At 43.3% G+C, this 69640-nt stretch overlaps 1 protein-coding gene and 1 non-coding gene across 2 annotated transcripts; both read left to right on the top strand.

Annotated features, from left to right (window-relative positions):
• The first annotated feature begins 15236 nt into the window (after nt 1-15236).
• On the top strand, nt 15237-15339 carry LOC147885335 (U6 spliceosomal RNA). The gene has a single exon (XR_015543514.1). It is a non-coding gene; the product is annotated as a U6 spliceosomal RNA (small nuclear RNA).
• Nucleotides 15340-24426: 9087 nt separating this feature from the next.
• CPR5 (protein) lies at nt 24427-59191 on the top strand. Its single transcript, XM_087396400.1, has 6 exons — nt 24427-25175; nt 25328-25625; nt 25717-25776; nt 25868-25903; nt 56152-57777; nt 57901-59191. The coding sequence occupies exons 1-6, from the start codon at nt 24427-24429 to the stop codon at nt 58471-58473; spliced, it is 3342 nt and encodes a 1113-aa protein (XP_087252526.1). The 3' UTR covers nt 58474-59191.
• The last annotated feature ends 10449 nt before the right edge of the window (nt 59192-69640 follow it).

The following is a 69640-nucleotide window of genomic DNA, read 5'->3' as shown; positions in this document are numbered from 1 at the left end:
GAGGACCTCCCAGGAGCTCCGCATCTGCGAATGGAGCCTCTAATCGACTACTCAAACTCTGTGGGACAACCAACGGAACCTGCAACAACCAAACTATCTCTCCGGCTAGCAAAGTCACCAGTGACTCCTCCTCATACCAAAACAACCTTAAAAAAAAGTATGACCTCACCTTAAGAATCTCCTGAGGATTTGTGTGCATGTACACCTACGTGTTTTGTAGCCGTTGAAGCCATGTTCTAACTAATTGTGGCCCTGTGGTTTGGAAGAAATGCATGGTCATTTTATCCCATGCTACATGTACCCCTTTGGACCGGGAGGATGAGTACAAGAATTTGGGCCCAAAGAATCTATGTGGCCTATAGGTCAAGCCACATGCTCAAATGCCTATCTCAGTAAGCTAATAGGAGCTTGGGTTCTTCTCTCAAGTCTCTCAATGGATGCTACGTCACAACAAAGCTCTCTTCCACTACTAAAGTGCATGTCTTCGATGAATAGCTTGGGACATAGCTCTTGACTGCTCCACTAGATGCATCTAAAACCTAAGATGCCAACCCTTGCTGCGCCCCCTCAACTGGCTACCTCCATATCCCATCTATTGCCTGCTGCACCTTTGCCTCCAACATGAAATCATCTGGGATACAAAATCCTTTGTGGGAAAGTTGGATACAGGACTGGTCTAGATGGCATACAATCAAGGAATAATCTAACATTGTCGTACCTCTAAAATTCCCATGGAGCCTCACTTATGCAGGCACCTAGACCCCAATGTAAAATCTATCAAGGTGCTCCAACAAGCCATCATGTCTCCACTGGCCAAAAGAAGAGATGAGTTGGAGTAGTGGCTCCATGCAAGTAGTGCTGGTATCAAAACTAAGGACCAAGGTGAGACACAGTTAGTGAAAAAATGTGCAAGGCTAGCTAAGGGTAGGGAGCTAAGACAAAGGTTAGACAGGCAAGCTTGAAGCACAAGGAGGGGCAACAGGGATGGAGTAGGAAGCTCACACAGGCCCCCTCTGCAACAGAACCTAGAGTCAATGACCTAGCCAAGGCCCTGAATGATCTTCGGCTTGAGATGGTATCTTTGTATATACTTACTGCATCGCTCCCTTTCCCACCTTTTTGAGAAGTTAGAAACCATTTTTTATCATTATCCACTTTTTGTAGTTGGCATCACAAATGTGCCCCTCCAACTTTTAGTTCCTATAGACCTAAGAAATTAGGCCATAAATCTATTGAATTTGTCTACCTTTTTTAATTGTCAATTTTAAAACCTTGTACATTAACATGGATAAAGGAGAAAATTGTCTGGATGTCTACCATGGTTTACTTCTTCTTAAAATGTCTAGGGCCCTACTTTAGGGAGAGATTAAGGCATGAGATAGCTTTCTTCTCTCCCTTTTCTCTTGCCCAAATAACTCCTTTAGATTCATCAAGTCTCCTCAAGGCCTTCCTTTCTTCCCTTTTACTTCAATGAAAGGTGTCTCCTTTTGTGATCCCCCTAGCTCTCTGTATCCTCTAATTGACCTTCAAGAGTCTATGACCTTAGGGTTATCTATGGGTGGTGCTTGGACTACTAGGAATCAACTCCTATCAGTACATATGTAGGATACAAGCTTCAATCTTGATATGCCACCTCACTTGGAAGCCCCTATATGGGTTGGGTTCCCTACCCTTACTCAGATTTTGTTCTCACAGCTTAAAGTATTGTGTGATCCCTTGGGCAATTAGAGCAAGCAAAGTTTTATAATTCCCATAGGTAATCCTCAAGTCTATATCCTCATGGATATGGAAGTGGATCCACCAAATGTACTTGCATTCGAATATGAAAAAGGTGGGAAGATGTTATTGAAAGTGTTTTATAAAAGTGTGCTATGGGTGGTCAATTCATAAGAGATTGCCCACAAAGGACGAGTAAGGAAACATCTGAGTGAGGGGAAGGGGGAGGTCATGAGAGCAAGGAGTCCAAGGCCCAACCAAGGATTCTCAATAAGAAAGAGCATATAAGTCAAGAAAGAAAGAGAGTGTACAAACACAAGTGCCCTCAAGAAGGAAGCCAAGACCCAACCAAGGATTCTCAGTAAGAAAGAGCGTATAAGTCAAGAAAGAAAGAGAGTGTACAAACACAAGTGCCCTCAAGAACAAAGCCAAAACCTAACCAAGGATCTCTAAATGTGCCCTTAGGGCTTAAAAGAATGAATACAAGAGAGGAGATATGAGAAAATGTTGATCAAGGAAAGCAAGTGATGCTAGTGGGAGTAGCCAAAAAAAAATCAACTTCTTAAAGAGCTTTTGAGATGGAGTCCACTCATCCACCGATAACATTGTCTCTTCCCAACATGTTTGGGTGTCCTAGTAGCCCTACAAAACAAGCTAATGCTAGTAGAGAAGTTGCCTATGAGGTGTCTCTTCCATTTGAAAAGCATGCAACTTCGTGCTGGTTAGTTGATGTCTGTGAGATATTTTGCAAGATAGCAGTATCCCTTTGCCTGTCAAGATTTTATTACACAAGAGGTGGATGATGACCAATGTCACTAGCCAATGTATCACCCCCAAAATGGGGTGCAATAGTACCCTCCCTTATGTCTCTCACTTCATACAAGTTTTGAAAGCCAAGGAATTTTAAATATGCTTAAAAGTCTATGATAAAACTTGAGAGAAAGCAACATATTGATAATCTAAAAATTACAATATAAATAACAAATTCAAGCATGAAGAGTAACTTATTTCATTTGCTAAGATCAATATGCATACACAAAAGTTGCATACAAAACAAAAGACAATATTGGAGAGATTAGATCTAAACATGTCTCAAAGTAAAACTTCAATGGAGTTTTGGCATAAAAAAAGCTCAAGGAGCCATATTAGAGTCATATTAAGATAAATAAACTAGAATAGGTTTCCTGGGGCAATTAGTTTTCAAAGATGTTGTGAGGGAGGTGGCATGTTAGAGTCACAATAATCTAATGTGGTAAAGTATTACATGGGGGGACTAATGAACTAAATCACGATGCCCAAGTGACAAGAGAGATGAAACGGGTTGCCCAAGGCAATTACTCCTAAAAAATGTGTGATATCACATGAGTTAATACGAGGGATAAATATTAATACCATAAGTAAATAGAAGGGCATGGTGGGGTATATTTTAATTAACTTAAATTTATCTATTATAGGGTGAAGGGGGGTTCTAATTCCAATATAATATGTACACAAAGGATTTTTTATAGGTAAGGGTAATTATTGTGAATGATTGTGGGATGACCTCTATCTCAATAATGAACATATAGCCATAAGAAATACACAACAGGATAACCCAAAGAAATGCAGGGCTCCCAACTCACAATCCTGACAAGCCCATATTTTGGACATCTTCTTTTAGCATCCTCTTTGTGTCCTATATAACCTTGGTCTTGAAATATACAAGCTATTAGTGCTCTCTATAATGGTCTCTCTCTCTCTCTCTCTCTCTCTCTCTCTCTCTCATGCATGCTATTTGCAACTACTCTCAAAGCATATGGTGAAGTATGTTGCCTTATTTAACACAATTTTCCATCTTGCAAAAAAAATTATACAAAAATTTACAAATTGGATATAATATCTACATGTACAAAGTCTACATGTTAGTGCAACTTGTGGTGTACAACATATAATGCATGACACAAAATGTATGCGCGAAAAATAAAAAACATTGCCACATGCCCCTTTTAGGGGATTTGACCTTAGAGGTAGTCCCATCTAGCCCCATCGCACCATTCCCTCAGCTTGGCCCTGGGTGGGGCTTAGAAAAAGAGAGGAAAACTACCTCTCAAGTCCAAAGCGGTGAGAAATAAATAGGTCATCTCCATTTGTAGACACCAAAAAACAACCATTATGGATGGTAGCAGCTATATTGCCAATGGAGAAGGTACCGTTAGCATTGATAAAGGCGATGATGCTAGTGTTAGAAGCCCTGTACCACCGATAGGCGATACAATTTTCCCACCACTGTTACCATCACTGGCATTGCCTTTACAAGCAGTAATAACTTTGGCAAGGCACTTCATCTATACCTTGATGCTCACTTTGATGCTCTATACTTTGGCAATCATTCAATCAATTTTACACATATGCAAGAATTGATTCATCTAATATGGAATTGCAAAATTTCCAATGAGATGATTATGTAGCTATTGCAAAAATTGACTGCCATCGAGGAGGAAAAATGAGTCTTTGGCAAAGCTTTAATTGTAAAATTATATGTTATTAAACATTTTAATAGACATAATTTTTACATGAAAACTATATTTTATAGGTAAACATACATATGTGCACACACACACACACACGTATGTACATTGTTATGGATAAATTTGACCAAGGTAAAAGGCATAAATATATATGTGGCAATAGTATAATAAAATATGGTGTGCATAGGGCCCAGGGTTGAGGTGGCAGAGCATGACCATGTGCCACCCTTCCACATAAGAGGACCCATAAGGTCTATTGTACATAATCCATGGTAGTTATATTATAAAGTGGTAAGGTGGCATGGTTCCTCCATGTGCCACCCCTCCACCCAGGTGGCCCCATGCCTGCATTTAGTGAGACATGGCCCAAAGACCATGGGAGAAGTAATTTAAAATAGGTGGAGATGGATATTATATTGAATTATATTCTCCATGTAGAATAGGCCCATGTGGGGGGGGTGTAGATAGTCCAAGAGTGCAGGTTAAATAATGGGGAAAGTAGGATGAGGTGGCAAGACTCCTTGTGCCAACCCTCCACTTGTCCTCGTAGATGTTTAAATGTATTATAAAATTGCGAAAAGACCAAGGGAGTATCTTAGACTTGAGATATGGGGTTTGATTTATGTGGAAAAATGAGGCAAAGGGTTGTCGCACACAATTGAGAGTGTGTACCCACCTAGCCCACATGAGAGACTCTTCCACACACACCATGCATGTGGGAGGATGCATTTATTGGGAGAGACCCCCTCTCTTAGCTATAAAAGAAGGGGGACTATTCCTTGATATAACACGCTCATTCTTGTAAAGCCACCTAGCTAGTACTTGATTCCCCCCCCCCAAACTTTCTTTCAAATAAAGCATGACTCTCTTCCCTTGATGTCTCCATCTCTTCATTCCACCTCCCATCATGTACATGCTCCTCTTCCCCCTCTTCCTTCCCCTTGTGCAATAGTCCCCCTCTTCATTCCCACCCCTCTTAATCCCTTCTCCCCACCCATGTTAATGCTTCTCCCCTCACATTCCCTTTTCCTCTTTGGCCCTCGAGCGTTGCCATGCCTAGCATCTAGCCTCATACCTTGATTTCTTTTCTAGTTAATAGAATTGGTGTGGCTATTAGGATCGAAGTCTCCATGGCTAGTGGTGTAAAATTCATCACTCCTACGGCTGGGTGTAGTACTACAGCACCTTCCATGTGTGGTTCTCTACTTCTGCACCTCTAGTTTGCATGCCTTCTACTCGTGGTTCTCCACCTCTATGGCTACAAAACTCACCTGCTTCTACACTTCTAGTCTGCGTGCCTTCTACTCGTGGTTCATGCGCATCTGTGCGTATCTTGGTTGGTGAATCTTTTGGTCATACCAGGTGCATCTACAACACCCGCACACCCCCTGGTTGCGGTTGGTGCATCTGCATGTGCATTTGTGCATCACGGAAAGATCGCGACTGATTCTCTGGGTTCCTACGTGTTTTGGTCGTGATAGATTTTCTAGGCTTTCGCAAAAAACTAGAACACATCTCGCGCCCCTATCCTCTTCTTCTCCTTCTCGCGCCTCTATCCTCTTCTCCGTCTCCTCTCCTCTCTTTTTATTAAAGAGTGGGAATTGAACCCAAGACCTCCCCATTCACAGAAGGAAGACTTACCAATGGGCCAACAAATAGGAAGTGATGAAAATGTAATGATATTGCTTATATGCTGAAATCTCATGAATTGTAACTCTCTAACCGTAGGGAGTTTTGTCTTGCTATAAAAAGCAAAAGTACTTCATTTCATGTGCTCTATTCATATCTCATACTAGATCGCAGATTTTAAACTTTTTCAAGCTCACTCCTTGGACGCACGCCACACGAGGAGGGTGGATATTTATGTCACTTCTCGACGAGTTTAAGGATTTGGTGCTTGGTCCTCCGCTCATTACGGCTACCAATTGGTGAGATCTCTTTCTTGATCTTCATGTCGATCTTCAACAACTGATTGCACAATGCATTGTTCAAGGAGACGATGGGTGGGATGATGCACCGTGGATAATTCAAGGTGAAGAACTAGTGATACACTAGGAGGGCTTTGATTCCAATTCTACTCACTGTGCAGTGATCGAGGTACTTGCTGCATTAGAGGTAATTAAAAGGGTGACATTCTTCCAAGGGTGGGATGATCCAGAAGCTTGGGGGAGATTTGATGCATCTGCTTATTAATTCTTGTGGATAAGCTCATCTTGAATGATTTCTTCTCGACCTCACTACAAAGGTTTCTAGGGCTCGGCTAATGTTTTGACCAAGGAATCTCTTTATACCCAATTAATCCTTTGTGCCACATTTTGAGCTTCAAGTTGTAATTCTTTTTGGTCTAAAGATAAACTATCAACAAAGGATTGCAAGTTTATTTGGTGCTGAATGTCTTGCTCAAGTATTGAATTCTCCCCACCCTCTCCTTCTACCTATCTTGGACTACCGAGAAACTTGGGATGTCCGGATTTTAGTCTTGGTGTAATGACATCTTGGATTCTTTAATTTGATGGAGCATACAAACCTTCGACCAAGGCTGCTAGTATGGGTGTGAAGCTCACTTCACCAGGGGGTGAGGTGTATTGTTATAGCAAGTCTGCACCTACAAGTACTTGCAACCAAGCTGAGTACTTGACACTCATTTTTGGGCTACAAAAGGCGCAAGAATATCGCATCAAGCAACTTGAGGTGCAAGGAGATTCTCAACTCATGTGTGAACAAGTTAGTGGAAGGTGGAAGGTGCAGAGCGAAGGCTTGGTTCCATGACATCAACAAGCATTGGAACTTTGCCAATAATTTGAAGGGATAAAAATTCAGCATATCCCTCATGCTCAAAATGTAGTTGCTGATTTCTTGGCATGAGAAGCTTGTACTTCAATCATGCATGAAGCGAGTGGAAGCACTGCTCCAACAAAGACGTAAGCCATGAATGAGGGTGATCATTTGTAAGGAATGCAAAGGTTGTGGTCATCATGAAACTAAGTGTTGGGCATATTTGATACGAGTTTACTGACTTCAAAAGATCATCAGAAAGGTCCTTAAGGACATTGCTCAAAAGAAGGATGCCAAACCGCACACCCCTTGAAGAAATAGCAAGGCGACTACAAGAATTGGAAGAAGCTGAAGGTGATGTGCATGCTCTCCAACTGTTGACATTTGTCATGGCATTCTTGTTTGCCTTGATGAACAACCTCATGCAACGCCGTGTCTCTAACCCTTGCTTGTAAAGAGGGATGCTATATCATGCCTCGACCAATAAGGGTTGGTCCTTTTAAGATTGTCTATGAGCTATGAGCTATTCTATGCTGAAGATTCTTTCCATTTAGGTTTTCACAATACACTAGTCACACCCTACCCTGCCTATGTGTGCTTTGTGGATGTATCTTCATGTGATTTTCAATTCAAGCTACCTCTTTCCATTGTTTGCCAATAGATAAGCCTCATTTCATCTCTCTCTCTTTTCCATTTTCCAAGCATGGCTGACATTCTTGTGTTCTATGGTCGAGTTGAAGAAAATCCAAATCAGTATCTTGTGGTCTTCAAGCGCCGTTGTGTTTCTCTCAACTTTCTTACTGAAGATAGATGGTTGTTGGTTCTTCCCACATTTCTAGAGGGTTTGGCTCAAGTGTGGTATGAGAAGGCTCGAGGACGTTCGCCAAAGCTGGCCAAGGATGACAACAGCTATGATCGAGTATTTCGGCAAAGAAGAGGAGCCAAAGAATGTGTACCTGTAGGTGGCAAACTTGAAGTAGTCAGAAGGTGAGACGATGTGTCGATATGTAGATCGAGCAATCGTGCTCCTAGACTATTTAATTGCCACACAAGAGGACAACGTTGGATTTCGAGTTGGAATGACTCAGCACATGCTGGGCTACCTAGTAGCAAGAGCAAATGATGAATTCTGCCTCAAGCTTAAATGGGAGAATCCAGAGACCCTGGTGCTAGCACAAGAGATTGCTCAAAAGTTTGATAAAGTTCAGTTTGACCCTGCTTCAAAGAAGATGGTTGTCCTTTTGCAACCCCCTCAATTCTTGCAACAACTTGTGGGGTCCAACTCAGGGGCATACCCCCAACCCCCATCAGGGATGTATCCACTGCCTCCACCTCAAATGTATGGTCCTCCCTTAGATGCTTACCCTCCACAAGGTGTATATCCTCCCCCTCCACCTAGAAGATTTCCCCAGCCTCGCCCACGAGCCCCCCTCCTTCCTACTCCCCCGGCCCCTCCTGCTAAAGAACCTAGAGTCAATGACCTAGCCAAGGCCTTGAATGATCTTCGGCTTGAGATGGTGGGCATTAGAAATCAAGCCAATCGCCCTTCAAGAGAACGTGCCAATGTTGTATGCTACGAATGCCACCAAAAGGGTCATTATCGCACGGAATGTCCCAATATACAAAGGGTGAATCTTCTAAGTGAATCAAGCACTGATCATTCTGACATAGAGGTCCTTGACCTCGGGAAGAGAAGTCATACCACCTCAGACCCCTCTCCAAACCATGGACTGGGCTGCCCCAGGAAGAAGGTGTCCTTCTCAGAGCCCTCAGATGCTGAGATGGCAGACCCACCAATAGAGAAGACTAAAAGATCTCACAGGAGTAAGTATCACCCTTGGATTTTCCCATCGGCTCAGAGCAAGAAGACTTTTCGGTCGTTCAGGACCTTGCTCATCGGTCTTTGAGCATCATGCTTCCTCAACTAATAGCATTAAGCCCTAAGATGAGACATGAGCTGTAGTAAGGGCTCTCAACAAGGAGGAGCAAGAAAAAGGAAAGGTACGAGAGGTTTCTTCTATCTTTGAAGAAATTGATCGACACCCACATACAGTAGATGTCATCATAGATAATTGCCATATCAAAAGTGTGTGTGTTGATGGGGGAGCTGCATGTAATATCATGGTGCCCCGTATCATGAAAAAGTTGAATTTGAAATGCACAAGGCATTCCTCCACTCAAATCAAGGTAGCAGATGGTGGACAACTTGCCACTCTAGGAGTCATCGAGGATTTGCCCATCATTATCAATGGGTTGACCACCACCATCAATTTCTATATAGTGGACATTGAAGATATAGGTAGGAGTTACCCAGCCATACTCGAGAGACCGTGGTTGAGAAAGAGTGATGTAGTTAGCTATTGGAAGATAGGACACATGTCTTTTGGTGCTTCTAAGTTGAAGATCTCGGTGCAGCCAGGTGCCACTGAACTAGAAGAAGAAGAGGAAGACAGTGATACTCTCTCATCCTCGGTGTCTGAATCAATGGAAGAATCAGACGGAGGGGAGGAGTCCTCAGAGGAGGAAGTTTACATGATGGGGGTGTCTCCAACCCTACCACCTGCAGAAAAGGTAACAGCTAGTGCTCAACAGCTTGAATCTATGCTTTCCCTAGACCTCACTCCGAATGAGAAAGACGAGTTCCTAGAAATGTTCAAAGATTTCCTTAACCTCTTCGCAACTAGCTACCACCACCTTCGCCATGTGTCTGCCATAGAACACAAGATAGAGCTGAAACCTAATGCGAAGCCAGTGGCTCTGAAGTATCGAAGATTAGGGCCCCTACAAACCGATGCTTTGCGCTCAGAGTTGCAGAAGGTTGTAGTAGCTGGGTTTATTGTTTAGGTTCACAATACTAAATGGGTTTCACCAGTGGTAGTCACTCCAAAGAAAAACAATAAGTGGCGGGTCTGCATCGATTATAAGAAACTCAATGTGACCAAAGAGGGACCATCATCCTCTGCCCTTTCAAGACCTCATTCTTGTGAAGGTAAGTGGTCATGAGATGTATACTTTTTGTGATGCTTACTCCGGGTTTTATTAAATCAAAATTGCTGAGGAGGATGTGCTTAAAACCACATTTGCCACACCCTGGGGGATGTTTGCATTCAAAGTAATGCCATTTGGCCTCACCAATGCTCCTACTACCTTTCAAAGATTTATGCAGATAGCGTTTGCTCCTTATTTGGGGGTTTCTTGGAGGTGTTTTTAGATGATTTTTGTATATTCTTGACACAGAAGGAGCATGTCATGAAGGTTAGGTTGGCCTTCCAAAGGGTCAATGATGCAAATGGCAGCCTCAATGCTAATAAATGCACCATTAGAGCCACTCAAGGGAGGCTATTGGGATGATCACTATATTGAAATTGAATTCTTGAAGCATGAGGAGCCATCTGGTTACCCCACATTGACTATTACTGCTGTGTCATGATTTTGCATTATCGGTCTATCAGTTCCCCAATCATGGAGGATTGATGCTTCACACAACCAAGGACGCCCAAGCAAGATTTGATAAGATTTCATGAAGAGATCCAAGATTGTGAGTTGAATAGTAAAGTAGACTCCTGCTTGAAGATAGAAGCTATTTCAAGCTTCCCCTGCCAACAATCAAACATTAGGTACACTCATTTGTCAATCTAGTAGGATACTATCGTCACTTCATTGATTAATATGCTGCTTTGACGTGACCCATGACTATGCTATTAAAAGATGGGGTTGATTTCTCTTGGGATGAGGATTGTCATCATGGGTTTGTACAAATCAAGAGTGCTCTGGCTTCAAAACCCATTCTACGCAATCCTAATTGGTCAAAGACTTTCTATATCAATCCTGGGTTTGGTGAGCACACTCTGGCAAGTATTCTTCTCCAGCAAGGGGAGGATCAGTTCATGTATCCTGTCTGATTTGCTTCTTGACAACTGCTCGAAACTGAACGATGCTACTCTGAGGTTAACAAGCATGCCTTGTCTTTGGTGTTCTCCATTGAGAAATTTAAGCATTATGTGGTTGGAAAGTCCTTCATTATAATCTCTAACAATGGTCTTGCAAAACAGGTTCTTCAATCACCAAATCCCATGGGCCAGTTGGCCAAATGGTTGGCAGTTTTATAAGAATATGATTTTTCTTTCAAAATTGTAAAAGGGGGTTGTTCCAACTTGAAGAATGCTTTGATTGATTTAGAGGAAAGCCTCGATGTAACCATTGTAGTGGCCATAGAAGTTGGGGATCCATGATATGGTGGTATCTATAGATTTCTCCTTTCCTCTAGAAAGTACTAGCTATGAGAGAAAGAAGATTCGCAAAGATAGTAGGCGCTACACTCTCTTTGATGGGGTTTGTACCATCAAGGCATGGATGGGATACTAAGACGGGCGATTAATGCAGATGAAGTACCTAAGGTATTGAAGCATTATCATGATGGATTTTGTGGAGGCCACTATGCCGATGACTATACAGCTAATAAGATTTTACATGCTAGGTACTATTGGCCGACCTTGTTCACAAACTTGTAAACCATGCCAATTCTTTGGTAGGAAGGATTTGCGTCCTGGGCAACATCACGTAGTGATTTCCATCCATCCATTTCAGAAGTGGGCAATAGATTTTATTGGGCCCTTGCCCATGACTGCTCGCAGAAGAAGTATCTTCTGGTAGCCACTCAGTATGTCACTAAGTGGGTTGAAGCTATCGCCCTCCCTACTGCAAATGGTGAGGTAGTTTCAAATTTCATATTTGAACGTATCTACATAAGGTTTGGGACACCCATGGAAATAGTATCTGACCATGGGAGTCCGTTCTTAAATGGAGGAGTGGAGTTGCTCATGGATCGCATGGGTATTGATCATCGCACTTCTAGATCTTTTATCCAACATCCATGGGACAAACGGAGTGGACCAACGGCCTCCTTTGTAAATCCATGGGGAAAATGGCCACAAGGAACAAGAGCTACTGGGATCAGAAGCTCACTGAAGCCGTTTGGGCTTACAACATCACCCATAAAATGTCTATAGGTCACACTCCTTTTGAGTTGGTGTATGGTACTAAGGATTTTTTACCACTAGAAATAGAGATTTCGGCCTTGAGATTGGCACAAGAGCAGAGGATGACAGAAGATGAACATGTAGAGGCCAGGTTGGTACAACTTGAGAAGCTAGATGAAACCTGATGCCTTGCACTACATCAAATAGAGATCCAAAAGAATCGACAAAAGGCCCGCTTGGATGCTAAGATTCACAAGGGATGGGAAAGACACTTTGCTGAGAGGGATGTTGTGCTATGCTTTGATAACAGATTGGACCACCAAATGGATAAAAAGTTCCTTCCACTGTGGATTGGTCCATACAAAGTCATTAAGGAACGTAGCAATTGGTATGTACAAGTACAAGAGTTGCATGAGCCATATGGCAAGAAGGTGATCAACAAGCATTATCTCAAGCCTTCTTTGTTTGTGATGGTCCCAGGCATGGAAATGCTGTGCATTCCCTGCCTCGGGGGGGAAACTATTATGGATAAATTTGACAAAGGTAAAAGGCATAAATATATGTGTGTGCTTGTATGTGTGGCAATAGTATAATAAAATATGGTGTGCATAGGGCCTAGGGTTGAGGTGGCAGGGCATGACCATGTGCCACCCTTCCACGTAAGAGGACCCATAAGGTGTGTTATACATAATCCATGGTAGTTATATTATAAAATGGTAAGGTGGCATGGTTCCTCCATGTGCCACCCCTCCACCTAGGTGGCCCCATGCTTGCATTTAGTGAGACATGGCCCAACGACCATGGGAGAAGTAATATAAAATAGGTGGAGATGGATATTATATTGGATTATTCCCTCCATGTAGTATAGGCCCATGTGGGGGGGGGATAGGTAGTCCAAGAGTGCAAGTTAAATAATGGGGAAAGTAGGATGAGGTGGCAAGACTCCTTGTGCCAACCCTCCACTTGTCCTCCTAGATGTTTGAATGTATTATAAAATTGGGGAGAGACCAAGGGAGTATCTTAGACTTGGGATATGGGGTTTGATTTATGTGGAAAAATGAGGCAAAGGGTTGTCGCACACAATTGAGAGTGCGTACCCACCTATCCCACACGAGAGACTCTTCCATACACACCATCCATGTGGGAGGATGCATTTATTGGGAGAGACCCCCTCTCTTGGCTATAAAAGGAGGGGGCTATTCCTTGATATAACACGCTCATTCTTGTAAAGCCACCTAGCTAGTACTTGATTTCCCCCCCATCCTTCCTTTCAAATAAAGCATGACTCTCTTCCCTTGATGTCTCCATCTCTACATTCCACCTCCCATCATGTACATGCTCCTCTTCCCCCTCTCCCTTCCCCCTTGTGCAATAGTCCCCCTCTTCATTCCCACCCCTCTTAATCCCTTTTCCCCACCCATGTTAATGCTTCTCCCCTCACGTTCCCTTTTCCTCTATGGCCCTCGAGCATCACCATGCCAGCATCTAGCCTCATACCTTGATTTCTTTTCTAGTTAATAACATAGATACGTATATATTTATGTATATATGTATATATGAAAAATAAATAAATAAGTATATATATATATATATATATATATATATATATATATAGAGAGAGAGAGAGAGAGAGAGAGAGAGAGAGAGAGAGAGAGAGAAGTGTTGATGTACGTTTATTACTGTTTAGCGTTAACATTAATTTTATTAATTTTGTTAAATGATTTTTTAAATGTTTTTCATGATGGTGGAATATTGCTATAGTTGGTTTGGGCCACAACATAGACTCTGAAAGAGTTATAACACTCTCGTGTACATGTTGAAAAGTTGTCCATCCACTATTTCTTTCATTACTTCCACCTATTTGACAATGACAATTGCATGACACTCCATGAAGGACAAAACGATAAATCCATAGTAGGTTTTCCATCATTATTAAAAAGGCATTAGTTAAGGATGCCATGCTTCCTTACCCAACTATGGATGCTTCATTCTTAGAGTAGGCAATGGCACCTTTTGTCGTGTGGGGCATAGATGGTGTTTGTAGGAATCATATGGGTCAAGGGAAATTTTTCATAAATATAAGCAAAACACATGATCGATGACTGGGTTATGTCCTGGTTACATTTGTATATGACATGCTTCAAACACCAAAAGTGAAGGAAAAGAAAGGGGTATAATTATGCTATTTTGTTGAGAAACTATATGTGGAGAAGCATGGTACTTGATACACGGCAAGCTAATGTCAAAAAACATGCAAGTTGGAAGTACTTCAAGTGTGTAAGAAGATAATTAAATGCAAAAACACAAACTTGTATAAGACCTTCTAGCTCTAAGATTCTATGGATATATTTTAAGTTATGTCTTAAGTGTCCATTTGAAGAGTAATAGGAAGCTTTAAGATTGATTGCACATATGCAAAAAATTGGCTTGCAATACTAAATAATGCAAGGAAAGCAGGAAAATTGCTTTCTAGGTTTGAAAACACAATCTTTGGCTTTTGAGAATATTGTTTGTGTAGAAGAAAGTAAGCTTTTTAATGTAAAGGTAGCACAAGAGTCATCATGTCTTTTTGCTAGCTTTTTCATGTTAAAGAAACACAAGAATCATATATTTTCTCTTGCATTATTTAGTTGGCTTGGCCATACTAAATAATGCAAGAAAAGCATGCAAGGAGCTTTCTAGTCTGAAAAAAGCTTTGGTTTTTCAGAATATTGTTTGTGTATAAGAAAGCTAATTTTTTACTTCTTACATAATGCAAGCTTCACTAGCCATGATTCAAGCCATTATGCTTCCATGCCTTTCCGCTAGCAATATCTCCTTCAATGACTTCAAGGTTTCTCTATTGTTTTGCTACTATGATGTCTTTGTTGAAAAAACTAGCAACGCATGACCAACCCTTCCTATACTATGTTGACATTTTGGTTCAAGTGCATCATTGTTGCTATACTAGTGGTTACGATCAATATGACCAAGTTATAATCCTTGATGGAATTTTTTAAAAATCCTCAAGGAGTCAATCATTGATATCAAACAATGTTGTTCTAAATCCAATCTTTTATGATCAAATTTTAGCATTTTGTTAAAGAAGGTAGAAAAACAAGTTAGAAAATTTTGGAGATGAGACACGACACTAGGTCCATTGGACATGATCCTCCCCAAGTACTTTTATTATTTGTGAGGAACAAATATTAACAATTTTTGAAAAATTATATCCTAACACCAAGTACACAAGTGAGGGACTAGTTGCATGCGCTAAAAAGTCTATTCAGAGGTATCTTATAACATTGGAACCATAAAGAGAAGACCAGCATGGCCCTTGCACAAGGATGATATACACAAATCAAGAAAGCTGTTAAAAAAAAATTCTATACGTGATGTATGGGGAGAGGTGGCACACTTGCTCTTTAGTTATTTGTAATATGAGAGAGCATGCCCCTCTCTCTTCAGCATTTTTTTTCAATTTTGCTTTCAACCTAGTTCTCTGTTCTGGTTTTAGCTCAGCTCTCTATTTTGCTTTATGTAATCGAGATATAAAAGCTTTACCTTTGATGAGTTGCTCATGCCATCCTTTTGTTGCTAATGTTGCTATTTGCATGGCAAGGAAAACATGTCAACTTGATTTAAATCACCGTGATATAACAATCATTAATTAGAATCCTTAATTTATGTCTTTCAAAAGCTTGACCTAGGTGTCAACAAAATCTTCTAGTTTTGAGGCATTGATATTCATGGGTGCAAGCAGGATGTTGCCTTATGATAAATGACAACAATATGATTGCTATGTATAGTTGTAGCTTGCCCAGTTTCATGGTTGTGCATCATTATTAGAGATGCTAAAGCTTGAGAAATTGAACCCACTTTTCCAATTTGAAGACATCCAACTATTGGGGGCCCTCTTTGTATACCCTTTAGCTATAGCTCCTTCTTCCATATGTAGTCTAGAATAAGCCTCTTCTGCCACTGGGTTCACCCATTCCACCACTGCTCCTTCATCTTCACCCTCACAAATTTCTACATAGTCATTAAGTCCCAGATTGCTTTCTACATAGTCATCCAGTCCTAGTTTGCTTTCTACAACAGAGTAGCTATAGTGTTTGTTGTCCGGATCCTAGTGCTTCAACCCACAAAACCTACTAGTGGGATCCCATACATCACTTAGGAAAGTCAAAGGCTGTTATTGAATGGACAAGTGCTATTTTGAGGACTGTCCACCCTATTGACGCATTGTAATACAGCCAAAAATAAGGAAGCATGTACACAATAAGGTAATTCAAACATTATGTGCAAGATTGATATTTTTTTTGGGTAACAACATTTTGTAGCTTTGCTACCTAAGCTCCTTCTATGAGCAATACTAGGTTTTGCACAGAAGTAATCCTTAGTCCTATGCATGTTAGACATTCCGACCTAGTTGATGGAAGACTAACGCATACAAGCAAGACAACAAGAGCCACGATAGCTTTCCAAAGAGTACATTGCACATATGCATGTAAGACATTCGTGTCCATGTGTGTGTTGTAGGAGTGGAGCTCTGTCTGTGCTACATGTTGTAGAAGTGTAGTTCAAGTTGAAGGTTGTGGGCATTGTGAGCAATGAATGGACACTACAATTTATACAAAGCTAGGAGTAGGGGGCACCATGGTTGATTAATAGTTAACATGTTCTAGAAATAGATCAACTACGCACGTACAGTTAACAGGTAAAGTGATGCAAAAGGACACCTGTGTTAGAGTTTTGTAGCCTTAGTGATGATCCAAAGCATAGAGTCAAGATTCTCCTCCTCTTCCTCATCGTTGCTGCTCTGTAATTCAAGGAGAGTCTCCACATTGAGATCCTAGGCCATCACTGTGGCTACAAGCACGACATGCAGATCAACATCAAGCTCCATCAATATATGCTTCTCTTGCCTAGCTTTATTTTTTGTATGCTCTTGGTCCCTCTTTCAGCCACCATTAGAATCATGTCATGTGGTTCACAGGTGGCTCATCCTAGTTTCAGATTTCCTAATCTTCCTCTATGCTAGTCATGTAAAGATACTAAGCTGATCAAGTTTCAGATTTCCTAATCTTCCTCTATGTTAGTCATGTAAAGATACTAATCTTCCTCTATGCTAGTCATGTAAAGATACTAAGCTGATCAAGTTTTGGCGGGCTCCCTAGATTCACCTTGCCAACTTCAACCATGAGTTCCCTAGCTAACTTCAAACATGAGTTTGCTAGTTTTGAGAATAGCAACTAGTTTTCTCTAATTTTTGTCTATGTGTTGTGCATGCTTAGCTTTACATGCAAAAATAATGCCACCAATATCACTTTTGCATGGTGCTATTTAGTACCAACCTCTACCCATTGTCCAAAGAATTACATGCAGATGCATTGACAAGAGAATGAGGGATTAATTTCTACTAATGCCTAGATTGAAATTTTGTAAGCACATATATTTTTTGTGTTGTTTACATATTGAAAGAGGCTCATAACCACATAAACTAATCATGCAAAAGTAGGCCCTCCACATGAGATGTATTGTCACCTCACACAAAGGAGAAATTTAAAACTAGGAAATATACATAAGACGAAAGACCAAAATAAGTGACCAAAATCATAGTCTCATGTAATCAAACAAACAAAAACATGACCAACAAGCTCAAACAATAAGCACAAGCTTGCCAAACCATAACTTTGATACTCCTTAAAAACCACAAAGTAAGCAAGGTAGCATTAACACCAAGAACAAGTACCAAAATGACATGAAATATAGAAAGAAAACATCAAGAGCATGATACAATAGAAAGCTAGCACATCTACCTAGTTTCAATATTAAAGAAAGCCAATGTTTGTTTAGGAGTTAGAAGTTTTATTGAAAGCCATTTAGCTTGGAGTCAACTAGGCCATACAACTAATTTGAAGTCAATTTACATGCAAGATGTTCATGGCTCAATGCATGATGATCACGACTCAATTAACGTGCAAGATGATCATGGCTCAATGCAACCTATATGGAACTCTTTTACCTTTAGGTGATCTTTTAAGCCATGTTTGTAGTGAGTCATTTGCTAAATATATTTTGATGAAATTTATCATCTATATGATGGGATCAAATGATTGTCTCTTGTTGAAGGGTTTTCATTTACAAATTAGTGACACTAGTTTGGTGGCATGTGTGAGAGTTAAGCAATTCTCAAATGTATCAATTTCATTTCAATGGATTTGGATGGGTGATGGTATTGATCTACTAAATCAAAAGACAACATGAATTCCTTTAATAGTATTCCCTTGTGATACTCATCAGGTCAGGTTTTATGTTTCTTATTTTAGATTCAACAAAGTTGGAAACACACAAAAGGATGTCAAAAGACTCCATAGACGTAACAAAGTTATAATTCCCATTTGAAATCAACATGCAAACATTAGTTATTGTCTAGAGCAATCCCTTATTACTTCACAAAAATGAATTAACAAGAGTATATGCAAGTGCAAATGTCTTGGTAAGTGAAATCCCTGTCCTCTGAACAAAGGGAGTGGGCATGAAGTTCGATGGCTTTATTATAGCAAGGATGTGTAGGACTTAACACCTTGCAGCTCAAGATAAATAGTGTGTCACAAAGGAGAAAATGACTTGCATTATGACTAGAGCCTTCTTGTGTAGGACGCTATCCTAGGATTTATGCCCCATGATGGGGCATATGTGATGAGGGTAAAAGATGTATTGATTTTAAATTTTCATAGTCACCTTGCGCACATGATTGGAGGACCTAAACACAATCATTGCACACATGGATGCACTAAGGGTGTAGGATCTAGGAGGCATCTAGGTGCATAACCTCATCCTATTGTAGGGAGATGAGTTTCACAATTGTGGTCAGTATCTCTATCAATATGACATTACAGTGATGATGTGTTAGATCTTACAATCTAGCATTTGACAATAACGACCTCAACATGATCATTGCACATCCTCCATGTGCATGCATAAGACAATACTTTCTTTCTCAATGAAGAACAAAGCCTTAATGGTCTCTCCCATGCATTATTGGAATTGTTCCATGAATCGAGTCACTGTTTGGACTGCATTCATCCATTTTGGGTGACCTTTCACAAAAAGATGCTTTTCACTAAGCATTGCTCTAGCACTGTCTGCTAAAGTCCCATTCTTCCTTTCAGCTCTTGCATTCTGTTGAGGAGCATCTACACAAGTGAATTGTCTTCGAATGCCGTGATTTTTGCAAAAGTTCATGAATGTTGAAGACATGTATTCACCTCCTCTATCTGATCTCATGACTTTGATCTTTCTGCCTGTCTGATTTTCTACCATGGCTTTGAATTCTTGAAATCTAGAAAAGACTTCAGATTTCTCTTTTAGAATGTAGACCCAGCAATATCTGCTATAGTTGTCAATGAAAGTCAAGTAGTAAAGTGAACCATTGATGCTGCGGTCTGGGCATAACCCCATACATCTGTATGTATCAAATCAAGAATATCTCGCGCACGAGAGGTACTTCTGCCAAAGTTGGTTCGCTTTTCTTTGCCGAAGCAACATGCTTCACAAAATTTTCCAAGAAACTGTAGCTTAGGAATCCTAGGGGTCAGTGCTGATTGGACAGCTGAGGTGGCATAGATGATGATGTGGCAATGCTGATGTGGCAACTGAGTTGGCAAGGATGATGTGGTAGCTGAGGTGGCACAAGTGATGAAGCAAGCATTGACTAGTCAACATGCTGACGTGGTAGTTGATTGGTCAATGATGACATGGCAGTCGGTGATGATGTGGCTCTTGCTGGCTGGACTACCGACGTGGTAGTCAGTGGTGACATGGCATGATGAGCTGGCAGGATGATGTGGCCAGATGACATGTTAAGATGGGGTGATGTGGTAATGGAGATAAGATCTGCCACATGGTCAATTTTTGACCAAGCCCAAGGTGAGGTGAACCCTAGGATAGGATAAGATCTGCCACGTGTCGCGTGTTGGTGTGCCAGAATCTTATAGATTCTGACAGAATCTATGGAGATTTTGCCTGTGTAGGTGTCGTATGGAGAGCTACGTGTTGGAGGCATCGTTTTGTCGATGTAGCAGTGGGGCTAGGAGTTGCCCATTTAAGTGATGGCCTTAAAGGCCTTGAAGCTGTTGCCCGTGTGGAGAAGCTCACGTATAGAGCTTGAGCGTTGTGTTGTGGTGGTCGTAGGTAGAGCTTCTAGATAGCTTGGCTTGTAGATAACTTCAGTAGATTTCTTGACTTGGCCGTGGGATTCCGATTGCTATCGATGGAGCCGCTGGTGCAGAAGGTCATCAGTAGTTGTTCATGGAAGGCCTATGAGCCCGCGATGTAGTCTTGAGCCCGTGCATGGAGGTCGTTGAGGAGGCTTTAATGATGTTGGAGAAATGGCATGGCTGAAGCAAGCAGGAGAATCTTGGGTGTTGGGAGTTGCAGAGTCGGCGTTCATGGTTTGTTGATTGGCTCGAGTCGTTTGCAAGTTGGAGCTCGTTGCCCATCTGGTCATTCCATTTAGAGGGAGAAGTTTGCTGCAAGGTCTGTTGAGCCGCAGTTTGGAGCGAGTTGGTTGGGAGTCTGGAGATGTGGCTATTGGGATGGAGTAGTCGGATGCTCATAGGGCGTCGTTGAGTCATGGAGAGCTAGAGGCTTGATCGTAAGCTTGCTATAATCCCGTACGTTAAGGCAGCTCATTGATGCTTTGGGAGACCGCCTTCAACCCACCGCCTTCAACCCAGTCTACTCAGTTGAGGCAAGAGGTCGTAGAGGCTATGAGCCATGGAGGTCGCTGCTCATTGGAGTAGGCAGTGTATAACGTAGTGCAACTTGCAGGTCTTGGCTGGTGCTGTAGTCCGGATGGCGGGAGGCTGAAGCCACCTTGCTTGAGTTGAGGTTTTAAGGAGCATTGGCTAGATATCGATGGAGTACAAGACTCGATGGAGTCAAACTCTTTCACAATAGATCTCGATGGAGAGCTCTTTCACAATAGAACACTCTCAAGAAGAAACTTATCTCTCAAAGAAACCTCTTCTCTCGGAGATCGTTGTAGAGAATAGATCTCTCTATCTCTCTCAATGCTTAGCGTCATTCTCACAATAAGAATGAATGGAATTCTCACACAGAAATGAATGCAAAAGAACTCACAATTCTCTCTCTCAATCAATAAATTTCTCACAAACTCTTGAAAGAGATATACGAAAATCCTATGGACGAAAATTCTTCCAAGTGGACGGAAATTTCTCTCAATAGATGGGAGTCTCTCACCGAAAGTGAATTATCATGGAGAACACTCAAGAGAACTCACAATCACTCAATCTCTCTCGCACTCTCAATAATCGCAATGCCTCAGCGGAAGGCAAGGGAGCTCTGATACAATGACAAAATATAAAGAGGGGAGAGGAGAAAGTGGAGATGAGAAGAGAGGGCACAGCTAGAGAGCACACCACAAATGACTAGCTGTACACCAGATTTAGTTGAAATGTAGAATATATACAAACCCATTTAGGGTTAGGGTTAAGGCATTTAACCCTTTCCTTTATAGCACTCTATTGGGTTAGTGCTATGCACATATGATCACATGATGGTGCTATGCATACGTGATCACATGATGTTGAGCGTGAACTCTCAACACACGTGTTTCTCAAAGGAGTGTCCTCTACCATCTTCAATAATCAAGAACAAGAATAACATGCTCTCAATGGTGAGTTCTCATACTCACTCGACACATTGGTTTGAGTTTCCTTTTTGTAGAAAATAATAAAATTAGGGATTCTTGTCCCTCTTGAATCTTTTGAGAGTGGGTGCAATAGAGGCATTTGTATTTTGCACTTGCACATGAATCACAACCATAGTAGCCCTTGAGTGTCTTCAAGTCATATGCAAGTTGCCATTCAATACAAAATGTTCATGCCCATCCAAGGATAGTGTTTTCCCTTCACATTATGCCCAAACCATTGATGGGTGTGCTTGTTCTTTCTAAAACCCATTTTAATGCCTCATGGTATCTTTTGGAGTCTCATCGCAAAATGTTGCCATATGTTCTTTTTAGATTGGATCGAGAAATCTTTAATAAAATTTTCATTCCCCTAAATAAGTGCAAGGCTTGTTCATAATTCAAATTCTTATGCTCTCTAACTTGTGCCCTTTGCCACCAACTAAGATTCATCCATCTTGAATTTTATGATTGCACTTTGTTGCATAAATGAGGAACTTGTTAGAGTACTATACAAAGAAATAAATTATTAGTAGCATATTCTCTCATTTCATGAAATTTGGGCATGGCACTCTACACCTTTTGAACATATTTGTAAACATTGTTGAAACCATTAATCTCAAATGACTGAATAGTAGGGAGCATTAGCCATAATGCACACAATGATATTCTCCAAGTATTTCTATAGCATGGTGGTTTTGCCTGGAAATCTTCATAGACTAAGGCTTTCATAATGACAATATAGATTTCAGACCCTCGGTTGCAATAATGGATTTGAAAATTTTGAATATAATCGTGTATGTTGTATTCAAAATTTTGATTACATGCATTTAAGCTTTGTAACTTGTGATTACATGCATTTAAGCTTCATAACTTGTACCTATTACATCACAAGAGCATCTCCTTTTCATCCATAAATCCCTTGAAGTCCTTTGTGACCTTTCAAGTAATGTACATAAGTGTGATTTTGTGTCTTGGGTCCTTTAGAATACTTCAATCAACTTTTCATTGTGTATGAAGCATCAATATGATCTATGGCCATTGCCCTCATCACATCTTCCATGGAGTTCCTAAACAAACGTAAAGTAATTCTTAGAAGAAACTAAATGATACCATGGATGTTCTAGAGTAGAACGCTTTATCTAGCCTGGCACCCCATTTTTGTATGTTTCAATTATAACCACTTGTTGTTAGAGTGTCCATGTTTTCTTTAGCTTCTTCACGACTTCTCCCTTTCTTTCTCAAAGGACCCTTGAATTGGAAAGGAATAGATCTTTCCAATTACTTTTTGTTCTCCAAGGACTCTTGATTTTGAAAAAGAATAGATATTTCCAATGACCTTTTGTTCTCTCTATGTTATGAAGTGGGTCTTGTAATCCCTCTTCACCCAAGTCCTTGCTTTGCAGGCATGTCCAATGTGCTCTCACCATGATCTACTCTACCTCCACATTCAGCATGCAACATATGTCAACATCGGATGTCGTTCATGAACTTTTTTCCAAGGAAGAATTGGATTTGTTTCCTATGTGTCATTGTCCACCACCATATGCAAATCCTTGATTTGGACCGATTGTCTCGTTAAGCACAAGGATGTCTAGAGCGTGTATTTCATGGCCGTGAATTGAGAGTTCTTCTTTTGAGCAATCCATCCACTATCTATGAGAAACTATACCATCCAAGGATGTTCGGCATACTTTATCTAGACTTTTCTTTGGTGCCTAATCATAGTTTTGAAGGGCTTGTATAATAGGCAACAACATCAAGAGGATTTGTTTGATGGTAGGGTTTTGGAAGCACCTACAGTAGAGATTTGCAACCATCAAAGATGAATAATTACCTTTCTATGAGGCACTTATTTCTAAAGTGTCTCTACCAAAGATGAAATATCTTGGTTGCTATCCATGCAACTACCTCCCAATCTACTTGTAATTATTTTTTGGTGTTCAAACTTCTAGATTTGGGTTGCAAACCTGGTGCTTTATCCCATCTCACACATGGGTCTTCTACCCCGCTCACAACTTGACTCCAAGTACTTCGTATCTTCCTGCAAAATGACATAGAAACACATTATCAAATCTAAGGATCTGTCCGAGGCAACTAGCAGAGATTAATGCCAACAGGTAGGCACAATCCAGACGACAGAACATAAAGCCATCTAAGGGCAGTGCTCACGAGTACTTGTACTCGCTTGTTATGGTAGGCAGTCTAGAAGGAAGTTTTCTTTTTCCAAGCCCTTATTAAGCCATGTGTCTTGATTATAGGCATTGATCTTTATGAAGATCCAAGGGTTCGAAGTGTGTTTAAAAAAAAAAGCATTTTTAGGCCCTCGATCTAAAGGACTAAAACACTCCTTCCAAAATTGACCCAAAACCATACTTTTTATTCATTCTTCCCGCAAATCTATCATACAAGGAGGGAGATAATTGCATGTGTTGTTTCTTGCCATCGGTTGATTGAGTAATTGTTGGACAAAGCTCACTGAAACTCCAATTGGATAATAGTGAGGATAGTGAGGATTCAGGTTCAATTTGGAGCTGGGGCCATGACGGAAAGGCTGCCTACAAAGCTCACTAAAACTCCAATTGGATAATAGTGAGGATTGAGGTTCAATTTGGAGTTGAGTTATTGGCTTTGGCGTGCAATTGACGAATTCCTAGACTCAATAGGCGTGACTGGAGGTGACGTGTCGTGTGTTATGGTCTCGCTAATAGGAGCAAAGTATGAAGTATGAAGTTGGTGTTCGATGTGGATCATGAGGCCTTTGCTGCTGCTTCTTGTGCAGCTTCTCACCTTCGCCCTCGCTCATCATCTCGATAGAGATGGCATCAGCTGCATTATGGCTAGCAAAGAGCAGAGCGCTTTGGCACGCTGGATCGAGTGCTTGCCCCCCGCCTTCACCGACCCTCTGCCCACCCCCGCAGAAAATCGGATTTTGCACCGCCACCCCTTTGATCCTCGCCTTGATTCGCATTCTTCCCCTTCGAATTCCTGCTGTCGACAGAAGAGCTTACCCAGTGCCATTGGCTTAGACTGGCTGGAGTATGGCGATACTGAATGCATTGGTACAGATGCCCATGATGCTACTGCGGGCTTTGGAGGCGGTGATGAGATTGCCGATTTCAATGGCACAGCCTTACGTGATGTGGCATCTTTGCTGTATACGGAGGATAATGGAACCACAGTGCAGCAGCTGGACTGCGTTATTTCGGATGAAATTGAACTCATCGATGGCGAAGGAGCTGCCCTGGATCGCCCTGAGCTAAGCAACCACTCTGGCAATATGGAGGAGACGAGCACTGCTTGCGATGGACCAGCTCCAAATTTCTCGCAACAGCTGGAGGAAAGCAATGCCTTGGGCTTCTCGATGGGTGCTTCTGCCGACAACAAAATTGTGTCAAAATTCATCAAGGAAAGCAGCGGCTTGCTCATCGGGGAGCCTGACATTGAAGCGACCTACAAGGAGAAGAGGATCGATTTCGATGTTCAAAACGTCGAGAAGAGGTATGTATAAGCAATACGCAATGCTCTTGTAAAATTTCTACAAGTAATTCCTGGGTCACTATGATCTAGAGAAAGGCGGTCCCGGGAGGTGAATAGAATTCTGGGTTTTGTTTGCAATTGTACGCTAGCTGAGCAAGCTGTTGCGCCTGCAGGGACATGTATATGGATCAAAGTGACGCCCTTTCCAATACTGTGAAGTTGAATGCTGGGGTGTTATTACTAGTTCTGATGGCAAAGTGTTGGAGGAAAAGGACTCGCAAGAGGCCTCAGTCGCAGAAGCGTTTCAGCAACCGCTCATGCGGCACTGTGGATGCTGCTCACCATTCTGGGAGAACAATTCTTCAGGATGGAAATGGAAATACAGCCCAGTTGAAAACCCTCGCTGGAGGCCTGCTGCTTGGAAATCTGGGCGCTCCTCTGGGGACTGCCGTAGGGGCTGTGATTGCTGAGGTAAAGTAACAGACCGGTTCTTGGTATGACCGATGTCTTGTTTTCCCCTTCTAAAGCTAGATGCTAACTGACTGTCATTACTATTTGGCAGGTGTTTCTGAATAGAAGCTGCAGTTCTAGGTCCTGTGACTCGGAAGATGAGTTATGCACGGTAATATTGTCATGTGACTCTGGAACTTTTTCGGTTGGGCTTCATTTCTCACATCTCATATAGCTAACCCCCACTTTTTTTGGCTGTACAGCTCTTGGAAACTGCAATGAGGGAATCATTGACACCGGTAAGAAGTGACAGAAGGTGTTGCTGTCCATGCATGTCGTGATTTCCTTTTATTTTCAAAAAATCAGTGTTCTGTTTGGTAGGTGTGGGCAATGCCTCTGAATGTGTCAAATAAAAGTGATGCAATGATTGATTTCGATCACCATTTTTATCGTCTCTTGGCCAAAAAGCAGACTGTAGTGCATGATGGTTGATGTAAGATGATCATCGTCTGTTGTCATGTGAACATCTCATCTATCATTTTCGAAAGAAACAAGTCTAAAACAAATTCTGTATTCTTTCTACCTTGAAATATCATTGGCTCTTGGGGTTTTGCTAAGAAAGGTGCCATGTCATATTTGCTGTGAGATCATCATCGTCCGTTGTCATGTGTACATCTGATGGATCATTTTCAAAAGGAGCAAGTCTAAAATGGAATCTATATTCTTTTTACCTCGAGTTGGCTCTTGGGGTTTAGGGTTTAAGATGAAAGGTGCCGTGTCATAGGATTTAGTTTTCATGCTTCGTTTTAGTATCCTAATCGGAAACTCTGTGAACTTAGTCCTCAAGCAGGATGGTATTAGTGCGAAACATGTTTCAAAAATGTTGAAATTTTCATACGAGTATGATTCAATTTTATTTTCGGTTCCTGGGGTCGAACTTTGTGGCTGTTTTCTGACTTAATACCCTGTTCTGTTTTCGTCTATTCAAGTCTAGTTCTTGATGATGGCAGCACGATTCTGACCCTGTTTTAGCAAATGTTGTTGCACAGCTCTACAGGGTCTGCGTAGCAGGATATGGTCGCTTCTATCAGTGGCCAGCCATAAATACAGAACGTGTGTTTGGTAGCACAGTCACATGATTTATTTAGTGTGCCGAACCTTATTCTGAATTAACACTGTCTATATGGGCCTATGTGTAAACACGGATAGCTCACACACGTTAATACTGTCCTTTCTATCAGTGGGTGGCACAATTACAGGATATATTATTCGTGTCATCTTTACAATTGCATGGTTTTGCCATATGGTATCATGTGCGACTAATGATGCTCTACCCTATTAGTGACCATCAGATGCCCAGGGCCTCGTTCTTTGGCATGAGAGTTTGCACCACAGAAAAGCTTCTTTGTGTGTTATCACAAAGATAGATGTGTGTGCTATTTTCATGTGTATCCCAAGTTGTTCTTTGGCATGAGAGCTTGCACCGAGAGCAGTAAAGCTTCTGTGTGTTGTCACAATAGATAGGGGTGTGGTGCTATTTTCATATTGTGTATCCCAAGTCTTCTGGAGTGGCATGGCAGAAGCACCTCGGATGCTCCATGCAATTGTTTACCATTTCAGACCGGCTCTCTTAGGATGTGTTTGCCATACTTGGAGTGAGTTTGGTGCCCAATGATTAGCTAAAGGTGACCATGAACATTGCAGGTGTCTCACTTAGAATTCCTCGGGGAAGCTCATGGTGCTTAATTGCATTGATGTGAATGAATCGCCTTGAAATGCTGATTATGCTGTTTTGCTATGGAAGAAATGGGCTTGTTTTGTAAGCCTATCCTCCACCACCACATATTCTGGCCCATTCCTTGTTTGTAGAAGGCTGCAACCAGCTAGCTGGAAGCTTGTGACCCTGATATGGTAAGGATTTTGTCTTTTACCACATCTTTCTGAAGTCATTGCCAATAAAAACTATGTTTAGCCCGATCATGTGTCTTTGCGACACCCTCAGGCAAGAATGTATTCCTTTATAAAGTAAAATATAATAGTGTGAGTTTGGAACCAAGTAAATTCTCTCCCAAAACCACATAGATTCAGGATGATTGTGACATAGTGGATTTCGAAAATATGGTTGCTGGCCTCATTCTGCATGTACAGATCTAATGCCATGCACGTCGTCCTCGTCACTAGTGGAGACTTGTCGATGATAAATTTCCCTCCCTCCCTCTGCATACTTGAACTCTGGCATGCGTGATACACTCGCCTTGCGGGAGAAGCATGTGTGCACGTGGAAGAAATCATGTGTCAAGGTATCCTACAGTTTGTGCTACCAGAAGGGAGAGTAAGCTTATGGAGATGCTGTATGTGAGGTTGCCATGCTTGGGTTATTGATGCCTACACACTCAATTGCTCAAGAACTGACAGAGAATTCAGAAACAAGATGCTAGACATTCAATCTATTAAGGGGCAAACAAAGCCCAAGATCAGATTACAAGAAGATCAATGTCTGAATGAGAGCATAGCTTGGTGTGTTTTTTAAAACTGAAAAGCATAGCTTGGTGTGCTAGTGCTAGAGCTTTCTGAACTTGAAGCGCCCGATTGAACTTCTGAACATGATCACCTAAACCTGGATTAACTGAACTCCTGTCTTTTTGTGTGCTCCCATTTATATATTTGGATTCCAAAATTGCCACTTGTGGATTCAAGAAGACTTGTGCAAATGATTCCTGTCACACAGAGGCTTGGAAATAAAGTTGTTAGCCGAGGTGGCCACGTGCACACATTTTATGATTGCTCCTGCATGCGGGTGCTGGGGCTCAATATTTAGCCTGGACTTATCTTGGACTTAGTCCTTGTGGTCCGAAGTCCGAACAGGGTGGTCGTTGCAAGCTAGGGGCGGCACAACTTGGAGGGGTTGGTCTCAGAGAGTGGGGGGTGGTGAAAGGTGGAAGGGGTGTTGAGGTTGAGGCTTGGCCCACAGAGTTTTCATTGACTTTTGGTAATGCTCAGGCTGGGTGTCCAGCAAGGGCTCTTGGGCAACAATCTTGGTATTCTGAGCAGGGGGTTCTGGGGGTCAGCGGTCTGTATCGCTTGTTGGCGGCCTGGTTCAGCGTGTTGCTTGTCCAATTTTTGGGGTATCACTTCTTGCTTGAGGAGTGGCACAGGGCCACTACTTCTGAGGGAAGGGTGTTCTGACCGACTGCATCCTTTCTCCGAATGAAGTGTCACCTGTTGCTGTGCTTGGCCGGGCGCAGACGGTGGGTTCACTCGTGGTGGCTGAGGGGCTCGGAAACAGAGGTTGTGCCAAGAGAGGGAATGGAGGCAAGGGGCCAGCGGACAACTTGGCTGGTTAGCTTCTGCTGCAAGACACACAAATGGGCCCTGAGCTTGTGGTGGCTATGCCCATTTGCCTTTCAAATGTGGCAAAAAGTTAGAGTAGAAGAATGTCGCCCAGCTGACAGACCTTCCTGAGTCACCAATTATACTCTTGGTCACAGAGGAGCTCGAGATGTTGCCAGCGCTTTTCTTCAAGCCAATGTACTCAGAGAAAAATTGGAAATAGGGATGCACTGCCTTGTTAGTCACAGCTAACCCGGTGAAGAGCAATAACTACATGGATGGGATAGCGTGGCACATTGCACTGGTGTAGGAGTGGGATGCTTTTGTGTAGTTGCTAGAAGCCGGGGCATCTCATCAATGAAGTCTTTGGTGAGAGGCACCTTTCTCCCCTGAATTGTAAGACTATCTGTCTTGTCCGCGAAGCTATCGATCAAGGCTTAAGCGTCTTCAGATTTGAAGTGCAACTTCCACTGATGTGGCATAAAGGATTCCAGACAAGCCTTGCACAAGAAGGATTCACTTTCCGGCGTTCAGTCAAAAGCTTGTCATGATCTCTTCTCCTACTACGGAGAGGAGAGTGGAAGGCTTTCTAAGGAAGCCGTATCTGCATGTGTCATGGATTTCTCTGCAGTGTGTTTTTGGTTTTCTTTGTTGTGATCTAAGCAGGCTAGTGATCTGTGTGCGACTTGCGGCATGATGATCCTGAATGGCTGGTTGCAACTCGAGTTTTGACACAATTGGACACCCATAAGTGGGCAACATGGTAATTGGAGGCATGATAGGGCTTCGCTTTGTTGCCATTGATTAGCTCGGGAGTCATTGCCTTGTAGAGCGGTCAGCTGGATTGAGCCATTGGTGATGAAGATTTCTACTACTTTGAAGGGCCATTCCATTTGAGCTTAAGGTTGGGTTTCTTGAGACTAGGAGCTGGGCATCATGGAGAAGTCTTCGTTCAGTAGCTTGAGGTTATGCCATTCACATGCTCTGTCTTCCAAGAAGTGTACTGAGTGGAGGTTCTTTGGGTTGGCCATCTGCTTGGCTACTCGAGCTTGCTGTGACTTGGAACAAATCAATCTCTATTGGGAAGTTTTGAGTTCCGTAAACATGTCTTGGGTCATCGACTTCAATTCTTGGGGTCTATAATCTTTCGGAACTTAGCTCGAACTCATCTTGGATTGGTGGGGATTCTCACCTCGGTATCTTACAGCACTTTGGCACTTTGAGCCATGGGTATCTGAGCAACAAGGGGTAATCGTTCTTCTCCAAGGTAATAGCAACTAAGCTGAACTGTAATGCAGTCCTCTGATGTGATCACTACATCCGAAAGCATGCCTTGCGGGACTATTAGTCGCTGGTCTACCATTCGAGATCAGACGGGAGTGGCTTCAGATTCTCGACCTTAAGTGTTTTCATGAGGTTCGTAGAGATGATGTTCACGCGAGATCCACTATCCATGATGACTCCTTATATGTTGTGCTTTTTGATTTTGACTATGATGATGGGCCCTGGCTTGTCAACACATGGAATATATATTACTAGAATGGTGGGCAAAGTGTCCATCATGCTTGTGGCGAGTGTGGCCAGTTTTTAAATCTCTGAAAATTTCCCATGTGTTGGAAGGCATCATCTTGGTCGGCTCCTTTGGTAGCTCTTGCATGTTGGGTGTTAGACACTACTTCTAATCTCCTACTGTAGATCACGGGAGAAGCACCGAGTTATTCCACCCAGCCAAATCTTGCTGAAGCATGAGAGCTCACAGAGAATTCGAATCATAAACATACGTGAACAGTTCCTTCTCATCTCTCACTAGCTTCAACAAGTCCCATCTCCCTAGATAGATCCAGATGCCACATGTCATCATCACAGGGCCTTCCTAATGCAACATTTCACCCCTCTTGGGATGCATTAAAATCCTTTGCCCCTAGGCACATTCCTTGCATTAGGCCCTTAGCCTTAGATCCACCTAGTCTGGTGCTATCAACCCTCACCTAGGACCTTGACATTAATTCCCTCCCGATCATTTACATGAAGCGCAAACAAATAATTAGAAACATAGATCCTTTAAGGGCTTCCGAGGTCATGCTACCTCGGCTAGAGCGTAACATTCCTTCCCTCTTCAGACATCAGCGTCCTCGATGATAAAGTCTGGGAACACTCTCCGTAACTGGTATACGGATTCCCAGGTAGCTTTGGATAGAGGCTGACCATGCCATGCAACCAACACCATGGGTATCTTCCGATTTCGTATTTGCATTGTTCCTCGGTCCAGGATTCTTGTTGGTTTGCGCCTCGCATTATCCTCTATCTCCTGAAACAAAACCACATCTTCGATTAGTGAGTCACCTGTATGTAAAAATTTCTTTAAGCGTGAAACATGAAAAACCGGGTGCACCTTACACCCTTGTAGCAATTCTAACTTATAGGCTACCTTGCCTATTCTCTTTAGAATTAACCACGGCCCATAGTATCGAGGTGGTAACTTAGCACACTCTCCTGAAGTCAACGAGTTCGAGTGCGAAGGAACTCTGAGAAAAACTTTTTCTCCTTTCTTAAATACTCTTATAGACCGGTTTTCATCCGCATATACCTTGGCTCTATCCATAGTCTGGCGGATATTAGCTCTCGCAAGTGCTAGCATCTCCCGCATCTGAACCACAAAGTTCGCGGCACTAGGCACTTTCTAAGGTACTCCAACTATAGTTGGATTGGCTGGTCTATAACCAAAGTTCAGCTCAAACGGACTAAACCCGGTAGAGGAATGTTTTCTATCATTGTAGGCAAACTCCAACAATGGCAACCACTTGTCCCACGTATGTTGCCTCAGTGACACATATGCTCTCAGCATATCCTCTAAAGTTTGGTTGACTCTCTCCGTCTGACCATCCGTCTCAGGATGATCCCCACTACTCATTCCCAACTTAGTCCTTAGTGTCTCAAATACCGTTGTCCAAAAATGACCGGTAACTCTGACATCTTTGTTTGACACTATGGATCTAGGCAATCCATGCAGACGAAATATATGTCTAATAAACAAATCCGCCACTTGCGGGGCACTAACAGACTCCGTAGTCGGAATGAAGTGAGCCATTTTGGTTAGACGATCAACCACCACCAGGATAGAATCATACCCTCCTTGTGTTATAGGGAGTCCTACAATAAAAACCATGGAAATGCTCTCCCACTTATGAAGAGCCCTAAAGGGGGAATGAGAGCAAGAGGGAGAGAGTGAGAGAGAGAGAACTCCAAGATGTGCGGGTGTGAAGTGATGAGCCACACCACAAAGAGCCCTAAAGGGGGAATGAGAGCAAGAGGGAGAGAGTGAGAGAGAGAGAACTCCAAGATGTGCGGGTGTGAAGTGATGAGCCACACCACAAACTCAGTTGTGTTTTATTAGGATTAGGTTTACCCTATGACTGTCTTAAGACAGTCATAGGTGTCCTATCTTTTAATGAAGGGTTGGCAATGTGCCTTTACCCCAACAACCTCCCACCTAAAGGCCAATGTGCCTAAAGGGGAGAAAAGAATAAAAAATTACAGCAATATACAGTTACTGTATACAAGACCATAAAATAAGAATGGTCTCATCCTAATCCCATGATGTGGCGGCAATGTGCAAACCGCTCTGTAGGCAAGCTCTTAGTGAGCAAATCTGCAGGATTATCATCAGTATGCACTTTCACAAGCTCAAGTCGCTTGTCTTCCAGTACCTCCCTGATGAAATGATATTTCACTTCTATGTGCTTGGTCTTTTGATGAAAGACCGGATTCTTTGCCAACATGATAGCACTCTGACTATCACAATGCAAAACTGGCATATCTCCCGTAATGCCCAAATCTCCCACCAGCCGAGTAAGCCATATTGCTTCCTTGCAGGCCTCAGTGGCTGCAACATATTCAGCTTCTGTGGTTGACAGTGCAACGCATTTCTGCAACCGAGACACCCATGATATAGCACCTCCTGCAAATGTGAAAATATAACCGGTAGTAGACTTCCGATTATCTGCATTGCCTGCATAGTCTGAATCTGTAAAACCATGCACCAATGCATCTTGCCTACCATAGCATATGCACAAGTCTTTGGTACCCTTGAGATATCTCAAGACATTTTTCACTGCTTCCCAGTGCCGCTTGCCTAGATTTGCCATATACCTACTGATGACTCCCACCGCAAAAGCAATATCCGGACGAGTGGCAACCATGGCATACATCAAAGAACCAACTGCAGATGCATACGGAACCTTGGCCATTTCAGCCTTATCATAATCTGATTTGGGGCTGTCCTTACTGCTGAGTTTTAAATGTGGAGGCAACGGGGTACTAATAGACTTCCCCCCCTCCATTTTAAACCTCTGCAGTACTTTGTCAATGTACTCTTTCTGTGACAGAAACAAAAGTCCCTTGGACCTGTCACGAGTAATCCGCATGCCAAGAATATGATTTGCATCACCCAAGTCTTTCATGTCAAAAGACTTATGCAGTTGTTTCTTCAAAGCACTAATCTCATGCTGAGATTTACTGGCAATAAGCATGTCATCCACATATAGAATGAGTAGCATCAGACTGCCATCCTTTGTTCGTTTGGTGTACAAGCAATGATCGGTCTCACACCTATGATACCCTTGGGACTGCATGAAGGCATCAAACTTCTTGTACCATTCCCTTGGCGCCTGCTTGAGTCCATTCAAGCTCCTCTTGAGCTTACACACAAGCTGCTCTTTCCCTTTAACAGCATATCCCTCTGGCTGACTCATATAGATCTCATCATGGAGATCTCCGTGAAGAAAGGCTGTCTTCACATCCATCTGACATAAATCCATGTCGTCATGAGCAACAAGAGCTAACACTGCTCTCAAAGTAGTCATCTTGACTACAGGGGAAAAGATCTCATCAAAGTCAATGCCCTTCTCCTGCTTAAATCCCTTGGCAACCAATCTGGCCTTATACCTCGGTAAAGCATTTGAATCCACTTTGACTTTGTAAACCCACTTGCATGGCAAAACTTTTCTGCCTGCAGGTAACTGCACCAAGTCCCATGTATCATTCTGAAGTAGGGAGTCCATTTCTGACTGCATGGCTTTCTCCCACTTCTTTTTCTCCGTTCTTCCCATAGCTTCCTTGAAGCTGGAAGGCTCACCACAATCTGTCAGCATGATAAAATCAGCCACATTATTGGCTCCTGGAACAAACCTGGCAGGAGGCCGTTGTACACGGGAGCTCCTCCTAACAAAATGTTCCGGATTAGGCTGCTGTCCAGCCTGTTCTTCATGCATGACAGGTGGCTGTACCACCATATCTGGCTGTTCTACAGCCCCATCTGCTGGCATATCCAGTGGTGCATCATTGGCAAAATTATCTGGCTGATTTTCAGCCTGTATACCCTCTTGAATGTTGGGGTAAAGGCACTGGCCACCCTATGTAAATAGTACTTTATGTTGTACTTTAATGTAGGACACTTAAGTACACTAAGTACACATTTGTACTTAGATGTACTTAAGGGTTACTACCTTATCCATAATATATATATGTGTGTACTTGGGGAGGTACCACTCACTCATTGTGATTATCCCCACTATTGTGTGTGTGCAGTGAGTCTCTCTACTCCCTACTCTATCTCCCTCACACTCTATCAACTGGTATCAGAGCCAACGGGCTCTCTCCCTCCGCTTCCACTCCCATCTCTCCCTAGCCTACCCCTACCGTACGGACAAGTCCGTACGGCCGTACATCGTCCGTACAGCCGTACGGACGGATCGCGATAGCCAGGCCAAGGGCGAGGGCGCGGGCGTGGTAGCTGCGGCGCGGCTGCAGGGCGAGGGCGCGGGCGTCGTAGCTGCGGCGCGGCTGCAAGGCGATGGCGCGGGCGGCGTAGCTGCGGCGCGGCTGCAAGGCAAGCGCACAGGGCGCTGCTGCAAGCGCGCAGGGCGCGGCTGCGAGGCAAAGGCTGCAGGGCGCAGGGCGCGGCTGCACGTCGCAGCCAAGGGCTGCAAGGCGCAGGCCACTGCTGCTGACGCGGCTGCATCTGCGCAGGCCACGGCTGCTGACGCGGCTGCATCTGCGTGGCCAGGGCTGCAAGGTGCTACTGCATCGGCGTGGCCAGGACTTCAAGGCGTGGCTGCATCGGCGTGGCCAAGGCTGTAGGGCTCCTCCTCTACGTGGAATCCAGCATCGAAATCGAATGTGCTGAAGATATCTTGCAACAGCTGCGTGCACTCCAATCAAAGCATTTCGAAGGTACTGTTTTGCACTAAAATCGAGTGCATAGTACAGCAGCAAGTACACCTTACAAATACAGCCAGCAGGCAGGGTACCGTGCAAAGGTACGCATTGTGTCCTATTTGGGGCAGGGCTTTCACTCGCACTGAGGCTTAGCTTATGCCGCAAACAGTGTCGAGACAGGTCTATCACTTAGCCAGTGATTGTATGTCAGTGGTGGCACTGATTGTATGCATTGGACAGATCTGTACTTGATACTTGCAGTGTATGCCTTGTTGGATGCACCTCAATGGATTTGCAGTCAGATGCCTTGTGAGCAGTAGCAGTTGATGCCATTTACTGTGTTAATGCACGGAATGTGCTGTCAATTCAAGGGGCTTTTGATGCTATTATGCTTGGGACAAATGCTTTAGCTTGTTGCTAAAAGTACAATCACTTTTGGTACAGATTTGGTCGATTTTGACCAAGTTTGACTTTAGTCAAATTTGGGGCTTTTGTAGCCTGACAGGCAATCTGTCAAGTGGAAGCACTCTACATGCATCAAACTATCTCGTAAAGCACTACTATGCTTTGAAAGTGCAAATTTGACTTACAGTTTTTTTTTGGTCAAAGGTCAATCTTTTTAATTGGAGGTCAAATCTCTGATTTTCTTCATGCATTCAAAGGGCTTTTGAGCAATCTCACTTCCAAACTGTGAATTCAGTTGGGGGGGAAGTTTCTGGAGCATATGGAGGTCTAAAATCAGAGATCTTCATCCACAATCAGAGATTCACTGTTTTTTGACAGTCCTGGACTGTCAACCAGCAAGTTTGACCAGATTTCACTGTCAAAAAGGTCAAAAAGTACTGCTACTTTTTCAGAAAACAGTTCTGGGATTTTTTCTGGAGCACTTTGAAGGAGCTGTACCGCACTTTCGCCAGCAGACCAGACAACAACAACTTGCTGTACTGTTTCTGCAGCAAGTGGGAGAAAGACTTTCAGTTGGTTTTATGCCACTGAAACAGTACCAAGTTCATTTTCTGATCGTACTTCCGCTGCGGGGGAATTTTCTTGGAGTAACTAGTGCTTAATTGCACGACTACAGGGAGTCAAACTCTATTTTCATTACCATGAGTTCCGGCAGCGATGTGTCGTCCTTGTTTCAGATAAAGAAGCTCGAAGGAGCTAAAAATTACGACATATGGAGGACACAATGCTACAATGTGCTGATGCAGAAGGACCAGTACAAGCCTATAAAGGAGAAGGGTGTTAAGCCCTCCAACGTTACTGATGAGCAGTGGGAGAAGATGGACGGCTTGGCTTGGTCGACCATTATGCTTACAGTTGTTGATTCACTGGTTGTAGGCATCAGGGATGAACCTACTGCGTGGGAGATGTGGCAACGTCTTGAGGATACTTATGCCAAGAAAAGTGCCACGGGAAAAGCTTACTGGCTAAAAAAGCTTGTTGGTCTTCAAATGAAGGAGGGGACAGCTATGTTCACTCATATTATTGAGTTTAACAGCATATTCAGCCAGGTGATCAACCAGGGGTTGAAGCTCGATGATGAGCTGAAAGCTACACTCATCCTATGTTCTCTACCTGAGTCATGGGACACATTCAGGACTTCTACCAGCAACTCAAAAGCCATTTTGTTATTTGCAGATGTGGAGAGTGCTCTTCTACAGGAAGAGATGAACAGAAAGAACAATGCTATTGGGAAGTCAAATGCTTTGAATGCACGCAGCAGGTCCAAAACACGTGGAAAAGACAAAGAAAGAGAGAGGAGCAAGTCCCGCTCTAAGAGTGATCTTGTATGCAACTATTGTGGCAAGAAGGGACATATTGAGAAAAAGTGTTTTCAAAAGAAGAATGACCAGAGAGCCAAAGAAGGCAAGGCTCAAGGCAAGTCTAAGGGCAAAGAAAAAGAGGAGCTGAATGTTACTTATGTTAGTGACAGTGACAGTGGACATGAGATATGTTTCACCTCTTCACTGGAGGCTCATACACTTCATGCTGGTGATGGATCAGATATGTTTTCTTGGATTATAGATTCAGGTGCTTCCTTTCATGTGACATCCTACAGAAATCTGTTTGTCAGATATGCAGGAGGGCAAAAGGGAGTGGTCTTTCTTGGTGATAACCATGCATGTTCTATCATTGGCATAGGTGATGTCAGGCTTGTGCTTGAAAATGGCCAGCAGTTAATGCTTAAAGGGGTCAGGCATGTTCCTGAGGTGAAGAAGAACTTGATTTCCACAGGGTTGTTGGATGATGATGGTTATCATACCACCTTTGGTAATCAGAAATGGAAAATCAGCAAAGGGGCAATGGCTATTGCCAGGGGTCCTAAGGTTGATACTTTGTATTCACTTCATGGTGGACATTGTCCACATTCTGATGTAAATGCCACCGAGCTGCCAAAGATTTCATTGTGGCATAGCCGGCTTGGCCATATGAGTATTAAGGGAATGGAGCAACTGGCTCATTTTGGTTACTTGCCGAGTCTAAAATTTTCAGATTTAAAGAAATGTGAATTTTGTCTCTACGGTCGTCAAGTACAAATACCTCATAAGAGAAGGTCAGATCAGAAATTACAGCTCTTGGAGCTCGTACATACAGATGTGTGTGAGATGCCTACACTCTCTTTAGGAGGCTCAAAGTACATACTGTCATTCATAGATGACGCCACCCGCAAAGTGTGGGTTTACACTCTCAGGAAGAAGAGTGATACGTTCAAGGCTTTCACTAAGTTTGTTGCACTGGTCGAAAATGAGACAGGCAAAAAACTGAAAGCCTTACGATCTGACAATGGTGGAGAGTATTTGTCCAAAGAGTTTCAAGAATTCTGTGAGGCAAAGGGTATTCAAAGGGTGTTGTCTGCACCATATGATCCTCCACAAAATGGTACAGCTGAAAAAATGTTCAGGACCATTCAAGAGAAAGTCAGATCTATGTTGTCACATGCTGCACTGCCCCACACATTTTGGGCTGAAGCTGTAAAGACAGCTGTGCACCTTATTAACAGGTCACCAAACAAGAGACTATGTGGTGGTGTGCCTGAACAGGCATGGACGGGCAAGCCTCCGTCTTACAAACACCTACGGGTCTTTGGTTGTGTCGCGTATGTGCATGTACGCAGGGAGGACAGAACTAAATTGGATCCAAAGTCTCTTAAATGCATATTCCTAGGTTACGGTGACAAAGGTGAGATGGGCTACAGGTATTGGGATCCCAAGAACAGAAAACTTATACGCAGCAATGATGTCGTGTTTGATGAAACCATCATGTTCAAGGAACCTGTTGTACAGCAGGAACCTTTAAAAGTAACTATTGATGATGACAGGCATCATGGACAACACAGACAGGCTGTAAATCAGCCACAACAGCAGCATAATCAGCCATTAAATGATGCTGCAGCAGATCCTAATGGACAGCCAGTTATGGCAGAAAACATCCCAATGGATGAGGCACAGTTAGGTGATCTTCCTGACATGCAAATGCAGCCAGGAATCATGGAACAGCCACCTTATCTGGGTGATGAACAGGCTGGACAGCCAGCTCAAGATGATGGTCTTTGGGTTAGAAGGTCAACCAGACAGACGCGGCAGCCAGAAAGATTTGTTCCAGGCATTGATTATTTGATGCTCACTGATTGTGGAGAGCCTTCATGCTACAGAGAGGCTAGGCAGAGGGCAGACAAGGTTCAATGGGATCTTGCTATGAAGTCTGAAATGGACAGTCTTCACAAGAATGGCACTTGGGAATTGGTACCCTTGCCTACTGGTAAGAAGGTACTGCCATGCAAATGGGTTTATAGACTTAAAGTCACACTTGGTGAAAAGCCAAGGCATAAAGCCAGACTGGTTGCCAAAGGGTTCAAGCAGGAATATGGTGTTGACTTTGAGGAGATATTCTCTCCCGTTGTCAAGATGACAACACTCAGAACTGTATTAGCATTGGTTGCACATGCAGATATGGATTTGGTCCAAATGGATGTCAAAACAGCATTTCTTCATGGTGATTTACATGAAGAAATTTTTATGCAGCAGCCAGAGGGTTTTACAGTGAAGGGCAAAGAGAAGCTTGTATGCAGACTGAAGAAAAGTCTTTATGGTCTAAAACAGGCACCCAGGGAATGGTATCATAAGTTTGATACATTCATGCGAACCCAGGGTTACAGGAGAAATGACATTGATCACTGCTTATATACCAAGAAAGCTTCAGATGGCAGTTTACTTATCCTCATTTTGTATGTGGATGACATGTTAATTGCTGGAAAATCTCATAAGGAGATGAATGCCTTGAAAAAGAGATTGCACCAGACCTTTGATATGAAGGATCTTGGTGATGCCAACCATATATTGGGTATGCGCATACTTCGGGATAGGGAAAAGCAGTTGTTATACTTGTCTCAGAAGGAATACATTGGCAAGGTCTTGCAGAGATTTCACATGGAGGGGGGGAAGAGTATTGGTACTCCATTACCTCCTTATGTGAAAATCAGTGCTTTGGACAGCCCTCAGACAGATGCTGAGAGAGCTGAGATGTCAAAGATTCCGTATGCATCAGCGTGTGGCAGTCTCATGTATGCTATGGTTGCAACGAGGCCCGATATTGCGTTTGCAGTGGGAGTGGTTAGCAGATACATGGCTAAACCTGGCAAGAAGCATTGGAATGCAGTGAAAGGTGTCATGAGATACCTAAAGGGTACACAGGACTTGTGTATATGTTTCGGCAGTCAAGATGCCAAAGTGTAGGGTTATACAGACTCTGATTATGCCGGTCACCCTGATACCCGGAAGTCTACTACCGGCTATGTTTTCACTTTCACTGGAGGTGCAGTGTCGTGGGTATCTAGAATGCAGCAATGCGTTGCATTGTCTACCACAGAAGCAGAATACATTGCAGCCACTGAGGCATGCAAGGAGGCTATATGGCTATCTCGGTTAGTGGCAGATTTGGGTTATCCATTGGAGATTCCATTGTTGCATTGTGACAGTCAGAGTGCCATACAGTTGGCACGTAATCCTGTCTTTCATGCAAAGACGAAGCACATAGATGTGAAATATCACTTTATCAGGGAGGTGCTTGAAAACAAGCAAATTAAGCTTGTTAAGGTGCATACAGATGACAATCCGGCAGATCTGTTAACCAAAGGGTTAGCTGCAGAGAGGTTTGCACACTGCAGATCTCTTATGGGTATTGGTTGAGGCCAATATTCTTTCTCTCCTTGAGGGCACACTGCCTTTAAGTGGGAGGTTGTTGGGGTAAAGGCACTGGCCACCCTATGTAAATAGTACTTTATGTTGTACTTTAATGTAGGACACTTAAGTACACTAAGTACACATTTGTACTTAGATGTACTTAAGGGTTACTACCTTATCCATAATATATATATGTGTGTACTTGGGGAGGTACCACTCACTCATTGTGATTATCCCCACTATTGTGTGTGTGCAGTGAGTCTCTCTACTCCCTACTCTATCTCCCTCACACTCTATCATTGAACAGGGTGATCTGCAGCAGCCTACTGCTGCATATAAATGGGCATTCTTTGCTGTCCAACATCATCATAAATAACCCTCCTGTATTCCACAGGTTGCACGGGTTCCTTGTGTACACTATCCTCCTTAAAGATGACATCATTGCTGCGTATAATCTTCCGTTTAACGGGATCCCATAACCTGTACCCCATTTCACCTTCGTCACCATAACCCATAAAGATGCATCTGATAGACTTTGGATCCAGTTTGGTGCGTAGTTCTTTGCGTACATGAGCAAAGCACTCGCAGCCAAATACACGTAAGTGCTTATATGAAGGTGGCTTGCCAGACCACACCTCTTCTGGCACTTTCAACTCCAAAGCCTTGTTTGGCGACCTGTTAATAATGTGAACTGCTGTTTGCACGGCTTCTGCCCAAAAGCCATGGGGTAATGCAGCATAAGACAACATACATCGAACCTTCTCCTGAATAGTTCGATTCATACGCTCACTTGCACCATTTTGAGACGCATTATGAGGGGCTGTGAGTTCCTGTTTGATGCCCTTAGCTTGGCAAAACTGCACAAAAGCATGTGACAAATACTCACCCCCATTATCGGACCTGAGGCATTTCAGCCTGCGTCCTGTCTGATTCTCAACCTGAGCAACAAACTTCTTGAAAGCATCTAAGGCATCTCCCTTATGCTTCAAGAAATAGACCCACACCTTACGTGTGGCATCATCAATGAAAGTAATAAAATATTTTGCACCCCCTAGTGATAACTGTGGCATCTCACACAAATCAGTGTGCACTAGATCAAGTGGTGCTCTATTCTGGGGAGTTCTCCTCTTATGAGGAGTCACAGAATGCTTGCCAAATATACAATGATCACAAGTAGGCAAATCTGAAAAAGAAAGAGGCGGCAGATAACCCAAACGTGACAGTTCTTGCATTCCTTTAACAGACATGTGTCCCAACCGGCTATGCCACAATGAAACCTTTGGCAGCTCGGTTATGGCAACAACATGATTACCCACACTGGAAACATAAAGAGGGTACAAGGTATCACTCTTAAAACCCTCAGCCACTACAGCCTGGCCATCAGTAATCACCCATTTGGAATCCCCAAATGTGGTGTGGTAACCACTGTCATCCAATAAGCCAGTGCTAATCAGATTTTTCTTGATTTGCGGCACATGGCGGACACCATCAAGCATAAATATGCGTCCATCAGGAAATACTATCTGTATACTGCCAATCCCTGCAATCTGACATGCATAGTTGTTTCCAAGATGAACAACTCCATGAGTACCTGTGTAGGAAGTAAACCACTCCCTATGAGGAGTAACATGAAAAGAGGCACCTGAATCCAAGAGCCAGGTGTGCATGTCATGGCCATCAATAACCAAAGCATGTGCTATTACAGCAGAAGAGCATAAAACATCATGTATGTCACTGTCACTATCCTCTGCTGCAACATTCACTGCATCCAAGTCATCTGCCTTGGCCTTGCCTTTGCCTTTGCTTGCATTTCCTGCATCCTTTGATTCAGCCTTCTTGGCTTTTTGATCCCGTATGAACTTGAAGCACTTAGACTTCACATGTCCCTTCTTGCCACAATAAAAGCATTCAATGTCCTTTTTGCCACGGGACTGATTGCGGGATTTGGACTTACTAGCAGATCTCCCCTTCTGCTGAGTCCTGCCTCTATCCTGTACCTGCAAAGCATTTGAAGACTTGCTGCCCGCATTATTCTTCCTGCTCATCTCCTCCATAAGGAGAGAGCTCTCTACATCAGCATAAATAAGAGTGACATTCGAGTTTGACAGGGTGGTCTTGAAAGTGTCCCAACTCTCGGGAAGGGTACACAGCAAGAAAGTAGCCTTGAACTCCTCATCAAGGTTCAACCCCTGTGCAATCAGCTGTGTAAAGATGGCATTGAACTCACTCAAGTGTGAGGTCATAGCTGTACCTTCCTTCATGCGAAGATCGACCAGCTTCTTCAGCCAATAAACCTTACTGGCTGAGCTCTTTTGGGCATACAATTCTTCTGGTCTTTGCCATAGACCATAAGAGGTCTTTTCAGCCTGTACATTGAACACAAGAGTGTCTGAAATAGTGAGCATGATAGCTGCCCTCGCAGACAAATCAAGCTCTTCCCAGTCATCAGCTGCCATGTCAGATGGCTTGACACCCTTCACCCTTATGGGCTTAGCAATCTTCTTTAACAGAAGTACATTCAAGCACTGTTCTGTCCATAATGCATAGTTGTGTGCTCCTTCCAGTTTCTTTATGTTCAGAATCGAAGAATCACTTCCCCCTGATGCCATATCAGATAAGGAAAGTACCTGACTCCCTGGAAGTAAAAAAAAAGCTGAATAAAAATTCTGATTTCTCAGAAAAAACCTGCTTTATTCAAGAGCCATAAGCACTCTCAATGGTGCTGTTTTTACTGTCAGGAAAATCTGCAGCAAAACAGTAAATGACCCTGCAAATACTGTACCTTCTGACACACTGTACCGTGCTCAAAGAGGCATAAAAAACAGTAATTTCAGACTGCTGCAGCTGCTCAACAAGTGCTTAACAGTGCATAATCATCTGACAAAGCACAAACACTGCTGTACTGACTGTACTGATCACTTCTCCCACCTCAGATGAGGTATTGCACTGAGTTAAATTGCAGAAACCACTTGGCAAACACCCAAAAAAAAAATGACACTTCAGCCTGTCACAAAACCTGCAACAGAAAATGGGATAAATCCCAAGCAATCACCCTTATACCAAGGGGAGAAAATGCATTTGAAGATCTCTGTCGGTAACCCAAGTGCTATCAAACAAAGTCTGGGCAAAAGCCCCTTGATCTGACACCTGAATCAAGTAGAGAACACCTCAACACTGAGGTAGCATGCAATATGAAAATCTCTCTGACAAAATCATCCACCAATGTAATGCATATACTGCCCTGTGTAGAAATGACATACACAGATCCCAACATACAAATACTCAATGAGGAACCTTTTGAGCACTGTCAACGATGGACAGTTAGGGACCGAGTAAACTCGATGCGCCCTGGCCAAGCGTGGCTCAACTGAAGTTCTCTGAGTGTTGCACAAGAAATGTGACCTGCAAGAAAATGTCACCTCAACACTGCAGAAATCAAGACAAATGTGTGCACTCTGGCACCACACTGCCTCAAGGCATACAATGCATCACCTTCCGGGTAAAAGCCCTATGATCTGCTCACTTGTGAACTGAGATTCAAACCCAGTAAAAGCATATGTCCTCTTGTAAAATCAAGGCATTACATTCCCAGAACAGAATAACTGTGCAATCAACCACACACTGTGGTTCTCTTCACCTCAAGCACGAGATGAATGAAAGTACTTGCTGTACTTTCAAGATAAGACAGTTTTGTGAACTGAAAAATGACCCTGAATCAAGAGGAATGAAGAGCAGAATGCTATTCCACCTCTCTTTCTTCCCCAAACAAAAAATGCCTTTTGTACTTTCGTACTTGCTGTACTTGTACAACAGCCAGATCCAAGGAGAACAAAAAATTTCTTCTGACACAGATCCAAAAAAAAACCGAAAAAATGTATCTCCCTGCTGCACAAAATCAGAAACAGCTCCCTGCTGTAGGACCTGTCAACGTACAGTACAGTAATCTGTACCAGTTGAAGAGGGCCGTCCGTACGGACGTACGGCCGTACAGATGTACGGCGCACGAAGGAGGCCTGCGGCAGCTCCTGCGCGCTGCACCGATGTGCTGCTCCCTGCTAGGTGGCGCGATGCTGCGCCGCCCTGACCTGCGCAATGCAAAGAAAAACCGCCGCCTTTGCTGCTCGACGCGCTGCTGCCCTGCGCCCTGAACTGCTGCGCCGCCTGCGCCCTGATCGACGAAGCTCGTCCGTACAGATGTACGGACGACGTACGGCGCTGTACACCTGCGCTAGGTAGGGGTCGAGGATGGTAAGGGCTAGGCTAGGGAGTGGAGGGGAATGGCTCTGATACCAGTTGAAGAGCCCTAAAGGGGGAATGAGAGCAAGAGGGAGAGAGTGAGAGAGAGAGAACTCCAAGATGTGCGGGTGTGAAGTGATGAGCCACACCACAAACTCAGTTGTGTTTTATTAGGATTAGGTTTACCCTATGACTGTCTTAAGACAGTCATAGGTGTCCTATCTTTTAATGAAGGGTTGGCAATGTGCCTTTACCCCAACAACTTACTTAGTGGTACTTCCAAGGGCTGTAAAAGTCCGGGTGGCTTCACCCTACCTGACACGAGAAACACCGTGTCACATATTCATGAATATGCTTTTTCATCTTTGGCCAAAAGAAATCTCGCTTCACGAGATCATATATCTTCTCGATCCTTGGATGTTCCGCACACGGGCTATCATGGCACTGTCGAATGACTCTCTGCTTGAGATCATTCTGACTAGGTACTACAACCTTGCCATTTCTTTTCAGCATACCATCCCTTATGATATATCTTGCATGTGTTTGGCCTTTTCTGGATGCCAGGTCATCCTTTTCATTTTCCCCGGGTTTAAACACATGAGCCTTAGGCCATAAGCTCTAGACAAACTTGTCCACCTTTTGAGTTTCTCTAATTTCGGCCATCAGAGCACTCTCTAATACCGTGAAACTCAGGTTGTGCATAATGCGAGACAATGCATCAGCAACCTTATTATCTTTTCCTCTTCGGTACCGAATCGTTAGATTAAACTCCTGCATGAGCTCTGCCCACCTAGCTTGGCGGTCCCTCAAGTCAGGCTGTTTAGAAAAATGTTTCAGAGTATCATGATCCACATCCACATAAAACTTTGAACCATACAAATAATGCCTCCATGTTTTCAAAGTATGGATAATAGCATACAACTCCAATTCATGAGTTGGCCAATTCCTTTGAGAGGGAGAAAGCTTCTTGCTTTCAAAGGCTACTGGCCTTCCCTCTTGAAGGAGGACTGCTCCTACCGCAATGCCACTTGCATCGGTTTCCAGGAACAACGGTTTGTGGGGATCAACTATTTTTAACACCGGTCTTGAGACCACAGCTTGTTCTATGGTGTTAAAACTTTCTTGTTGATTCTGTCCCCATCATGGTTGTTAAGACACTCGTGTCTTATGATAAGACACTTAACACACTTAAGACACGTGTCTTATCTTAAGACACCTTTAGACACTCTAGTGTTTTTTTTTTTTTCTTGGTGGGTGAGGAGTAACAACACACATTGAGTTTGACTTAGCCATGCTATCACTGATGGTGACTTTGGATCTAGCAGTGGCAGTGACCTCATAGATTCAGATTAGGATGAATCTTTAGAGATTTGAGTCTTGAGAGTCGAAAGCTTTCTTTCAATTATATGTATCGAGATGCAGTTTTCATTCATGTCACATGTGACAAGATTCAATTGTCAGTTTAAACCTTTTAGTACTCAAAACTTGCGAGCTCTTCAGTCGTGAGTCTTAACTTTAACTTTTAAGTCTTGAGTGACGAGTCTTGACTCTTAACTACATTGTACAAGTGCATTGTTTCTTCTTGCATTATTTAAGTGTAGCTTATTGTACTTCTAGAATCTAGCAGCTAGCTATGCTAGCAAGTTGTACATTTGTATACTTATACATATATTAATTAAGTATTTATTATTATAACCACAATGGCGTGTCTTACGTGTCTTATCTTTAAGACACTTTAGACACTCGTGTCTGAAGCGTGTCTAACGTGTCGTGTCTTAACGTGTCTTACAACCATGGTCCCCATATAAAAGGTACTTTATCTGAGGTCAGATCAGTCAATGGCGATACTATCTCGGAATATCCTTTGATATGCCTTCTATAAAACTGGACAAACCCCAAGAATGATCGCAGCGCGGTCAGACTCTGAGGGATTGGCTAAGTTAGTATCGCAGCCACTTGCTTTGGATCCAGTAATTATGAATCCTAAATATTCAAGCCTAACCATACACAGTATAGTTTTCTTTTTATTTACATAAAGATTGGCTTTCCTCAAAGTACTATTCTTAAGTGTTCACGATGCTCAGTAACACTTTTACTGAATATCAGGATATCGTCAATAAAATGTACTACAAACTTTTCGATATACGGACGTAGTAAATCGTTCATAATCATGACGAATGTCGCTGGAGCATCGGTAAGTCCGAAGGGCATTACCAAAAACTCATAATGACCAAAAGTGTGTTTGAAAGCGGTTTTATGTACATCCTCGGCTCTAATCCGGATCTAATGGTAGCCACACTTAAGATCTATCTTGCTGAAAATCACGGCTCCATGTAATGCACCTAGCAAATTATCAATCCGAGCCATCGGATACCTGTGCTTAACAGTGATATTATTCAATGCTCTGTAATCTATACAGAGGCGAAACGTATCATCTTTTTTCTTCTTTAATATCACTGGCGAAGCAAAAGGTGAGAAACTTGGTTCAGTAAAACTCATTCTATAGGGAGGTCTATTTACAGGTTCTGCCCCTGAAATCTGTTCAATCTTATGCTGAACATTCCGCACGGGAGGTAACCCACAAGGTAGTTCATCCCTAAAACATTCAGAGAACTCCTCTGTTATAAGATTAGCCAGCTTGGCCATCTCACCACTTTGCGTAACATCAGTGCTAGCCGAAGAATCATCAACCGGCTCTACCGATGCTGTGCAAAGGAATAAAAACTCTTCTTGAGCTTTTTGGATTTCCGTCACGGAAACCAACGGTCCCTGAGGTATATCTTTTTCACCTCGCAAGACATAAAGCACATCATTTATCTTGAATTGCTATACGTGCTTTTTTCAATCAATGGCTGGATTCTTCCTAGAATGCCATGCCATACCCAGGGCTATATCTGCATGAGCAAGCTTGGTCATTTCAAAATCAAGCTTCTCAGCATAGTCCTGAATACGAAGCTTCAACTGGGTAACCCTTTGGTTCCATACTTCAGTTGAACTTCCATCTGCCATCCTGACTGTATACGCATAGTCAGATGGACTTGTTTTTAACTTCAGCCTCTTCACGAGCTTGGAGTTAATCACATTGTGCGTCGACGCCGAGTCAAACAACACAATGACATCATGATTGGCCACTTGTCCTTTCATTTTAATTAACTCCGTATCATTAAAGGCTGTATACCCCGTTGGTGCGGGCTTAGATAGGATGTTATCAGGTGCACTCGTTAACTAGCTTAGCAACAGACACACATAACAAATAAGGTACTAACCTCTGAGAAGATCCCGCTAGCCGTATCATTAAAGGTTGTATACCCCGTTGCTGCGGGCTTAGATAAGATGTTATCAGGTGCACTCGTCACTAGCTTAGCAATAGACACACATAACAAACAAGGTACTAACCTCTGAGAAGATCCCGCTAGCTGAATCTGCATCTCTTTCGCTCTGGGACTTCCCTCCATCTCCACGTTGCATTCCGAGACCACCATCTCAGCCATCCGATGATCTTTGTTACGTGGACAATCCTTCCACTGATGAGGCTGAAGGCAACCAAAACATAAGCCTTCTCTCCTCGCTTTTCCCCTTTGTTCTGGGTTTAAGGGAGATTTAGACCAAGCCCGGGCTGCCATTGGGGTTACTTTCCTTTTCACTCCAATGGTGGTACTTGGTTTAGGAGTTTCAGCTGGTTTCGCCTGCTTGGCTTGACCACTCAGTTGAGAACGACTCCCTTTACTAATCCATTTCTTCTTAAACCTAGATTTCTTTTGGTACCCATACTGGGTTCCATCTGTGCAAACCCACTTGGTCTGTTGCCCTTGGCATCTTCATAGTTCAGGGCTATGGCTACAGCGTGTTCGCATACTTAGCCCGAACTTCCATTTTTATTCGATCATTCAATCCAAATATGAAATCCTTCACTTGGATTGATTGAGGTAGGGGTTCATCAACCTTCATTACACTCTCTTGAAACTTATCAGTGTATTCTGCCACTGACAAATTTCTTTGACGAAGGTTTCTATACTGATCCCAAGCTCGGGATGCTTCGTCAGGAGGTAAGAAGTGTTTCCTGAATTCTCTTTTAAACCCCTCCCAGGTAGTGGATGCTATACCATCTTTTTGTTGTTTAATCCACCACCGATCTGCTGCCTCACTAAACATGTGGGTGGCCTCACGGATCCTTTTGATGTCATTTCTGATTTCATAAATGGCGAACGCCTCGTCCCATTTGTGTAACCAGGTCTCAATGACATCGGAGCTACGGTCGTTCATCCGACCAGAATACTTTTCCGGTCTGTAATTGGCAATATTTGGCACTTTAGCCTTCCTAGGCTCGACCGTATGGACACTAGACTCCGGTTCCATTGGAGCCTTTCCCTTCTTCTCTCGAGAAGGTCTGGCAGACATACTATGTATCGCTCTCCTAAGTTCAGACTGCCCTGCATTGGCCTGCAACTGCTGTGCTAATAACTGTTGCAAGGCATCCTCAAGCAATGCAATCCGGCCAGATAAAGTATGAGCTACTGGGCGCGACACCTACTGGGTCGGCCGGACTCCTGACTCACCAGGGTCCCTCTTGGAAGCTCCCTCTTCTGCTTCCATTCAGTTCAATGGGTGTTTTGTTCTGGTTTGTTTTGTTTTGTTTTTTTTTAAAACACCGCTAGAACACTGTATTTATAAGCTGACACAATTCAGTGTACTGACACTCTGACACAATTCCCTATACTAGGAAATACCTGCAATCCCACATGTACCCTGACTAGGCATTTGACACATGCATAACCCAAATAGCGCTTTTCCCTATACTAGGGAAATTCTTGCAAACTGACTCTGACTGAAGCACACAGGCATAATCTGTCCTTGCTATAGCATCGCAAACTGCATACACTGCTACAATCACAAGAGCCTAATCTGTTTCTGACAAAACAGGAATGACAGAACAAAAGGGAAAATGAGTAAAGTGCTCCCTGGTCTAAATCTGTCTGAGGGAATCTGTCTCAGGTCGATTTGCGGGGTAGCAGAACTTGCAAAAGGGTTGGCACTTGATGCTTCAATTTTGCAGCTTGCACTTTTGGGAATTGAGCGAGTTGGAGCCAATTATATCACAATTACTCTGATTGCAACTACAGTCGGTAATTGAAATTGGTGGCCAACGAAGTCCCATCATACGAGCTGTTTACGTGCCCTTGAAGGGCTGCGACTGTGGGCCCGATGTATTGGAACCTTGCTCTCCGTTCCTCGTCACAATTCACGAACCACAAGCGATGACTTTGCAAATAAGACGTACAGCCACCACGCTGTTCGTCGTCAAACCATCAGCCTAACACCGTCTGTCAAGGTCGATGAGCGCAGAACCTGCCCGTCAACCCACGAACCTTTATGCACAACACACCGCAATTCCTGCTCGCCAGTGCCAGAGGACCACCGCACTGTTCTGCTTGGAATCAGTCTCCTCGTTGTCACATATTGCTTCGAAAGCCTCACCGTTCACGAACCATCGCCTGTGCGTCAATCCCTTCGCTAGTCTGTCAACCTGCCTTTCCTGCGCTCTGCGACAAGCTTGCGTAGGCCAGTTCGTAGGCCAGCGCCGATCGAACCCACAAACAGTCCCGCACTCCTTGTACCTGACCGCTTCAGATCGCGCTGCAAGAGATCGCTCAAAATTTTTTTTTCGTCAATCTTACAGCTCTGGTCTTTCATCACCCAGATCGTCTCTCTCACCTAGCGACCTTAAGCTCTGATACCAATTGTTAGACACTACTTCTAAACTCCTACTGCAGATCACAGGAGAAGCACGGAGTTATTCCACCCAGCCAAATCCTGTTGAAGCATGAGAGCTCACAGAGAATTCGAATCATAAACATACGTGAACAGTTCCTTCTCATCTCTCTCTTGCTTCAACAAGCCCCATCTCCCTAGATAGATCTAGATGCCACATGTCATCATCACAGGGCCTTCCTAATGCAACATTTCACCCCTCTCTTGGGATGCATTAAAATCCTTTGCCCCTAGGTACATTCCTTGCATTAGGCTCTTAGCCTTATATCCACCTAGTCTGGTGCTATCAACCCTCACCTAGGATCTTGACATTTATTCCCTCCCGATCATTTACATGAAGCACAAACAAATAATTACAAACATAGATCCTTTAAGGGAAATGTCGACTGATTCTTCCGAGGTCATGCTACCTTGGCTAGAGCGTAACATTGGGTGGTGAAGCCGAGTTGGGGATTTTCGGCTCGGTGGCTTGCTTAGGTCTAGAATTATTTACAGCATGTTTTGCTTAGGCAATGGCTTGTGGTGGATTGTTCCTTGGGTGTTCCCTGCACCTCTTGGAGCTGCACTACGGACCTCGTGGGTATTTCACTGCAGGAGCTTTTCCCTTAAATCTAGGCTATTGCTTTGATTTGCTCCTTCAGAGCTATTTCATTCCTTGTGAGCCTCACGAGTCACTTCATGAACTTGTGCTGGGAATGCCTCAGTCAACACGGCACGACATTCAACGTTCGGGTGTGTGCCTTTCTCAATTGTTGCGGAGGAGTTTTACGTGTTTTTGCCTCAAGTTACTTGCACTTTTTACTTGCCCTCCTTCCTCGCATGAAGGAATACTTACCTTACCTTACCTCGGTCTTGGAAATTTTAACGGGGTGGTCAGTTAGCTTGGTCTCTTGGTTGGTAGCTGGCTTGACCTCGTTCGTGGTGTTCAAAGCGCTCCTTAGCCCTTGCTCTTCATGAGATACTTGATTGGTGTTGACAGTTTGCTTGTTTCTTATACCAGTGTTGTGTTCATGCTTGACATAGATCTTGCAAATTTTTGTGAGGCACTCACACTCCGTGTGGTCGCCTCATCGGCATTTGCTGCACCATTTCTCCATTGCCCCGGGTCTAAGTCGGATCCCTAGCTTTTTGCAAAGCTTTCTTCAATTGCTTGTTCTCAAGGGACGACTTGCTTCCGTCTCCTCGTCGCCTTTGGTTTGGCCACGTTGCTCTTCTTTAGGGCCATTGCTCATTCTTGTACCCCTCAATAGGAAAGTTCTCATTTTCATTAGGGAGGCTACCGAGTTGATTCACTAGAGCACGCATCCGTAACACAGTTTTGGATGGACTCGTTTTTTTATCTTTTTCCTTCAAGTTACTAAGCTTGGTGCAAATGAAACCGGCCTGAAGGCCAACAAGAGGGCGGTAATAGACAACTAACCAGCCAATGCTTTCACAGCTAAATACTCAGCAAACATTTCAAATACAAATTGGAAGCTAGAGTGCTCCTGCTCAAGAACAAGGACACAGATTGGCCCCAAACGCTTGGTGCCCCTTTCGGTATTTCTTTATTAACTGAAGAAGCCAGCAGATGCTTCACATGCACATGCTCTTCAGGATGATTGGGCATGGGCTGTCCATTGCTCATTTGATCCCTCCAAAGCTGATGCACTCTTTACTGCTAATGATGCTCAGTCCTGGTACTTTGATAGTGGTGCTTCCAAGCATGTCACATCTTGCAGACAGTTGTTTCATTCTCTAACTGATGCACCTCGAGGGGGGACTGTTACATGTGCCAATAATGCTTCATATGCTGTAAAAGGAGTTGGAGATGTGCAGCTCACATCCATTTCCAGCCATCCTGTCACTTTGACAAATGTTCTTTTTGTGCCTGGCATTGAAGTCAACTTGATTTCAATTTCAGCAATTGCTACTTCTGGTTTCAGAGTAATTTTTGATGGCTACAGATGCCTAGTATATGATTTTCGTGATGACAATGCCATAGTTCTCACTGGCACTTTGCAAAAAGGGCTTTATCACCTTGATCATCATTCAGCTGCACTTTCTATTGAAGCATTGGCCATTTCAGATTCACAGCTTGCTGAAACTCATCTTTGGCATGAGAGAATGGGCCATCTCAATTATAGAGCTCTTGCAAAGCTACATTCACAGCAGATGGCAAATGATGTACCTCAGACTCACACAGTTACTAAACATGTGTGTGAAGGTTGTCTTTTGGGTAAGATGCATCGATTTCCTTTTCAAAAGAATTGTCTAAAACTCTCACAAAGGAAATTGCAGCTAGTACACAGTGATGTCTGTGGCCCAATGAGGACAAATACCATTGGAGGATACAAGTATTTCATGACTCTCATTGATGATTTCACAAGGTATTGCTGGGTATATCCTTTAAAGGCCAAATCTGAAGTTTTCTTATGCTTTTAGAGATGGCTGAATATGGTTGAGAATGAATTAGGATGCAAGCTTGTCACCCTCAACACAGATAGGGGGGGTGAGTATATGTCAAAGGAGTTTGATGCATTTCTATCCTCGCGGGGCATTATTCACCAGAAACTCTACCTCTAATCTTCCTTTGCGTATGTGCCAAAATTTGCTTTGGAACTAGGATCTCATCCAGCTGCTCAATCTCTGGTTGCATCTTCAAAGGCATATGCTTTAGCACATCGCCCTTGAAAGGCTTAAAGAGACTCATCATGCTGAGCTTGGAGAACAACCGGTCTTTGCCCCTCTTCTTTTTCAGCCTTGCCTTTGAACCCAATCACCTTCTTTAAATACAAGCTCACGGCGGTAACAATCAGCTGCCTTCTTTTGCTGTGCTTGAGTCTTCTGGAGAGCTTGCTTCACCTTCTTGTAAGCCACATCTATGGTCTCAACATACTTATCAGCCTCAAAAATCTTATCCTTAGTATGCAAGATAAGATAGGTGGGACTTTCCTACCTCCTACTACTATTTCAAAAGGAGCTTTCCCAGTGGAAGTATGCACAGTATTGTTGTAAGCAAATTCTAGTAAGGGCAAATACTGCTCCCATTGTGTCTTATGCTATTTCAGCAGGTTGAGAACAGTGGAATTAGCCTGTTCGGCGGACCGCCCATCTGATTGAGGATGAAAAGAAGATGAAAATCTAGATGTAGCGCCCATATTCTCAAAGAGCCCTCTCCAAAAGAGACTCGTCATACACGGATCTCTATCACTCACGATAGATTGAGGCATCCCATAATATTTGAAAATGTTCTACATGAACAACCTTGCCATTTGATCCGCTGTAATAATTTTCTTCCTCACCGGAATGAAATGTGCCTGCTTGTTAAATCGGCATATAATAGTCCAAAGGCCATCATTCCCTGTAGGTGTCCTAGGAGATCAAATATGAAATCCATGGCAACGCTTTCCCACGGTCTAACTGGGAATGGCAATGGCTGCAACAATCCAGGTGTCTTTTGCCGGTCAGAGTTGACCTTCTAGCAGATGATGCATGTTCTGACAAAGGCATCCACATCCCGTCTCAAAGCTGGCCAATAGAAAAAGTGCTCCACTGCTTTCTCCGTGGCATCAATGCATGCTCTTCATACAGTGGAGCATGACTTTCTATCATAACCTTTGACCTTAATTGCTTTGTGACACGAAGGCGTCCATGCATCATAATAAAGCCATCTTTGAGAGTATAATGGTCATGCCACTGATTATTAGATAGTGGTCATAAATTCTAGAGAAATCCTCATCTTGAGCATACTGGTCCTTTATTGCGTCCAACTCACTATGGTAAGCAATGGTTATCACGAAAACCTAAGGCTTGCTTGACAATGCATCGGCCACTACGTTCTTTTTACCTTCCACTTGTACTATCTTGAACTGAAATATGGATAAGAAATTGGCCCAATGCATATGCTTCTCAGATATTTTCGTCTGAGTTAGGAAATATCTCAAAGACTGATGATCTGTCTGCATTATGAAATCAGCCCCAAGAAGACAGTGCTTCCATGTAGCAAGGGCATGGATTACAGCCAGCAATTCCTTCTCATAAATGCCCAGATGTCTCTCATCATCCTGCAAAATCCTACTCTCATAGGCCCTACCTGTCCTTCCTGCATAAGGGCCGCTCCAAGGCCATTCTTTCCACATGCATCAGCCGGGACATGAAAAGCTTTTCGAAGATCTGGCAAAATCAACACTGGATCTGTGGTAAGCTTTTCTTTTAGCAACTCAAATGCTGCAATTTGATTTTCAGCCCATATGAAGGATGCTCCCTTCTTTTGCATGGCATAGAGAGGTGAAGCAATTTCAGGAAAATGGCGTATGAACTGCCTGTAGTACGAGCATAAACCCAAAAAGCTTCGTACTTCATGCAAAAATTTTCAGCTGTGGCCAATTGCGAATTGTTTCAATTGTAGAGGGATCCATGCGCACTCCATCCTTAGAGACAATGTGTCCCAGAAAGTGAATCTCAGCCATAAAGAATTCACTCTTCTTTGCATTTACAATCAGCCTGTGCTTGCTGAGTTCCATAAATACTATTCATCTTTTGAATACACTATCATGTAACCGGACTTCAGAAATCTAAAGGGCAGTAAAGCTTAACTGATGTAGCATATACTTCATTCACAGCCACATTGCAACATTTCCAGCTACTTCCATTAGTTAGATTCCACTGACAGACAACCTTTAAACACTCTTTTGGTGAGGCTTGAGTGCCCTTGCTCAGCTAGGAGCTGAATCTGTTAGATCTATCGACTGTTTTTCCGGTTCCTATCATTGAAGTCTATCTCAACCAAGGCCGAAAGGCCTATGGTGATGGTCAAGTATTAACTTTGTTCTTGAAGGTTGCTTCACGCAGTGAGTGCAAAGCAAGATCGAACTGTATGCTTGCTCTTGGAGCAGTTTATGAGCTCCTGCCAATGGCGCTTGCAGGTCAGTGTCAATGGATTTCTGAAATTTGTGACTGCCAAGGGTTCTTTCGTTGGCAGATTAAAGGTCTTTTAAATATTGAAATGTCTTCCCCAAGATATTTCTGCATTGCATTGCATAGCTGTCCATCGGGTGGATTTCCTGCTTGTAAAACTGCATTTCTGTTCTGGGTTGTGCCATACCTTCTGTAGCATTTTCTGCGTTACTAAGTCTCTGATTTCATCTGATTTCATCTGAATTTTCTGGTGTTTCAGCAGCTTTAAATCCCCGTAGCTCCATCCATTCCTCCCCATCTCTGTACCAGCCCATGGTCTTAGTAGCCTTGATTACATTGTGTGGTATTCGGTGTGCATCCATCTTGTTGAGGTATCCCAGATATTGGCATAGTGCTTTTCCCTCCAGTGGGATCATACCTGTTTCAGCTATGGTGTTTGTGCCTTTACCCCCAGCTGTACTATAATAAAGCATTTGTGGACTGTTTATATTCTTTTCCAATATGCTCTGGACAGCCCGCGTGCCCAGGCTGGGCATCCATAAAGAACCACTTTTTGCACAAGCATAGTATATAAGAATCCCAATTCCAGAAGTGTGCCTTTCTGCATTTATTTTGGAAGCTGTTCAATGCTTTAAATCTCTTAAAATTCTCCATTCCACACATTCATTCCATTTGTAATTGTCTGTAAAATCCAGTCCTAGATATGTATGAAGTGACTGTTTCCACTTGGAGTGTGAAATTTCTGTTTGCTTCGTGACTTAATTGCCATGACTTTGGTTTTTGATATGTTCCAGAGAGAGAGAGAGAGAGAGAGAGAGAGAGAGAGAGAGAGAGAAGCGGGGGGGGTGGAGGAGAGGGAGGAAGGGTTTTCAAATTAGGTAATGATTGTACATATTCATAATTTGATATTGCAGGTTGGAGCTTTGGGACTCTTGGAGGATTTCATGGCTTCGTTTCGTAGTACTTACAATACTATTTGCAAGGTTCGTCAAGCATGTTCGAAAATTTCAGGACTACCTCACCAAGGTTCTAGGGAGACACCTTGTGAGTACCCCAGAAGTGAGTATGAGGGAGCAATCAATCGGATAGAATTATGCAATATCACTGATACAGAATCTGATGTTATGAGTGCCAAATGCTCGCAGCTGGTGAATCATGCTGGTGATTCAGATGCTTTATTTGATAACATAAAAAAAAGCAAGAATGGTACCCAAGGTTCAAGACAGCATTGCTCCAGATGTGGAACTTGGAACTCTAATGCAGATGATGAGAAAGAGGATTGTCTTTACTTTTCGAAACATAAAGGGGAATTCCAGCCTAGGTTCAGTGCCACGAGGGATGTCTTGGAGAAGACAGATGTATCTATTCCGGATCAAGCATGTTCACAAAATATGGGAGTCCCTGGTCAAGATCTGGGGAAGATGGCTTGTATACACCCCACAAATGAGCCTGGGAGGCCTGGCACTGATGCTAATAACGGTCCCGTGAGTGCCAAATTGTCACAGCTAGTCAATCAGGCTGGGGGTACAGATGCTTCAAGTTATAATTGGGAGCGATCCAAGCAAGTTATTTGCAGCTCGAAACAGAAATGCTTTCAGTGTGGAACCTGTGATTCTGATGAGGATGTTGGAAGTGAGAACTCTCTTTTATTTTTGAAACACAGAAAGGAATTGAAATCTAGGTTTCGTAGTGTTCCAGACACCTTGGAAAAGGTAGATAACATGGATGCTGCAGCGACATGTGCCCAGCCTGGGAAAAAAAATAACTTAAGGAGAAAAGGTAAGGCCATTCATGTAGAAGAGTCTGCAATGCAGCATGCATCCCCTGCCTCTTTAAGGAATGGTTTGACGAGTGAACCCATGATGCAGAGGGTTCAAGGTATCCAACAAATGCACAGGCCTCAGGAATTTCCATTTGAACATGGGAACTTGGAACAGGAGGAAAAGATGGAGGCATCTCTTTGCTTGCATGACAAAGAGATTGACCTTGAACATTACAACCAAAACTCCGCATGTGCTAGTCCAGTGGATTGTTCACAGGAAGACAATTTTCAGGCTGATGATGATAGCAGTGCCACTCAAGAGCACTCAGATACCCTCCTCTCGACTGATGGGATGCTGGATGCTATAGTTCTGGCTGGCCCAACCCATGAACCGGCCCAGGGAGCATGGCAGAAGGCATTTCTTCATGTTTTTGAGAACTCAGTTCGAGCACAAGAGCAGCACAATTACATCAAGTCTGTCGAACTTTCTCACTTATTCAGGCAACTTACATTAGAGGAGGAGCGGTTGCAGCTTGCATCTGCATCAAATGAACTTATGAAAGAAAATATAGAAATGAGTCGATCTAAAGCAATCTTTAAAGAGAGTACAGTTCTGGAACGGAGGGTGAATGCGGCCCATGTTGACTTCAGCAGGACTTGTGCAGATGAATTGGTAGCAGGGTTGTTTGTCATGCTCTTGTCTATGGCATATGGTGTTCGGAAATATTCTTTTGTATTGCTGTCCGATCTAATTTCAACATGCCAACCTTCCATTAAGGTACATAGGTTTGTAATAGATTCCCTTTCAGAAAGCGATTAATTTTGCATGTTTGTATCTGTTTTTGTTTTACCTTACATTAAAAAATAGCCATGTAATGTGTCTTGTGGTATTGTATTCCAGGAGCCACGTCAATCATTGTGGTTTCATATTGATTGGTTCTACAACTCTCTAGACGCACTGGCAGGGCAACTTCAAGCTTTCACATGTCAAGTTACAGTAGCTGGGCGCATCCTCATTGGATTAGCCATCGTTACAGTGGTGGCTTCATCACTTCTGCGGCAGAGTGTGACAAGCTCCAGCCAGGCAATGCCCGCAACAATAATTATCATTGTGCTTGGTGGAGTTTGTGGATTTGCAGGAAAGTTATCCGTTGAGAGTTTAGGAGGCAATGGGCTCCGTTGGTTGATTGTGTGGGAAATATTTTGCATACTGCATGCATTTGCGATCTGTTTCACCCCTTTTGTCTATAGATTGGTCAATGGATCGCCTGTGACCAAAGTCAAGTTTCAAATTCCTATATGGCTTCGGAGGCTTGCCTTCCATTTGAGCATTGTTCTCATACTTCCTGTACTTGCTGGTCAGCTACCATTTGGTTCATTGAGTACTGTAACAAGGAACCTATATTTGGTGCTTGCTGACATTGTATCCCCAACAATTACTTGTTTTTGGGAGTACACGACACAGCTATTCTAACAAGGTATACAGAGTGCTTGCAATTGAAGCATTTTAATGAGGGAAGGAAGTCAGAATCTCTCCTTGTGAACCCCCATACGGAGCAGGGGTCCAAGGGCCTCCTTGGACCCCTCACTCTTTTTGGTGCAAAGTTCTGTACCTAGATTGATTAACTATAGGCCTGCCTCTTTACCTTGCTTCCAGTCTTTCTGTGTTGAGGCAACGTTCTGATGGTGGCAGCAGTTGATTCGCCCTTTGAGGAGTTGGAAGGGAGGGGAGACTTGAGAGCAAACACAGGCATGGTATTCCGATGAGAGAGTAGGAGTCTGCGGATGACCTATATGCAGTCTTGATCGTTGATCTGTAAGGACAGTCTCATGATGAAATAAATTATGTCAGTAAAGAAAATTTATGCAGAGCACTTGGCATGTTTGTGAACTCTGCTGCAAGTTTGTGAGTTTTTTCCCCATACAAAAATGGATGGAAGAAATCAATACTATGCCAACCTTGTGCTTGCAATGGAACTGGAGCTTGTCCCGAGATAGGTGCTGCTAAATGCCAAGGGGAAAACCAATGTAATGACAACCTTATGCTTGCATTGGGAAGCAGCGAGCCTTGTATAATGAAAGACTAGCATTGGTGTATTGTACCTCAATCAAAGCAATCATGTCAAAATTGGAAGCCTCCTTTATTTGATCTATCCTTTTTTGACTAGGTTAAAAAGGTCAACATACATTTATGTGCGGGTAATATCATCATTTATACAGACAACCCCACGACATTTTCAAAGAATTAGATGTCCCTATTTCACTTTAAATCTTGAAGAGTCTTGAATGCCTTCTCGTCAACGTTTCATGTACTGTATCTATATGTTGTCTCACATTAGTTCTATACTGTATCTATATTGTATCTATATGTTGCCTCACATTAGTCCTACAACTATATAAAATAAGGGGTTTTGTTGTTCCACACCCATTGAGTGTGGGATATGTATGGACGATCTTTCCCTCTATATTGGGGGCAACTAATTATTATGCTATTGCACATGTTTGCCATCTGAACTCTTGTTCTTGTAGATGCAAATTATGGTTAGTTCAGGAAAGATTTTGGGTCTTATTATTTTCAAGAAAAGTTTATCTATTGATCATTGATTGTTGATAAATTGACTCCATTTATCCATGTCCAAATGATTGTATTCTCCACATAGGTACATATGGATTGTATTTACTTGCATCACAAATACTCACGGAGCCAATAGTTCCCATTTCAAAAATTTTGGTCTAAGTATTTTCACCATTGGGCTTATATCCCATTAAAGTCTCATTTTTGGCTCTCTACATTGAAATTTGTGCTTATGCTTTCTTTTAGAGCTATGCCAAATTGTAATTCACTAGAAAAATATTTGGGGCTTTGACGTGTGTTTGTTTTAAAGTATGAAAATGCACTTATTCTTCAATAGATGACTGGCATGGATATAATAGATTATGTTTGCTCATAGCACCTAGTGACAATAACACCATTTTTATAGTATCTCTTTTACTTTTTTCTTATATTTTAACATGGATTCATTTGCGTTCAAATTTATGCTAGACTTGACCACATTTAGCTTGTGATACATTTGTGTAGTGCTACCAATAATGATACATGTCCGTAAGGGTGGATGAACTAACATTTAGGGATGATAAGTATTTCATTGACTACCACCTAGCTTGATTGGAGGGTTTTTCATCGTTTACAAGTGCCAACTATGTAGTTTTTTTGTGCTTTGTTGAAGGCTTGATTTATGTTATCACCAATGCTCATGATAAGTATTAAGCCATCTTGCATCTTTCCTTTCGTTTGAAGATTCTATTGCCTTACGCTTGCTTGATAAGATTACCTTGGATGATCTAATTTGCATACGGTTACCTTTTCTCAACTATTGATTAAGATTGTTGACCTTTTTAAACACAATCCAAGTTGCCCTTTTAGAACCTTTACAAGTTATTGCAATGTCTAAGTTGCAAAGTGTGCCTTTCTCTCGAGCTATACCTCGAGATCTGCCATAAATTTGGCACATTTTTAACTCTATGAGTCCAACTTAACATTCCATACTTCAGTTACAATATACCTAGGGATGTCACTCTAAATTGGCCATTTGGCTCATTTCTCTTCTTTTATGATAAGGGATCTCTCTCTATAAAGCATTTGGCCTTGAGTGTACCTTGTTAAAGAGATTTAATTTCAGTACACTGTGTGCGCGCGCGTGTGTTTTCACAAAAATTTATGTGAAAACACAGTTTTTTGGGGGGTGAAAATGGACTTTGTGAAAAAATTAGACACAAAAAAAAAGTGTGTTTTCATAAAAATGTGTGTGTGTGTGTGTGTGTGTGTGTGTGTGTGCACGTGTGTGGAATGCAGGCATGCACACGTGCACACATGAGACACACACGTATGCATGTGCACACAAACACATGCACACACAGGAGGTATGACCATGTGCATGCATGTGTGCACAAACACATGCACACACAAACACATGTACACACACATACATACATATGTGTGTGTGTGTGAGAGAGAGAGAGAGAGAGAGAGAGAGAGAGAGAGAGAGAGAGAGAGAGAGGTGTACAAACACATGCTCACACATGAGGCATGAACACGTGCATGCATGTGTGTACAAACACATGTGCTTACACTAGGTACAAATGCACGCACAAACACATGTATACACATACATGCGCGCGCGTGCGTGTGCGTGTGTGAGAGAGAGAGAGAGAGAGAGAGAGAGAGAGAGAGAGAGAGAGAGAGAGAGAGAGAGATGTCCTCAAAAGACCTCACAGGCCTATGGGATGAAGTACAACAAAAGAAGAACCCATCCAAGCCTCTGGTGGTTAAAGCAAAGGGCGCACTAGGGTAAGATAACTAAAAAATCCAAACATAAAAATTGAGAGTGAAAAAATTGAAGGTCAAAATCTAAAATCTAGTGCCTTGGTGGCTCTCCGGTGGGCCACAAAGATATCTCTGATTCGTGTTTGTCTGGCCTCTGGGCTATGTCAAGGTTGATGCCTCGTCTTTAGCGTCTCCTCTCCGTGTTGTGTGTGGTGGTCTCTGCATCCCTCATTCAATAGCGTCGCATAGTCTCTCCTTATTGATCCGCACTTCCCTCATGTTAGCTTGCTCTTCCTCGTCCACCTGCTATGTCTTGGAGCTGACTCAAATGCATAGAAGTCTGTGACATGTCGCTGTGCTTGGTCTATCATAGCGGCTTGCGGTGTGGTCCCCTCCTGTTGCTCTCTGATCTATCATAATCTCTCTTTGCCATCCTATCTCAATCCAATATAGCCCAATGTAGACCTGGTCTTGAAAGTGGATCAATTGTGAGAGTGGACCAAATCCGTGCCCCTCTTGAAAAGGTAGTGATATCATCACAGTGTGGGTAGACACATATGAAATGCTCCTCTGTCTCGACCTCCCCCAGCGTGCATAATCTGTAGATCTACGGCTCTTTGGGTATGCCTATAGCTATCCTTATCTCGATGCTTAGCTGATGAAATGAGAACCGCATCTATCCAATGGCAATCCTTAGTGTATGTGAGACTCCTCTGTCCTCGAGGCTGGGGTCTAATGATGAGTCCATGCTCCGATTCTGTCAAGAAGTGGTCGTGATAGAATTTGATCTTGGTGGGGAACTCTTGGCTCCCTCCCAAGTTTGAGACGTATAGTGTTGGAGGAGATATAACATATGATACAGTTAATCTCGTCCCATGCAATCTACTCAGGGCGGTGCATCCATGCTATTTTGAAAGGGGGGTAGCTGGTCCATCTGAACACCATCGAGATACCATGACTGGCAAACCTTGTGGATACACGTGCATACCATACTATATTGATCCCATTCTCTGCTAGCCATCTAGATGACCCTATTGCCAATTGAGTGCCAACCTCGGCAATCTCCAATAGGATAAAGCGCAAACTTTGTGGAGGAAAGTCACTATCTAAAAAACGGCATCAACTTGGAGAGGTGTCATGGCAAACTGTGGCTGTGCTATCTGATGAAGGATTGAGGGCTTCGTCCAAATCATCCTAGTCCCCATACTCACCTTATAGTTTCTCAAATATCCTCCACTATGTCGCTAAGAGATCCCTCCCCCAAAAAGGTGTTGCATACATGGCGGTCTACATCAGTAGGGTGTTGAAAAGTTAGTCCATTGATGTAAAGCCCAAAGGGAGTCGGTGAGAGGGGGCATCCCTGTTTCACTTAGATCATGCTTTCAACCCAATCTAATAGGCACACATAGAGAGAGAGAGAGAGAGAGAGAGAGAGAGAGAGAGAGAGAGAGAGAGAGAGAGGGGGGGGGGGGGAGAGAGAGGTGTGCCAAAAAAAAAGTTCAAATTTTAAAAATTTTCTGAACTTATTATGTTTCTCCATTATTGCATTGCTCCTAGCATCTGGTATCAGAGCATTTGTTTGAGCAACATCCATTGACTTGTTAGGAAAGAGGTTCCTAGTTCGAGTGGGAGCAATGACAAAGAAGGCAAGTAAAAAATCAAGACGTTCAATGGCAAGAACTCCCAGCATTGTTGGAAGATGTAGATTGAGGATTATCTGTACCAGAAGGATCGTTTCTTGCCATTAGGTGGGATCGCAAAGAAGCTTGCGAGTATGTCAGCTAAAGATTGGGAGGTTCTTGACAGAAAGATGCTAGGAATGATACGATTGTGTTTGGGAGTATCAGTGGCTTTCAACGTTCTTAAATAGAAGACAACAAAGGAATTGATGAGCACACTCGATACATTGTATGAAAAACCATAAGCCTCTAACAAGGTATTTCTTATAAAGCATCTATTCAATATAAAGATGTTAGAAGTTGGGTCTATAGCTGATCATTTGAATCAGTTCAATACAAATACAAACCAACTAAGTTCTTTAGGAGTAAACTTTGATGATGAGGTTCAAGCTCTCTTGATTTTGTATTTATTGCTAGAAAGTTGGGATAGCTTGGTCATGGCTGTGAGTAACTCTGTTTTTGGATCAAACACTTATAAAGTTTGATGATGTTGTTGGTGCTCAACTTAGTGAGGAAATGCAATGGAAAAGCACAAGTGAAACATCAAGTAATTCTTTGACTCTTGAGAATAGGAAAAGAAAAAGGCAGAGAGGAAGCGAGCCCAAGTGTTAACCTCCATAGAGTACAGTCGCTGAATGCAGGGTAATTAGTGATTAGAGGTGATTAGGCTTCATGATCTACTTCAACAGACAAGCTCAGGGAGTTTGATCCCCAAATACCCCAAGGCCAATGATTGCAAGCAATGTGCACATTTCAGGTCTACGTCAACGGATTGCAAGCAATGTGCACATTTCAGACCTATGTCAATGGAAATAGCCGTGGAAGGAATACAGATCAAATTAGGGAGTTTGATCCCCAAATATCCCGAGGCCAAACAAAGCATCCAGACAATGTGCACAGGTTGTATGTTCCAGCTGTAAGTTGCTGTTAAGTGTCTTGCAAGCCTCACCACTCTAGGTTTTGAGCCTCGTACACGGGCTTCGAATCCCAAATGACTTAAAGTGTGAGGGCACTCAGGGAGTTTGAGCCCCAAATCGCCTAAGCTATGGAGGCTCGAGGCTCACACAAGCGCTATTTGAAAACCCATTAGGACCACTTCGTAATGTCAGGTCTGTCCCAAGCGTTCTAATATGGTTAAGACAAGTGCTATTTCAGCTAGTAGGGAGAGATGGAAAGAATAGCAATATGCCTTGGCACCCTATGGGCCCAAGAGCCTTTGTTCTAAAAGAGAAGGAGAGTGCTAAAAGGAAAAGGGTTGGCCCTCCCTTCAAAAGGTGACAAGTATAAAAGGCCAAAGTGTTGACTTTGGTCTTCATTGTTGTTTGCACAAGTTTGAATACAAGCTCCCGCTTCTCTTCTAAGAGAGTGTTTTGAGTGTTCTCTTGTTTCCATTGTAGTGCCCTTGTGTTTGCCACTCCATCCCCCTTCACTCTCCTCTTCCCTTCTCCTTCTCCCTCCCTTCTCCCCTCTCTTCTCCCCTCTCTTTTGCGCTCTCCCCCTTCCCTCTTTCTTGCATGGAAACACATTGCAACAATCCGGAGGCTGCTTGAGTGACACTTGCAGACGGCTCATGCATTGCATTGCTCTCACAAGGAGTAGCTTGGAGTGGAGGCTCCATCGGCATCTCTTCAACATCCCCACGACATGTGAGTCACCGCTGAGACCCACACATTTTTGGTGCCACTGTGCCGAGGAGAAAAGGTATGCTTTTGTATTTGCACTTGTCTTCCTTTGTTATCTACTCATTGCATAAGGCTTCAAGCTTAACTTGGAGCTTTGTTAGTGGAGTTGTAGGAGAAGAAAGAGTGGAGAAGTGAGAGTTGTGGACGGAAGAGTAGGAAAGCTGTCATTTTTTGTTGGAAAGTCATTTTGGAGCATTTGAAGCTTGTTTTTGATGCTTTTTAGTGTTCTGAGTTGATAGGAACTTAGCTTGTGAGATTGCTAAGGAGTGTTTGAGGTCCAAATACAACAAAAATGATGATTCTTGTTGAATTTTGAAGTTGTTTTGTGTTCTAGAACTCACCCTTCAAGAAATTTTGCATTTTGGTTTGCAAAAAGTGTTTTTCATTGTGTAGGTAGACTAGGTAGTGTAGTACCCCCCTAGCATAACAAAACCAGAAAAGAAACTCAAAATCCCCCAAAAACCCCAAAAAACAAGTTGGCGACATAGTGTTCCGAGTTGGCGCCATAGAGCTATCCTGCCGATCGGTGCGTTAGCCGTATCCCGTCAGTCAAACCACGTTGACTTGATGCGATAACCGTATCACGTTGACCTAACCTCTAACCATGGCCTAAATCATCACCTTGATTAACTGCATGCCAGAGTTAGCTATCTCGCCGACCTGATAGCCATTGACTCATGGCCTTAGAGTGATCTCGCCGACCGTTGCTATCTCGTTATTCCGTCGATCGTTACTCTACTAGTATCTCGTCGATCGATGCGTTAGCTATATCCCATCAGTCAAACAACATTGACCCGATGCGATAACTATATCCTGCCAACCTAACCTTTGTCTAACCCGCCACCTTGATTAAATACGTATCAGAGTTAGCTATCCCGACGACCTGGCAATCATTGACCCATGGACTTAGAGCGATCCCACCGACCGTTGCTATCTCGTTATTCCACCGAACGCATCTCTACCAGTATCTCGCCGTTCGATGTGATACCTTTATCCCCACGCCCATGGTCATATCCATATTCCATTGACCATTGCGTTACGCCTATCACGCCACCCGGTTCTATTTTTATTCTACTAATCGGCATGATACACCTACTCTGTCGTTCGTCGCTATTTTTATCATGCCATCCATTGCTATTTTTACTTTGTTGATCGTCATGATAAATCTACTCCGTTGCTTGATGCTATTTTTGATCCCCACGCCCGTCGGCATAACTATACCATCGATTGGCGCATTGATCATTATCCCACTGATCTCCTTATCCTGCCGCCCGTTGTCTTAACCTATCCCTATGCCCATAGGGATACCACTTGCATCTTATCCCGCCAAGCATGTTGCAAGACTTATTCTGTCGATCAGTGCGATACATCTACTCCGTCGCCCGTCACATTTTGCTCACTCTGCCGTCTGTCGTTATAATTATCCCATCGCCCATCACTATACGAGTATCCCGCGGTTTGGTGCAATACCCTATCCCTACGATCGTTGCCATAGAGCTATCCCCACGATTGTTGGGATACTTCTGGGATAGCCGAGGAGTTTAAAATTTTTAGAACCTCAATTCATCTTGAGTGTGCCTAGTTAGAGGCCTCCTACATGCACTTGAGTTCTAGTAGAATTTTGTCCAAGGATCCTACGCAAGAAGATAGTGCTTCGACCTATGCTTAGCCCACCCTTTGCCCTAGCTGGGGTTCTGAAAGCTTGATTCCTAGCCTCCACTTGCTAGTAGGCCCCCAACAAGAAGACCTATCTAGCTCTGACGAGACAGAGAGCTTATACAAAGTAATGCATGACCCCTCGGGCCCACGGGCTTCTGAAGACCCATTCACTAGTGTGGCCTCTCCCAACTCTCCTGCACCTTCGATTGCATCCAGGCTGCATCCAGGCTGAAAGGCACATTCTCCAACATATTCGGACGTTTAGGCCAAACAGAGTCGGTCGACATGGAGAACCTCTTTGCCGGCATGTCGACAGGGAGGGAAGGTCCACGACATCAAGCTCCCGAACCACAGATCGAGACAGAATCCACCTTTGCAGACCCAGGACCCTCCACCTATGCAAGACCTCCCCAATGAGAACACATGGACGATGAAGATCCATGGATGAGGGAATTCCGGAGGCAAGACTCCAACAGAGGGGATGCTAGGAACTTCTAAGAAGGGACGCCTTATTAAGCCCCAATAGTCCAGGTGCCACCAACCTTTGTCAACTATGGGGCACCTCAGTTTCCATCTTATCACCCATTGCATGGAACTAACGTTCCCATGCCCAGGGACCCACCTCCTCCGGGAGTACATCCCTTCCCATCCATACCCGTTGCATCGATGAATGCATGCCTTGGCACATCCGTTCCAATGCCGGTACCGACAACTATGTGGATACCACCACCAGGGCTAGGCTTAAGGCCAGCCTTGTATCCCGTCAGGCCCACAGCAACACCACCCCTGCCAGTCACTCAAACAGTGTTAACTGATGAGGCAATGTGCATCTTGGTGAATGCCCTAGGAAGGGGGGCCACACCACCTCCACCCGCCCCAGTGTTTCCCGTAGGGATTGCGAATCCCTTGAGGAGCCGACCCATAGCAATCTCCAAGTTAATGACCAAGTTCCTTGGAGAAGGAGACACGGTCTCCCATGTGGAGCGATTTGAGCAAATTTGCAAAGCTTTTGGTGGTGTCAGAGACCTAGAAATGGCCAATGCATTTGGTCTCAGCTTGGATGGCAAAGCAGGCCAATGGTATAGGGCTGTCACCCCCAAAGACAAAATCAATTGGGAGACATTGAGAAAGGCCTTCATTGTGCGGTTCGCCCCTAGCAGCCATAAATGGAGCCCGATTAATCAATTATATGGGGTAAAGCAAAACGATAAGGAATCCCTAGGGGATTACATTGCCAGGATCAAGCATCTCAATGGCTGCTGTGAACCGTATGAGCAAATGAGGGACGAATGACTGTTGCCCCACTTCCTTATTGGATTGGTAGACTCGAAGCTGCATGACCACCTCATGGTGGTGATGAATCCTACCTCCTTTGATCTATGTAGCAAGGTGGCCATCCGCATATGTGACAACATGATGGACAAGGTAAATTTGGATAAAACCCTGGATCCCTCAGAAATAGCTTCATCAGTTAGGTCTTCGAGTGTAGAAACGATTAAGAAGGAGACCAACAAGCCCAAGGGCTTGGATATGAGTGAGCTGGCCTCCAATCTGCTAGATCAACTAGGGTAGCAGTGCAGGATAGGAACCTCCAAGGAGGCGTCGAGCAACCCCCACTTGTTTTCATGGAGAGACAATGTCTGGTGTGGGGTATGCAATGGCAACCACCCCTCCAATGAGTGCCCCCACCTAAGGGCAAGGCTGACACTCTAGTGCACACGCTGCCATAGGTGGGGAAACCATGATACCTCCCAATGTCAACTTCCGAGGTCCCTTTTCCAACCCATGTATCAAATGAGGCCCCCATTAGCCCTAACAGCTCAGCCTAATCCCTTGAACACACAGGGTGGTCCTATGGCTAGTTCAAGCCAGTAGAGCGCTCATCCAGCTCCGTTACCACCACCCATATTGGGCCCACAACCACCACTGCCTCGTATAACCCCAGTCAATCAAGTGTTGGTAGAGGAAGTGCCCAATGACTGGGAGGAGACGGATCTAGATCACGGACCTCACGATTACTACCCCTATGAGGAGGGAAGTGGTACCCTGATCCACTATCTCCTATAAGAGGATTAGTAGGTCCCAGTGTTCCAAACCGCTCTCGTGAATGCAAGGGTAAGAGACCTAAACTCAATCGCTCGGAGACCCCTGCTCCAATCTTATGCTTAAGCATAAGCATAAGCATAAGCTCATGCTTATGCTTATGCATGAGCTTATGCGGAAATAGAGAATGAGAGAAGCATAAGCATAAGCATAAGCTCATGCTTATGCTCTTGCATGAGCATGAGCTTATGCTCATGCTTATGCTTCTCTCTTTCCCCCTTCTCTCATTCTCTATTTCCGCATAAGTTCATGCTTATGCTTCTCTCTTTCCCTCTTCTCTATTTCCCCCTTCTCATGCTTATGCTTCTCTCTTTTCCCCTTCTCATTCTCTATTTCCGCATAAGCTCTCATAAGCATAAGCATGAGCTTATGCTTATGCTCATGCTTATGCTTCTCTCTTTCCCCCTTCTCTATTTCCCCCTTCTCTCATTCTCTATTTCCGCATAAGCTCATTCTCTATTATAAGCTCATGCTTATGCTTCTCTATTTCCCCCTTCTCTCATTCTCTATTTCCACATAAGCTTATGCTTATGCATGAGCTTATGCGGAAATAGAGAATGAGAGAAGCATAAGCTCATTCTCATGCTTATGCTTCTCTCATTCTCTATTTCCGCATAAGGTCATTCTCTATTTCTGCATAAGCTCATGCTTATGCTTCTCTCATTCTCTATTTCCGCATAAGCTCATTCTCTATTTCTGCATAAGCTCATGCTTATGCTTCTCTTTTTCCCCCCTCTCTATTTCCCCCTTCTCTCATTCTCTATTTCCGCATAAGCTTATGCTTATGCATGAGCTTATGCGGAAATAGAGAATGAGAGAAGCATAAGCTCATGCTTATGCTTCTCTCTTTCCCTCTTCTCTATTTCCCCCTTCTCATGCTTATGCTTCTCTCTTTCCCCCTTCTCATTCTCTATTTCCGCATAAACTCATGCATAAGCATAAGCATGAGCTTATGCTTATGCTTATGCTTAAGCATAAGCATAAGCATAACCGGAAATAGAGAATGAGAGAAGCATAAGCATAAGCATAAGCTCATGCTTATGCTCATGCACGAGCATGAGCTTATGCTCATGCTTATGCTTCTCTCTTTCCCCCTTCTCTCATTCTCTATTTCTGCATAAGCTCATGCTTATGCTTCTCTCTTTCCCTTTTCTCTATTTCCCCCTTCTCATGCTTATGCTTCTCTCTTTCCCC

Source organism: Dipteris shenzhenensis, chromosome 25 (assembly GCF_047967505.1).
Source record: "Dipteris shenzhenensis isolate YYH24624 ecotype China chromosome 25, Dip_SZ_1.0, whole genome shotgun sequence".
NCBI classification, from domain to species: Eukaryota; Viridiplantae; Streptophyta; class Polypodiopsida; order Gleicheniales; family Dipteridaceae; genus Dipteris; species Dipteris shenzhenensis.
The sequence above is the reverse complement of the archived record's forward strand: the minus strand, read 5'-3'. Positions and strand labels throughout refer to the sequence as shown.

What these genes read in the sequence shown, in the direction of transcription:
- CPR5 (XM_087396400.1), top strand. Translation starts at nt 24,427, where the DNA reads ATGAGGCCTTTGCTGCTGCTTCTTGTGCAGCTTCTCACCTTCGCCCTC. An exon ending in CGGAAGATGAGTTATGCACG is followed by an intron (nt 25,777 to 25,867) that starts GTAATATTGTCA and finishes TTGGCTGTACAG; the next exon opens with CTCTTGGAAACTGCAATGAG. An exon ending in CATGCCAACCTTCCATTAAG is followed by an intron (nt 57,778 to 57,900) that starts GTACATAGGTTT and finishes ATTGTATTCCAG; the next exon opens with GAGCCACGTCAATCATTGTG.